The 72,089-nt window shown below is 38.0% G+C and overlaps 1 protein-coding gene across 2 annotated transcripts; it reads left to right on the top strand.

The window, feature by feature from the left end:
* Positions 1-26,757: 26,757 nt before the first annotated feature.
* syndig1l (synapse differentiation inducing 1-like) lies at positions 26,758-55,410 on the top strand. Of its 2 annotated transcripts, XM_056256248.1 has the most exons (5): positions 26,758-27,124; positions 27,290-27,454; positions 32,715-33,310; positions 45,142-45,279; positions 54,548-55,410. In XM_056256248.1, the coding sequence occupies exons 3-5, from the start codon at positions 32,834-32,836 to the stop codon at positions 54,704-54,706; spliced, it is 774 nt and encodes a 257-aa protein (XP_056112223.1). In that variant the 5' UTR covers positions 26,758-27,124; positions 27,290-27,454; positions 32,715-32,833; the 3' UTR covers positions 54,707-55,410. The 2 variants fall into 2 exon arrangements, with proteins under 2 accessions (XP_056112223.1, XP_056112222.1); XM_056256247.1 differs by having other exon boundaries at positions 26,758-27,454.
* Positions 55,411-72,089: the final 16,679 nt, after the last annotated feature.

The raw sequence follows: 72,089 nt of genomic DNA on the forward strand, positions 1-72,089 counted from the left end.
CCCTTATTTAAAATTCAGCAGCATCCGAACATCAGAGTTCAACTTAACTTTAACTGTGAGAATATGATTACGGTCAGTCCAATAACAATTGTTCAAAAAGATGGCGTTAAAAAGAAGAGTTAAGGGGGTGCAGCCAACAAATATGCAACAACTGCGTGATGCTATCATGTCAATATGGACCAAAATCTCTGAGGAATATTTCCAACACCTTGTTGAATCTATGCCATGAAGAATTAAGGCAGCTCTGAAGGCAAAAGCGAGTCCAACCCCGGTACTAGCAAGGTGTACCTAATAAAGTGGCCGGGAGTATGCATAATCAATTAAATATTTAAAATAGTATTAATCGTAATAATAATCCAATAACACACATTAGAGTTGTGTGGTCTGCACAAACCATTAATATATTCATTGCAAGTGAACAAGCATTTAAAGCAGTCTGGGTCATAATCGTTTCATGGTTTTCAAGGATGAGTAAGGCTAGTTTGGCTTATTGAACTTATTGATGGATTTACACTCAAATACAGAGTCTGATTGAATGCACTGCTTTTGATGTTAACAACAAAAGATGGGAATACTTTTCTGCTTCCATAAACTTGATTTACCAGACAGAAATAAATAAAGCTGAACAAGACTGCAGGTCTGAGCACGTCAAACCACATAACACCAACAATACAGTATGTCTAGTGCTGTCAAAGCTAAAATATTGATTTAGACCTTCATTTGTGACACTGAACTTATCTCCATTCACAAGTTTTTTTTTTCCATGCAATGTTACAAGGCAGTAAGACATTACACGATTACTTTATTAGTAATCTTACTGTGATTCAGTGGCTTGAAGCTCTGATCATCACACAACGAAGACTGACGACAGAGAGATGTTAATTGACTTCTGCAATTTCAATATCTTTGTAAAGCTCACTTTTTAAAAGGTCGATAAAACCAAAGAGAGGTCATTTGTGTTTTGGCTTGATAAAGCTCAGTTGATGTGAATTGGCATTCGAGTCTAAATTCCTGCTTAGAGTTAATGCTGCAGTCAAAGCATTAACTTTGAAAAAGACAGGCATTTAAAAGGCCCATAATTATAATAAAACACTTTGTTCTACACATTCACTCTCTGCATTACACTTTTTTTTTAAAATAAAAAACTTGGACTTTAAGTACACAGACATGGTAAGCTGGATGATTCAGTTATGTCTAACTTCTTGTTTTGTAACTTGACGAATATGGTGGTCTTTGTACAGTAGTCCTTTCATGTTTCTCTTTTCCATTTTTTCCTTTTGCTTTTCTGGATGTTTTTTGGTCAACCTCAAATCCAATTGTTCTATTGTCACTGTAGATATAGAAACAATTTAGGTACACTGATAACAATCCTCCCTATCGGCAATACACCCGTTGTAATAATCATGTTCCTTTCATTTTAGATTGAGCTTATGAATTATTAAAGCAACCATTTCTACAGCTTATATTTGTACAATACAGCTTGTAATTTAACAATACAGCTTATTATTATTTTTAATCTAGTTTCCATGTCTGCTCAGATCTAAACTATTCTGATTCTAACTTCAATTTTATTTTTATTTTACTGAAATGGAAAAGTCTTAACCACCCACCCTTGTCAGAAAGATTGTCATTTCTGCAATTGGAAAATTTAATTGCTCACTGATTATCTTAACAGCTACTTTTTCATCAGGAGCTCTCTATTTCCTTTGGTAATTCACTGACAAGATAATTCACAACAAAAAACTATTTGATTATTAATTAAAGTGCCCCTATTTTTGTTTTTCGAATATTCCCTTTCACGCAGTGTGTAATGTAGCTGTTTGTAAATGTAAACGTTCTGCAAAGTTGTAAAGTCAAAAGTGCATGATAAATAAAGTTATTGTCTCCCAAAAGAAAGAATCACTTTGAATCACCTTTACGAGTCGTTTGTCGTCACTGTGTGATGGTTCTGTATCACTAGAAAATACATTTGCATATGCCTATGTTGTAGCCTATGTTGTCCGCCTGCGAACAACTTGGCCCACCCTCAAACATCGTTTTACTGACGACTGCTTCTTAAAATCTCGAAGTTCATCACGTGATTCGCAAAACGCTTGGTTTTGAAAGATGGGTCAGTACCCAGTTTATTTGGACCAGCTTCCTCCTTAGAATCACAACCTGTACGTGTGCATATTTATTGATGTACAGTATATATTTTCTACTGTACGTGTTCAAAATACGTAGTTGTGTGTTGTATATTGTGTAGGTCTCCGGCTAACTGTCTTACTGAAATACTTCTGCTATTCAGCTGTGGGACACTAACTAAAACTATGTCTTTTAATGCAGATCGTCTGTCGTTCTTACTACTTTGAGTAAAGATAAAGGATGGAGCAAGATTTATTTTACAAACGTTTGTTACATCAGTCATTTACGTTAGTGCTCGGGTAACTTATGCGCTGTTATTGATACAGTTCCCGCATATGCACGGCAATGAATTAGAAATATACACATCGGTTTGTTGATGGACATACTCTTTAATTCTGATGATGAGGAATTACTGTTGCAACATCTCATAATGAACCTCAAACTGAGTAGTGAAAATGAGTAGTGTATTACCGAGAAACGTCTTGCCCAAGTTTTCCTTGCGATGGAGAATAAAGCGGTATTCTGTAAGCGGTAGACCAATCACAACAGACTGGGCCATCTGGCCAATCAGAGCAGAGTAGCTTGCGGAAAGGAGGGATCTGGAGAGACTGATTGATCCGTCGACTCTTTAGAGAATCACTGAAAAATGTGGTGATGTGCAATGTATATTATGAAAAAATTAAAGTGTTTTTTTTTTACCTTTGATGCATGTAAACCTGTTGTAGGAGACCTCCAAAACAAGTTTAGGAGCCTTTAAAGCTGCAGTCCTGCAAGTTGCAAAGCTGAAAGTTTTTTTATGTTCAAAATTTACAAAAATTATATAATGAGTGAGTACATCATGAATCCATTTTCCAAAGAGTGTTTTTTTTTTCTTTTTCTTATCCTGAATCACTATGGTACACTTATAATAAGTGTTTATATTCTGATTATTTTAGACTGGTTTGGGTCAAACCACTGCGGAGTAGCCCAGTACCTGCGTGACTCGTAGTCATAGACAAAAACAGAGAGAAGTAGCTCCGGCGACAATGTTCTTCTGCAAGACGCATGCAGTTTATTAACCGCTAGAGCGCCAAAAGTTATGGACTGCAGCTTTAAAATACCATAATTGGGGCACTTTAAAAATGTTCTTGATAATTTTGGCAATATTCATCAAGCCAAAATGACATTCACGCTGGGCAATTGGATATGCTTTTATGTGCCTAGACTATTAAGGGGTCATGACATGGATTTTTTATTTTATTTTAATATGTTCCTTGAGGTTTGCAAACTCTCCATTATACTCTGCCTCATTTACAAAACAATCTGTGGTCAAATTCTGTGAACAAACATATAGTCATCCGACACGATACATGACGGCATTAAAAATAAACCATCCACTTATTCCTGACAATGGAATCCTTCTGAAGTCTGTACAGAGACGCAAATGAGCTGTTTAAACTGGACGCGTCAAAGCGAACCTTTCATTTGTCCTCTTGTCGGCAGACTCAGGCGAGTGGAGTAAAGTGAACGGGCATGTATCTAGTGTAATGTAATGATCTTTCGGTGCTATATCCTCTAATATTTTTTATCTAGAGCAAAACGAGCTTCATTCAAGCCCTTTTCGTTTCTTGTGTGTTGCTTCTCTCTCCCGCTAAAGACGCTAAATCGCCCCATTAAGAGCTGCAAATGACAATTATTTTTAGCAAAATAGCAAAAACACATTGAGCTGTAAAATACAGTAGATTGATGCTTTCAATGAAACACTGCAGAAAATAAGAATGCTGGAAATAATATTGTTATTTTTATTGGTCATACATGCATGACTCTGACTGTTCAAACCTTTGTGACAAGACAAAACATAATTAACAATGTTATAAATGAGAAAATATTATTTGTAGTGCAAGGAAAGACAACTTAAACTTTTAGCTACTACTGTAGGTATACATTCCACAATATTTAAGATACAAATTTGAAATTTGTGCACAAAAAGGGGGAACTGCACACATAAGTCTGTTGTGTTAGAGCTGTACCCCAAAAATGATCTGAGCCTTTAAGTTTCACTTTTATTTCTAGTTAACAGTATGTATATGTATTTCAGTGTACTAGGACCGTTGCTACCCTTGGGAGATATCATTAGGAAGCATGGTGTTAGTTTTCACTGTTACGCTCATGATACTCATTTCTATTTTTCTTTGTGCCCTGAAGAAACATACCAATTCACAAAATTAACAGAATGGATAGTTGATATAAAAAATTGGATGACTACTAGTAATTTACTAAAACTTAATTCTGAAAAAAAAAACAGATTCTAATTATTGGACCAAAAGCCTCTGTACGTAATCTAGTAACCTACTAGGTACGTAACCTAGAATACTGTCAAACACTTGATGGCTGCTCTGTCAAGTCTTCATAGTCAGTTATGAACCCGGGTGTGCTCTTTGATACCAATCTTTCATTTGAAAGCCACATTTCTAGCATCTGTAAAACCACATTTTTTCATCTTAAAAATATATCTAAATTACGACATATGCTCTCAATGACAAATGCAGAAAAGTTAGTTTATGCGTTCATGACCTCAAGGCTAGATTACTGTAATGCTAGGGGTCGGCAACAGGCGTAATATCAGCAATAATATCTGCGCTGTTTGAATGCTGAATGACTGACTGCAGCAGCGGATGGAAGCACTTAAGTGAACTTGAATTTAAAAACTTAAATATTCAGCTGTAGGCCTACCTTACATTAAACTATGGAATGGCTTCAGAAAACTTGGAATATAGTGCAAGAAAACATTATGGTGCTTTATAATGTTTCTGTGCCTTTTGTGTGGTATAACAATAACATATGCACAATATCGGATTTGGATCGGTCTCTCTGGCCGATACCCGCTCCGGCAAAAATTGGCAGTATAGCAACACCGATACTGAGTATCAGATCGGCGCACCCCTATAAACTATCTATATTGTATAAAGCGCTATATAAATAAAGGTGACTTGACTTGTCAATGCAGTATCATAGTTTCAAAGCCAGTATTTAAGTGCATTTGAGGTCCTTGGACTTTTGTTAAAGCAGCAACACAATGGAAGCACAGGGCTCTCTTTCCTATGTGGCGCACTCAAATGCATCCAGCAGAAACTTGCCTTTGAGCCGGTACTGTCCATCACCTCATCCACAGAGAACAACCTGTAATCTGCCTCACCAACACATCTGTTTTGAAGAAAAATTCCTGCTATGCCTGAAAGCCCTCACCACTGTGGGTTCACCTGTAGGGTGATCCGTGTCAAATTCCACCTCATACCACCTCTTCTGCTGGGAGCCTCCATGGAGCAGGGGGCAGGGTAAGCAGCAGAGATGCTACATGTATTTTTAGCCACTCCATGAATATGGAAGATTTTAGGGAGCAAATGAGGAACAGGAGTTGGTGATAACACCTAGTAATCTGATGTGAACTGTCATATTTCACACAAGATCTCAGAGGCCTACTGTCTCTTCATTTTATACAAAATCAAAGTTGTAAAACAATTAATTTAATCTGCTTATGTTGTATGTACAGTATAGCACATCCTCCCAAGTGCATGTGAATGAGAAGTGAATAATTTATTGTTTTTCCAAGTCTTTTCATACAAATAGGTATCAGGATCAAAATCTAAACCGCAATATGAGGGCAGACTAGGTTGCTGTTTATCAAAAGGGAAACAAATCATTTATTATCACAGATAAAAATTACTTTCTATTCTTTTAAATATCTGAATATTTCCATGGGCTTAAAAACACCCCAAAAAGAAAAAAATGTCATCATATACTGACCCTAATGTCGTTCCAAACCTGGGTGACTATTTTGTTTTGCAGAACTTTTATTTTGAAGAATATTTAAGCTGTTTTTGTCGATACAATGAAAGTCAATAGGGTCCAAAACAACACTGGACCTCACTGACTTTCATTGTATGGACAATTTGTTTTTCTTTCATGTTCCACAGAATAAAGAAAATCATACAGGTTTGCAGCGACATCAGCAAATGATGACATCATTTTCATTTTACCCTTTTAAATTAATTTTAAACAACTTGAAAATAATGAACATGTTATGAACAAATGGCAAAAGTGCCCGTTTTTCTGCACCACATGTCTACACTGTAAAAATTTTTTTCGTAAAATAACGGTAAAAAGTCTGGCAGCAAAGTTGCCAACCACTTACCGTCAAATTACAGTAAAAAAACTTAAATTATTTTACAGAAAAATGTTGTTTTTTGAAAACAGATATTTACCGTAAACATTTTCTGTATTTTTACAGTCAAACTGCTGTAGAAAGAAAAAAAAATCTCATAAAAAAATGTCTGTTGAATGTTAAACGAATGTATAAATCTGTATAAAAACTTACAAATATTGCAGAAATACCTTAAAATTACATAATTAAAACAAAGACTTCTGTTTTAATACAGTATTATTTGGTATATTTTTAGGATAATCCAATCCATCTACAAGAACTCCTTGTCAAAGTAAAGACTTTTCTATGTAAAATACACAGAAAATGTTGTATAATTACCTTCAGATACCCTAATTTAAAGCCTAATACCAGTATATTGATCGATTTAAACTTTTATTTTATGTCATTATTCAATCTATTTACAGTAAATTCCTGTTAAATATTGGTTTTATCCTGTACAAAAAAAAACAAGATCTTGTGATATTAAGTTTCAGAAACATATTTTTAACAGTTATTGCTTTATTAAAACATTATTTGACAGTAATTACAGACACATCTCCAATAAATTTACAAGCTTTTACCATTAATGTATGCAGGTTTACTTTATATAAAGATTATTTGACCGTAATAACAAGCAACTCTCCAATATTTCTACATGTTTACCATTTAAATAAGTGGGTTTACTTTATATAAACATTATTTGACAATAATTACAGGCAACTCTCCAATATTTCTACATATTTGTACCTTTAATGTATGTAAATTATATAAACATTGCTTTATACTAATTAAAATCAACTTTCCAATATATCAACATGACATTTACTCAATGTATGGGTTCACTTTCTATACACATTAATAGACAGTAATTACAAGCATTTCTCCAATATATGTAAAAATACACATGTTTATTTTATGTAAACAATATTTGATAGCAATTACAAGCAACTGTCCAATATATGTACATACTTTTTCCATTACGGCATGGGGTTTACTTTAAAATGCACATAAAATACGGTCAAGTCCTTCAGTCAAAAAGTTATTTGTTTGTTACTGGAAAGAACTTAGCTTCTGAACTAAGAACAAAGTTAATATATAATCAGTTTTAATATACAGATGTGAATGTGCATGCTAAAAAACTTCATTTGGCAGATTGATATTCACCCACGTCCTTTCAAAATTCCAACGATGGCTATGATCCTCTGTAGTGGCTCTCACCAGGCATTGTCCTGAAAAATAGATAAGATGTATCATGCTTGTAAAAATCTCCAGAGCAGAGCCATTAGGTTGCCCCTTAACAATAATTGCAGTTTGGAGCTTGAATGAAAATTGAACTGTATGCGTTGCGACGTTCGTCTGTTATAGGAATTCGTCTGTTATTTGAATAACGAGCAGACACTGATTAGCTACTTGCTCTACGTTTATTTAAAATTAACAGCAAGACGACTAGAAGTGAATGTGCTTTCCATTAAATGAATCACACAGTAAACAAATCCTTAAGAAAAAAAGAAAAAAACCGTGTGATTTATTTAAAACAAAGCACGTTCATTGCACAGTAAACAAAACCTTAACAAAAAAAAACTTTGCAATGAAGTCGTTCATCCTCGGATGCGGCGCCGTGCGCACTGTTACAAAAAACCCTGTGCACACAGCCAAGCGAAATGGGGTCTTGCGCACCCAACGCGTCATTTTTGCAAGGTGCGCGCGGGCCATAGACAGTAAAAGAAACGGACACGTCGAGTATAAACAAGGCTTTACTCCGTGTAAAGGTGAATTCCGTCTGATCGGTAAAGGTGCACAGACCTCTCCTGAATCATCTCCAGCAGTAGCAGCCTCCGAAGCACCACTAACTCTCCACCTGTTTCCCTCGTAAGCTGATAATAGTATTTAAACATTCTCTATGATAAAAAATGTTTGTAAAAAATATTTTAATAATGGTTTTGGCGGTTAACTTCAACTATAACCGTCGGTCTCACGGTTATATAATAACCTTCACACCCCTACTGTTACGTGTTTGCAAGAGGCAACAGTAACTTGTAAGATGTAACGTTAAAGGGATAGTTCACCCAAAAATGAAAATTCTACGAGAATACTTTTTATGCGCAAAAATAACGACTTTATTTCAACTATTTATTTCCTTCTCTGTGGGCCTCGAGTCAGATCACTAGTGTAATAGCGTAAGCTTCTGTTGTTGTACGTCACACGCATCACGCACATGACCAGCGTCGGCCAATAGTGAGCCTACGTGTGACGTAGCTCTACGGAATCACACTACGTTAACTGACTAGAGGCCCAAAGAGAAGGAAATAAATAGTTGAAATAAAGTCGTTATTTTTGTTTTTTTTTGCGCACAAAAAGTATTCTCGTCGCTTGATAAACTTAAGATTGAGCCACTGTAGTCACTTGGACTAGGCATGTGCCGGTATCAAATTTTCATGCTGCGATTAATTGATTGAGCTTTTATCACGGTATACGGTATTATCACGATATTTTAATTGCACAAGAGAAACAGACGGATTGGGGGTATCTAAAAAAAACTTGCATCACAATGTGTAATTGTGATTGTCAAAACATTAATTTTATTTTTTAGTGACAACATGTTACAATGTTTACATGGTACAGTTACTGAGGCTACTGTTTGTATTATTGCTTAACACAATTTTCACGATTTCAATTAAATTCTTGGATTTAATTTCAATCTTGATTCAATATTGACTCATTTGGATAAATATTAGGTAGGCTACAGTAGATAGCCTGCATTTAAATTTTTCTCAAGAAAAAATATCTCACATAATGCTGTAAACATACAGAGAGAAATTAAATATAATGCATACAATATAAATATAATAATAATATAAATATAAAAATGTAATATGCCGTAACTTTCATTATACTAACAATTATATAATGACAAGTAAACATATATTAAAATATGTAATATAGTGCACATATTTAGCAAAATACTCCTCTCTATAGCTATTTTCTTATAGTCAACTAACATTAAATGGCTTTCCTGAGGTAAATGTAACGTTCTGTGACATAATTGTTCTCCTGCAGTTTTATTGACCTCTTTCCGTGGTTGAAAAACACTGATTGATCGAAAGTACGTACCTTTCGGTGGGTTGTACTGTATCTTTAATAAAAAGTAACAGATGATCGGTTTACTTGAACTGAGGCGCGCGATCTGTCACGTCACATTTACAAGCAGCAAAACAGTATTTATTGTCTGAATTTCGTTATAAAATGGACAGAACCTGAGAGCTGATGTTTTTTTCATATCAAAAGTAACCTGCTCTGTCTAGTCTGTCGGTGTCAGTGTCCTCTTTGCTCCGCGATTTTTCTCTGCGTGAGAAAATGGATGTGTGGCGCGAGACCGTGTGAAAGTGTCAATTGCGTGAGTCTCAAGCTGAATGCGTGAGAGTTGGCAGCCATGCGGGGGATAAATAGTCGGCAGCGTTCCTCCTTCCGCCGTGCTTCTTCTCCACGTGAGGATTGTTTACATTAGACTAGAGTGCGCACTGCATGCACACAGTGCTTATACATGTGATGTGGGGATTGTTTACATCAAAGTGCGCACATGTTTTGCGCAGCATACGCATTGTTTTTTAAGCGGTTGATGGAAAATAAGCTGATGCGCGTTCTAAAAATCTAAATTCGGATCTATTATTTTTTTCAACGGTATTTCGAAGTCCCCGCGATAACATTATCGTGCATATTCATTACCGCGATTTATCGCATTACCGAATACCGGCACATGTCTAACTTGGACTATTTTAACGATGTCTTTAATAACTTTTCGAGGCCGGCAAGTTCAATCCCTGAAGAAGCCTATGGACTAGTATGGACTAGTATAGTCAAAAATATCTTGATTCGTGTTCCGAAGATGAACGAAGGTCTTACGGGGTTGGAACAACATGAGGGTGAGTAATTACTGACAGAGTTTTCATTTTTGGGTGAACTAACCCTTTAAGTTAACAGCTAACGTTATTAAATTCATGTTAGTCAACCAAAGGTATTTAACGTTAATGTTATGATGGCTGATGCATGTTTCACATTCAGGGCTAACGTTAATAACGGTTTAACTTTATTAGGACCAGCATAATGTCACATTTGCTAAAGCTAGACAGACTTTTATAAGGTTAATACATAATGTAACACACGGCGAGTTTTAACGTTAGCCCTGCTGACTCGACATAATGTTAACTTGCATATTAAAATTGTAAAATGTATAAAAGCTGCCGCACTTAACAAGCACATTTGACATTGTGAGGAAACATATATATATATATATATATATATATATATATATATATATATGAAATTTATTTAAATTGTAAAAATGTTATCTTTGAGTAGTCATCTTTGAGACTGTTAGTTATTACATGATTAAAAATGTAAACATACACATAAAGCATGGCAATCCCATCAGAAATGTGTAACGTTAACGTTATCATAGAAAGGGAAGCACACACAAAAAAAATGCCAGTTGGTACACCAAAATCAAATAACCCTAACCACATCAAATAATTTTACCTGCATCTGAGGGTCTTTACCTTAATGTTTCCAGTGATTAAAGAAAGGACTGATGAAGGTGACACGAATCTCCCCTTTCAGTGCGCCACTTCAGCAGAAGAAAGACAGAAAATTACTCAGACTTTCCATCAGTAACAGTATGAAAATCACACTTAATACTATCAGAGTGTAGGTTTTCGAACAGTACGTGGGTAAAATTGACTTACTGTAACGTTAGTTGGTGAATGGGTCTTTCTGTTGGGTGTTCTACCCCGATAAACATCTTATTACAATAACAATGCTTGATCTAAAAAATAAAAAATAAAGTAAACAAATATATTTTCAATATGTTATCAGTGTTTAAAGAGGTTATGTAAACATACTTCTAACGAATAAATTACGGTTTTATCACTTTACTCATTCCCACGCTTTTTTTACCTCTCATGTTAATTTACCAACAACAAAACACAGCAATGTTAGATGGTACTAACACATTGAAATACGTGCTAATATCGCTAGCAGCTACGTTAATAGTGAAGCAGTAAACGTTAGACTGTTAAGGACTGAAAAATGTTTTCTTACCTGATATCGCCAACAGACCACGTACTCCTCTGTCTGTTCATATTCCAGCTTTTGTTCTTCATTGACATAGCAACTAAAATTCGCTCAAAATTTTAGAATTCAACAGGCAGATATAAAATAATCCAGGTCTGACCGAGTAATCAACGCAAACAGCAGCTGCTCACACCAACCAGGAGTAACGGACGTATTTTCAAACTTAAAATAGGCGCGCAGAGCCGTGCACATTCTCATTGGACAGTTTCCTGGAAGACAGACAGATTAACCAATCATGCTCAAAGTAAAACGGAGAAACTACCAAATTAACAATAGCAATAGTTTGCGCGAGTTAACATAGCTGTGTATTACGTTTTATTTGCAGTCTGTATTATTATTTAATTAATTGGTCAAATGACATGACAGTGTATGAATATGTAATAATGCAATGTAAACTGTTAGGCAAGCAGACAAAATTGGCAAGCATACACAATTGTAAATTCACACAAAATCACATAAAGCAAAAGGTTTCTGCTGCACTGCTCTGTTGAGGGAGAAACTAGTATTGTTAATAATGATAATACTTATATTTTAACATATACATTGAAGAACTGTTATGAAAATCAGAAAAATCATTAAATGCTAGTGAATTATCATAATAATATGTTAAAAGGCAGATATTTATGTATGTTGTTGAAAACATTACGTTGTTTCAACGTACAGATCTTTAAAAAAAATAAACGTTGATTTAGAAGTGTTTTTGTTAACCTTTTTCAACCATTTAGCATTAAACGTTGTTTCAACGACTGGCATTATTTCAATCATATTTCAACGTTGAAGGTCGGTCATGTGCCGGCTGGGTATATTAATCTACCTTTAGTGAAAGCTGAATGCCGATATCGTGGAAATGCTCCATACTTTATCCAGGCTCTCTACTGCTTCGCGCTAAGTTATGACGTATCCCCCTCCCAAAGTCAAACAATATCATTGGTCGAGATTGCCTCTGGCGTATGATTCGTCCAATGATTGTACAACATTCAATTATTTGAATCTGCGCGCACTTTCTTGATATCTAAAGCACAGAGACTAGAAAAACAATTAGGATGTTTGTTTACGTTGTGTAATGTTTCAACCATTTTAATGTCTTCAATTCCTTCACCCCCAGCTAGTTTACCAAAGCTCAAGTTTATGCTAGAAGAGCCTTGGTTGAACTCGAGCCCCAGAATAAATTCCTTGTCTTTCACACATTGCTCACCTATTGTAAATTAAAAATATATAGCACCCCATTGTAAAGCTTTATTCATAGTGTGGCGGTTTGTTCCAGAGAAAATTGTGGAGTGGCCTAATGATTTCACTGCAGTGAGGGCCTTGAATTTTGTTGAATATAGATTGACTTTGTGTCTTAATGCTTCAACGTTTTTAAAGTGGATTTACAGCCTTTACTTTTAAATTGAATCACATATTTTCTTCTCAAATAAGCATATGAGATACGTGTCAATATAGTATATGGTCAGAAAATCACTGTCAGGGCAGCATTTCAAACAGACAAAAAGGACAATGTCACCCTTAAAAGCCAAGCCAAAAGAGGACATATCAGCACACAAGATTCAAGAGTCCTTTCACACCAACAGGCAGACAGGCATTAGGAGGTTAGTGTCCAGCATTCTTGAGCCTGGTTGTCTTGCGGAAAAACTGTCCCAAAGCATGATGATCCGAGACTTGAGGCTGCAGCACCAGACAGCAGCAGCTATAGTGCACGGGGTGGGGTCTGAAAATGTTGCCACTCAATTTTTTCTCTGCCACTTATGAAATTGTTACAGAACACTTCAGAATTGTAAACACTGAGTCAGTGGTACCTGACAGTAGAAACACTGGATATAGGATGCATAAACAATCACTGACTATTCTTGATTTAATTTTATATTAAACTTAAGCTCAATTATTTCATGTACAATAACTGTATATTTAGTTACACTGTGCAACAATATCTCCTGCTGTATTCATCCATCTTTCAAGGCAAGATTTTTAGATCTGTTTCTGTAGTATAACACACAGTAATTATTATGTTCAATTTTTATTTACAGCATATCTGCATGAAAGGTATAGCCTACATAGCTGTTTTTTTTTTTATTATAGATTTTTTATCTATCACTCTTGTATCTGCACTTGTTGAATCTTAAGCTGATGTGGCCAGCAAAGTTTATCTTTGCTTCTGAAAAATATCTGCATTGGTGGCAGGGGACTTGGAAGTTTTACATTTAGGCTACCCTGTATTTGAAAGGTGTGAGGTGCTAACCTAACCCTAACCCTATACATTAAGGGTAAAGTAATGTAGATTGGATAGTTGCTTTTATTTACTATAAAACAATGTTTATATAAAGTGAACTCCTTGAATTAAAAGTATGTAGATATATTGGATAGTTGCGTTTAATTACTATAAAAGTAAGTTTATTCAAAGTAAACCTTTACATTTATGTGAAAAGTACGTGTTTTACATCTAAAAATCTGTACTTTGACAGGGAGTTCTTGTGGATGTAATTGATAATGTTATGAATTTACCAAAGAATACTGTATAAAAACAGAAGACTTCATTTAATTGTATAATTGTAAGGTATTTCTGCAATAATTTCCAGTTTATTTGCAGATTTATTCATTTGTTTAATGTTCTACAGACATTTTATTAATGAGATTTTCTTTTAATTCTACAGCAGTGGAACTGTAAAAATACAGAAAATGTTTACAGTAAATATCTGTATTTTAAAAAACAGAATTATTCCGTAGAATAACTTAAGGTTTTTTACTGTAATTTGACGGTAAGTGTTTGGCAACTTTGCTGCCAGACTTTTTACCGTTTTTTTACGATTGTTTTTTTTACATGTATTTACCTTAAATTTAAGGTTTCACAGTAAAAAAAACACATAGTTGTCTTAATTTTAAATAAGTGATTTGTTTGTCTTTTTACATAGAATTTAATGTAATTTAACATTCAAGCCAATTAAACAAAAGAATAATCCTGTAAAAAAACTATAATTTCTCCTTATATGAATTTACAGATTATTACTTTTAGTTTATGGTTAATGTTTTTAATAAAAGTTTTGTTCTGTATTTTAATGATATTTACACGTAATGTTAAAAAAACAGAAAATATCTGTAAAATAATACAGTATATTTCTGTGAAAAAACTTTTTTTTTTTACAGTGTACCAGTGAACCAGAAACAGTTTGGTCACAGCTGGGAATTGGAGATATGCAGGAAAACACTTTCTGGTGTGACAGCTTCAAACCATTCTTACTTAAACCATGAGGTCTTTTTATCCTTTAGCACATGCACATGTTTGCCACCTTCAAATAGGGATTCTAGGACAGAAGTCCAAGGTATTTGTTGACTTTCAGTTCCTTGGTATGTTTCTTTTGATGAAATTCTTTGTGGTTTATCTTTAAAATGTTTTATTTAGGGAGTAAAATAGAAAAAAAAAATTGTTTGAGGGAATATGAAGGAACAGTTTCTACATATATAAGGAGCTAGAGTAAATCTCTCTACGTGGATATATTAATACACTTTTTATTTTAGTAGAAGTTTTTCAATTACAATATGCCTTGGAGATTTACCACAAATGATTTCCCAGTTTAAACCCAACGAAAATGATCTATTTTCTTTTCACACCATAGAGTTACTGAGCTAATGAGGCACAATTTATGGCCAGCTGACTGCACTGCCCTTCACATGTGCTTCAATTAGTGCGCTTGTTGCATTTCTTGATACGGCTGATTTTCTGTTGGCCAAAACCAATGCACAATGCACCACATTTTATGTTATGTGGAGGTCACTACAAATGTTTCCCTTTCTGCTATTCCATCTTGAGTTCTTCCAAGCCCAAGGCTAACCATTCTAACCATTATCATGTTAATACAGTAGGTTATACAATGTGAATGTCAACAGCAGTCTTGTTCAGGACTCTTAAAGAGTTCGTACAATGCTGAATCTTTAGCCGTGTATCAATTCAGAGCCTGCATCCTTCAAAGGCCAAAAAGGTCGGACCGAGCATTGTTAAATGGGACGGCCTAGCCTACAGAGGATTGTTCTTGTCACCTTACAACTGTGACAGCTGCCGTTGATGAGTGGCAGTAACGTTTGTACTGGACTTTTTTGAAAGTTATATATTAAACTGTCTGAAAACAAAACAGGGTTCACAAACTGCCTAAATATGTTCATCACAGTCCATTTCTTACGGTGGCCGAGAGAGCTCAACGCGCTGCAACTGAAGAAAACGCATGCAAATAGAAACAAACGAATGCAAATAGAAAAAAAAACACATGCAAATAGAAAAAAACACACATGCAAATAGAAAAAACACCCGCAAATTAAGAAAACATCTTCATCAGTTTGACAACACACATGTGCTCCAAATACTCACAACACCACCAAATACAGAAACACGCTGCAAAAGCTCAAAACACAAATACAGAAACGCGCTGCAAATAACACAGACCGCAACGGAAATGTTTCCAGGGGAACCAAATAAGTGACGAACCCGGCTGGGACGTGCTGGTGCTTACAACTTAAAGAGCATATTGCAGGTAAAAAAAAAAAATCTAAATTAATATATAACCTTGTATGAAAATACCATATGAAAAGGTAATGCAGGATTTAAAATGTTTTAAAACGACATAAGGGCACTAATTTAGTAGATAAAGAGAGCGTTTCTTGGACTGCTCGTAAAAACGGCTTTTTTTTCAACATCGCGTCATTTTACGTCACGCTAGGGAGCATCAGCCTCGCCTCAGTGCAGAGCAGGCTGGCATTCAGTGAGAGCGGCCGTGAGTCAGTGTGTTTTCGGTAGTTTTTGTATTTCAATCTATCATCGTCATGGTAAATTATTGTGTTTGTGGAGGTTGCAAAAACTCCGGCCTGTCAGGACATCGAGTCCACAGGTTTCCATAACAAGAAAAAGGACGGTGTTGTATATCTTTCGTGCCTGGTGCGGTTTGTGCAGGTGAAGAGACGGGATTTCTCTTCCGCATCGGCTTCGAGAAACGCGGTCGTGTGTAGCTTTCACTTCAGATCGTATGTAGCGTTCACTTCAGATCGGAGGATTATCATCCCGGCTTTAACATGGGATGCCGAACACGAGTTTAACACGAGTTTAACATGGGATGCCGAAGCAAGAATATTGATCGTTGTATACACTGTACCAATGGCATCAAATAGTGTGATATAGGTAACGTTAGTCATGCCCTAAATAGAGGCAACTTGTAATTGAAAAACAAAATTACTAGGTTGATTAAATATTCAAATCTTTAATTTTCTGTTTATGTTATAACCCAGATGAAATTTTTTTTTTTAAATGTACTTGAGTATGTTTTTAGTCACTTACAATAGAAATATACTCAAGTACAGTTTTTATACATTTAATAGTATACATCTACCCTAAACATACTAATGTCTGCTGGCCTGATATACGATGGTAATAATCTGTACAATATTGTGAGCACAGTGTATATCCTTAGCGAACGTGTATCTATAAGCACGTCTCTCACCAAGCACCTGTCCTGTTCTCCACTGGTTCTCCTCACACCACAACTCAATGTGAACATCCCAGGTGAAAATAATGAGGAAAATAATGAGGAATTACGTTGTCTTTCGTTGCTCCCTTCATCAAGTGCGTTTTACACGGCTACATAATGGCACAATAGCGCCCTATTCCCTCCAAAGTCCCACTTTAAGGGCTCTGCCGTCTGCCCTTCGAAGGGAGTAGGGCATAGGGAACCTCACGAGCAATAAGCACGTCCCAGCCGGGTTCGTCACTTATTTGGTTCCCCTGGAAACATTTCCGTTGTGGTCTGTTATTTGCAGCGCGTTTCTGTATTTGGTTGTGTTGTGAACTTTTGCAGCGCGTTTCTGTATTTAGAGCACACGTGTGTTGTGAAACTGCTGAAGATGTTTTTTTAATTTGCAGGTGTTTTTTTCTATTTGCACTAAGGGTGCTCCGATTGATCGGTCGCCGATCATATTCGGCCGATAATTGCTTTGGGATGTGTGATCGGCGGTCTCTATAAAGGCCGATCCAGAAAACCCGATCAGATGACGCAAAACTCGCGAGACAATTTTTTTACGCCCTGGTAAAAATGGCTTCACCAGTCTGGCAATTCTACAACAGGGCTCTCAAGTGTCAAGCATTGAGCGTGACAGTCACTCATTTCGGTCTTTTGTCACGCTCTCCCGCCACACATTGTATTTCTCACGCTGAAAAACTATTTGTAATATATTTAATATGTATCCAAAAATGTATCCAACCCCCCCCCCCCCCCCCCCCCCCCCCCCCCCCCCGTGCGTCCGTCAGTCAAATCACTACATATTTTTTTCTCTCATCAAAACTGAATATGTTCATCAGCGGTTACAGTTAGAGCCCGACCGATATATCGGCGCACCGATATTATCGGCCGATATTAGGCATTTTCCTAACTATCGGCACCGGCCTTTATAATGGCCGATAAATTAATATTTTTAAAAATGCGGGTGCGGTGATTCATGTAAGGGTGGCACTGCCAATAAAGCACATAAAAGCTGTCACAAAGAACTGGCAAAAGTAATGATTGTGAATACATCAAATATAGCAACGGGACATTTTAATTTTTTATTAATAAACAAGTGTTTTCAGTCAGTGTCGCTGCAAAGTTGACGACGCTGACTCGCGATCTTCAGTGAACAGGCCAGAGAGAAATGCACATTTCATACGGATTACAGCAGAGAGCAGTCTGTCTTTCGTTTTGAATTGTTCTGTTTAAAAGTAGACATTTCAATATAGATTTATTTCTGCTGAGTTTTGGTTAATTTATAAGACGAGTTGCAGTTCACGCGCCGGCCTGCACCTCTGTGTCGAGATTATCTATTGTCTGCTATATTTACTTCTTATTTATTAAATCCAGGCAATTGGTTGATGAAACATTGATTAAAATTAAGATACAATTAATAATACAAAACGAAATTCACTTTAATGAAAGGCTTTGTGCTTTCTGTTTTGAGGGCTCTGTGAAAGTTTTAAAGTCGTTTAGTGCCGCTTTCAGAGCTTGTCACATCCGTTGTTTTTTCCTCAAATGCGAACACGAAAAAATAAAATAAAATGAATATTTTATGTTCTGTTGAGAGCCAACCCTTCTTCATCCGGTGGGTAGTAGCCTATTACTTTTGATTTGCGCAGTGTAATTCACAGAATTGATTTCTCTGCTACCAGCCTCTGTCACGTATTGCGTGAGCTTGTGATGACTAGGGAAAGCGCACAGCTGAGAAGTCCTGATTATATTGTCTGCTATATTTACTTCTTATGTATTAAATCCAGGCAGTTGGTTGATGAAACATTGATTAAAATGCGTTGCGCGAGCGTCATATCTCCGACAGTAAACTGATGCCCCATTCTGCTTTGTAACGGGCGCTTTTTCGCGTCTCAGGTAAACAGCTGTTGCGACGCGAGCAATAACGGCCGCGTCCGGTGTAGACAGTGTTGAAGCTCATTCTGCCAAATGGTGTGTTCACACCGAACGCGAATAGAGCGTAAAATACGCGTCTATCGCGTCTAGTTAGACGCTTGAACATTGGCTCGAGTTCAAATTTTTCAACTTGCGCGGAAGACATTCGCGGCAAACGCGTCGCCCAATTCGCGTCATTCGCAACGCCCGGCGCGAATGATGCGTCTATTCGCGTCTTTGCATTGACTTTGTATGTAATCTACTCGCGAAAATAATTAAGCTTGCGTTCGGTGTGAACACACCATAACGCTACGTTACACAAGCAATACTTTATATAATTATAACACTATGTTTCACGTTTAGTACATTTTGCTTACTACTTATTTAAAAATAGTATAAAAGTACTGTGCATATGTAATTAAAAACGTTTTCATTATGATATTATTAATTTTACTTTAGTAAAAAGATCTGAGTTCTTCCTCCTCTGGTAGAGATTAGAGGAATTAAGACTAAAAATAGAAGATAATATTTTACATTAAATTAATACATGATTAACTAACTGTATTTTTTCTATGTACATTTCTGAAATGCACTTTCTGTAAAGCTGCTTTGAAACAATATGTATTGTGAAAAGCGCTATACAAATACATTTGAATTGAATTGAATAATAAGGTTTTGTCAGTGACACTTTTGATATATTTATTGATATGTTATGTTTTATATAACGTGACTAAATTAAAAGACAAAGTCGTTAGTGAAGATTATGCAACAGTATTTAGAATATAATATAACATGCAATGCAAACTAGTTTGGTTACAGCTCAAATGTATCATTCTCAATCTATTATTCACCCTGTCTCCATTACATATCTTTGTCACACAAGTGTTTGATCACCACATTTGAGTGATCATTGCAAAACGTTTATATATTTATTCTGTTTATACTGTGTATTCTATATACAGTACCCATCAAAAGTTTGTACACACCAATAGGAAAGTGTGTCCAAACTTTTGACTGTACTGTACTATAATACACATACATAATATTGCTACTGTATTATAATATACACATAAATAATATCGGCCGATATATCGGTATCTGGCTTTTTTTTATCGGTATCGGCATCAGCCCCTAAAAATCCATATCAGTCATGCTCTAGTTACAGTTATATCAAGCAAGGATACGTTTGTGTTTTATTTTGTGATTACACCGGAATGAATAGAGTCCGCAATGGCGATAGATTGAAGCGCGCGTCCGAGTGAAGACTGCGCAAGGCACAGAGCACTGTATCCATGCAACTGATGGCCGCGGCAACGAGCGCAGCTTGAGTTCAAAAACACATTTTAGCGCTAGATTTCTTATTTAATAGCGAACTAAATGAATGATCTGCTAGTTAACTAAATATGTTTTATTTATTTATATTAGGTATATGGTGGGAGAGACTTCACTGGATCTAAAAAAAATCAATCTAACCATAGATGTGACCAGTAGTGGTGGCTTTCTTAATCTGTTTAAAATAATTTTGCAAGGGTTCTTCACACACACACACACACACACACACACACACACACACACACACACACACACACACACACACACACACACACACACACACACACACACACACACACACACACAAAAGGTTTCTCTACCTCTCTCTTCCTCTCTAAATGCCCACAAAATCTGACTAAGCATCCCAGAAAAAAGCAAAGTTATAGATACAGATATGGAAGTTGTTAGTTTTTTTTTTTTTTTGTTGCTGTGCACTTTACTACCTGTGGTCATTTAAGTGTATTAGAAAAACTGATGGCTGACTGACTCAAAACATTATTTTGGCTATAGCCTTTTTTGTTGCTGTTTTTAGTTTAAAGTAGTCTAAAGCTAAATTTAAAGACTCAGATGTTCTGTCTTTTATTAATTTTATTTTATATTCTACAGAAAAGTTGTATGTCAAGCCCTAAGCTGCTCCCAATAACCAAGCTGCTATGTTAATACATGTTGCTTGCAAATAAATACACAGGTGTCAATTAATTATGCATTGTCTTCTCTTAATACTTAATGTACATTGTTGTTAGATATAGTTTAATAAGTAATGCTACATGATAAAAAGAAGTCTTCAAATAGACCCTGTAATCGGTGATCAGTAGGCTATCGGTATCGGGTGATACAGCTTCCAGTAATCGGCGATCGGTGATAGGCCCCAAAAATCCTGATCGGAGCACCCCTAATTTGCACGCGTTTTTTTTCTATTTGCACGCGTTTTTTTCTATTTGCATGTGTTTGCTTCAGTTGCAGTGCGTTGAGCTGTCTTGGCCACCGTAATTTCTGAATGTGAAGAGTATAAACTATATTTAAACGCATTTTAGGAGGATATAAGTCAACATTTGAACCGCTTCAATGTTTTTTTTGTGGGTTTTTTATTTATTTTTTTACATTTGTGTCATTTAGATATTTGAGTAGCTGAAACCAAATACTTACGTTTAAAAGACTAATTCAGCAATTTCTCTCCAAAATAATCCTGTCGTCACTGGCGCGCAATGAATTCTGGGGTAGGCAAGGCCGCGAAGGATCCTGTTGTATCCTTAATTTCACAGGAAACGAAGGATGCATTTGAAGGAGCCTCAGAATTGGGACAGGCTTCGTCGTGCCAGGGTGAAGCAATCAGCCTTCAAATGCGGCCTTCGAATGATGCAGACTATGAATTGAGACGCAGCTGTGTCCACAAGTTCCTGTTGAGGCACAACTGACCATAGCTGTACATTTTTCTCAAAGATTCTCTATCTGTCTGATAGCCGTCTCCAGATGGACCCCAAAGAAGTGTACCCCAAGGATATTCATTTGCAGCTCTAATGTTCTGTGGCAAAAGGACTGAAGTAATTTCATCTGAAATAAATTGAATCTCAAAGCTCATCGGAACCTTAAGTTAAGCCCGCAGGTACAACAGCCTTCCTCTTTCCAACCAAAATGGACAAAAGAGAAGGTCTGAAATCACATATAAATGATAATGTAAACAGTGGCAGAAGGGAAAAGTGAAATGAGGCTTTGCCTCACTCTGTGCAAGTCGAATGTGCTGTGGGAGACGTTGTGATGGATTTCGATTTAGAGCGTGTAGAGCAGCTGTTTGCTCTGAGCTTGTTTTTGAAGAGAAAAGCAAAGTGTGGACACATGCCACCACAAAAGGCAGCAGCAGTCTATTAAATGGCATTGCTTTCACCCAGGGCTTACTGCTTCTAACCACTGAATCAGAAAAGTCAGGTTTTATAACGTACATTGACATATTCTCCTTTGCACTTTTAATTACAGTCCTCTCTGCGATCTATTTTCCCCATGTTCTTGTTTTCTCCAGAAATGATTTACTGAGCAATGACATCAACTAGCTGTTCAGCCGGTATCTCCGTGTCACCCCTTTTTTGCCCTCCCCCTTTTACAGATCCGACGGACCACATGAAAGGGGATTTTGAGGCACATCAATTCTGCACTCAGACACGGACACATCGGAGCATTTCCCTCCTGCTGTATCCCCATCAGACTCTTACTTTTTATAGACATATGCCACCTCCTATTTTCTATTGCATTATGTACATTATATAAACAGCTGAGAATAGACCAAAAACTCTTTTAGAATTCTAGGAATAAAATGCAGTTTCAAAATCTTTTTGAATTGATCCTTTTTAGTGCGATTACAAGAGCACTGATCTTTATGTCTTCACACTCTAAAAAATGCTGGGTTATTTAATCTACCCAACCGCTGGGTTATGAAATGTTTTACCCATTATGGGTTATTTATATGGATTTTGACTCAACACATGAGTTGCACAAAATAACCCAAATTCCATCTACCCAACATACATCGGTTGACCCAGCACGTGGGTTGTTTGTGCTTCGAACGTCATCACATCGTCACCAGACTCAGAGTCCATCGAATCCACACACCGAGCACTCGTCACAGAGAACCTGACTGTTCATCCAGCGAGGCAAATAAATTAAGGTTTGTGTACACTACATGTCTAATTCACATTGTCTGTATTGCGTTACTTATTAAGGTAATATTTTTATATTGTCGAGGCTAGTTGGTTGGTTTGTCTAACAACGTAGCTAACGTTAGCCATTTAGCCGTTATCATGGAAGCACTGGCTATAAGTAATTGAGCGCGCTCTTTTTTCCCTGAAGCATTTAAAGTGAAATGCGAAGGCAAAACAGAGTGTTAGACTGATTAAAGTATGTAAAAACAGTGAGATAACCTGATATGTCTGACTAAATGCATTTATGTGCATTTATTTAAGTAACTTAATGTGATGACCCACAATAGATAAGAACAAATGTTTAAATATAAAATGGCGGCCTGGCAAACGACAAGGGCCAGTTGAGAAATATGTAATAAAAAGTTTGGGACTGCTGTAGGTGTACAGCAACCACTGCTGTAGACTGTTATACTGACAGTCGTGCCCTGAAGGTTATGCCGTGAGCAGCCACAAACATTCTTGTGAAGCATAGACAATTTACATGTATGCAATTTGTCATATGAATTGTATAGGGAGAGAGGGAGGATTGTCTTCTCTATATTTTGTGATGCTAAATAAAATGGCTGTTTAAAATAAGCTCTTTTTGTGTTTGTTTCAGATCAATTGACAGCTTTATCATTAACACTTCGACAGAGTGGCAGCTGACAGACCTTGTTGAAAGATTTAAAGGTAAGAAATATTTGTTTTCCCATCCACAGCATATCAAGTCTGCATTGCTACTCAAGCCCTTTTCAGACATTAATTCTTATGAAATATAATTTCCTATTTTTTTTCACTAGCTTCCATGAAATGTCAAAGTGACCAATAGATGAATAGGGCACATGTCTTTTGTAGGCTTTCAGTGCTTCATTCTATTTTGTAATAACAAATGATGGAATATGCATGTTTATTACTATATCTTTTTAATTTACATTTAATTACCCATACATTTTTGTTTTGTACTCTGTTGTAAAAACAAATATGTCTTTGTGTTTTCTATTTTTGTCTTTCAGATGAGGGGATTGATGAGGAGAGTTTTATTATTTTAGATGATGAGGAACCATCAACCAGTTGATCCCAAGAGCTGGCCCTAGGCTGAAGTTCATCAAAACATTTAGAGGACTTGTAAGATCAATGTAGACGTCACATCAGAGGCTCAATTCTTCAGTTTTCCACACACTGTTATTATTTTAGTATTTAATAGTTTCATTGGGAAGATGGCTTATACTGTGCAAAAGGCAAATTTCAGGGGGTATCAAGAGTCTTTTTATGCATTTACGTGCAGTACACCATGTAAACTCAGCGTCAACACATTTCCAGTGTAGTGGAATCACAGGTATGCCATTCCACATCGTATTGACACCTATGTCTTCCTACAGATGGGGTTGGGGAACTCGCCCAGAGGCAGCTGCCAGCCTTGCTTTCACCTACAACTTACAAAGTTGGCCGTGGTGCGAAAGTGGTTCGCCACACCATTCAGGAATGCAGCTTGGCCTTCATCGAACATAAGCCCGTAAGTCCTCAAGCACATCTAAATGGGAAACTTTATTCATTTTATCAACATATCTGAGCTCAAGAATGTGTGCACGCACACGTGCATATCCAGGGTTGTTTTACTATACTATAGGCATCAAATATAGCCTGACAGTATTCGTAAAATAGCCGTTCTACAAGCTTACAACATGTTGGTCACTATCAAAGCATCCTGGGCTTCTAGAACACCTCAGCAGTGCCACATGCTGATTACCTCTGTACCACACCGCACTGATGCAGTCATTTGTTCTAAAACAGGCACCAACAAAGTATTGAGTGCAGAAATTAACATATTTATCAGAAGGTTGACACTTTTGTATTTTAACCCATTTGGACCTGACTCTATGAGGTTGACTCTAAAGAAGTCTTCTAAATCTACAAAACATTTGCGGGCCACCTATCTGACCACCTAACCCGGCTACCTATCGGCCAGATAGGATAGTCAGATAGGTGGGCCGCACGCATTTTCTTAGCATGTTTATTGTAATGATAGATCCATCAATCGATTTATGCCTTTTTAGGTCAATTGAGGTCTGAATCCTTTTTTAAATTGTTTTCTGTAATGTGAACTATGCCATAACCATCAAGACTTAATCCAAAAAGGTTTGGAATATTTCGGTATGTGCAATGAAATGACTATTACAGTTCAACTTTTTGAATTAGAGATGCACTGAATCTTTTCCAAATTGTAAAGCTAACTAGACTTTATCATAAAACAATAATTTCTCTAGTGAGGACCAGGAAAATGGTCCTCACAATGTCTATATTTTAATTCTACTATAGTAGTCGGTAGACATTTGGTCCTCACTCGCACTCTCTCACTTGCTCTCTTGTATTTTCTCTTTTTTAGCCTGGAATAAACATGGTGGAGTACCTCCATGAGGCCAAGGCATGCAAACCATACCCCCACAAATGCCAGGAGGAGAGTCTAAAATGGTAAAGTTTATTCAAAGTAGAATACTTGCTTGCAAGTAGAGCTAATGGCTCTTAATAGCAGACTGTTGGCCTGTTGAATGTTCAGCCATTTAATTCGGAATTGTTGTTTTGCTCTGAATGTTTTCCTACCTGAGTGATATGAACTGCACTAGTTCTGCTATATTGTTGATATGAATTAATGTAATAAAGAAAAAATTTCAAAGATTCCATTGTTGTTTTGTTTTTGTATTGTTTAAGTGTTTATTGCATAATATATGCATAAATCTAGCATGTATTCTGTTATAGGTTTGTAGTTTAACAGTTTTATAGCTATGGGTAGTCTATTGCAATTTATTTTCTTAAATTGTACTGTAATGTGTTAGAATTCATCTGGCACATGGGTTAATTTCACCCAGCATTTGGGTACACTATATAACAAATATGTAGTTGAATCAACCCAGAATTGTAATTAATTTGACCCAGCATGTGTGTACACTATATAACAAATATGTAGTTGAATCAACCCAGAATTGTAATTAATTTGACCCAGCATTTGGGTACACTATATAACAAATATGTAGTTAAATCAACCCAGAATTGTAATTAATTTGACCCAGCATTTGGGTACACAATATAACAAATATGTAGTTTAATCAACCCAGAATTGTATTTAATTTGACCCAGCATTTGGGTAAAATATTTAACTCATAATGTTGGGTTAAAAATCACCAACCCATCTTGCTGGGTCAAAATAACTACTGTTGGACTGGTGAAATATTGATCCAGCGGTTGGGTTATAAAACAACCCAAGTTGTGTTATTTTTAACCCATCATTTTTAAGAGTGCAGCCTTATCTTACACGATTGGGTCATTCCAAGAAATGGGTGCCGTATCCGTTTTTAAAAGGTGATTTTTAAAGCAAATTTCTTTATAAAAATAAACATTCAATCAGATGAAGAATGTTAATAAATTGCATTTTGCCATATTAAGCCATTAAAAAATAGTCAGAAATTTGCTATACGCAATCATAGATTAATCGTTTAGGATTGCAAACCTAACAAAATATAGGCTGAAAAATGTAATAAAGTCAAAAAAGAGATAACGTCTTGAAAGAATGGTGTCATCATCAATAAAATGTAAAGTAAAACATGTTTATCTATGTATCTAATCTCTCTATAATATACTTGAAAAAATTAGGCTTCTCATCGTTGAAGTCATTGTTTACACATGTTCATGAGGGATAAGGCTCCTTTTTTATAGAATGACCCAATCATGTCCGTATTTGTTCCTCTACACTTATTTTCCATGGACACTTAAACTAATAAATGGGCAACATAAATAGATAGATACATACTTTGCTGTACATTTTATCGTCAATATCCCCAGCAGAGCTTCCCTCACAAGATGTGAAATCAATACGCTTTAGAGCTCTAAGATCCTCGTCCCACGCAAACCTGCCGTATTATGTTTTTATTTCGGCTAGAGGAGAGTCGACGGAAACGCATCGACGCACACAAGACTCATGGTACATATTTCGTATCCTTTTTTTGGAGAGACGCACAACGGAAAGTCCGTTCACTCTGTCACTGACAGCATTCTTACCTTGTTCTCTCAGAACGAAACATATTGTCTTTTATTGAACGGGAATTTACAGCTTCGCACAGAGCAATGATCTAAGGTGACTTTATGAATTCATACAGTAAAACCAAAGGGACAGCGAAATATTTTGTAGCAGATATTGTGTTTTAAAAGCTGCGCGCGGAGATTCGGACAAGAAAGTTCGCGCGGTCCTGAACAGCTCATGATTCAACTGAAAGATGCGCGCGGACTCGTACTATGAGGTGCGGTGTACAGTACGACTGTTTTAAAGCTGTACTGTGTTACAGTCAGTAATTTTACCGGCTTTTATCAGATATATTTGGCATTAGTCAAGTTGGATATCTGTTGCTCGAGAAATGACTCACGTTTAGCAGGTTCATTGTTTCGTTGCTCGTGTTCATCCTTAGAAATCAGAGGTATTGTTGTTCGCCGAGTTTACCGGCGCCTCACGGGCTTCTGCAATGGAGACTCGGATTCAAACCGTTTGACATTTCTGTGGAAAGCCAGTCGAATGCCAAATTGTCACTGAATCAAATCGAATGAGCCGGACACCTGGATTACTGAGTCGCAAGGTAAGACATGGACATTTCCGAATACGAGGCTGAAATTTGTCATTAATAAACTGTCTCCTGGAATAAACAGATATTCTGATTTGATCACTGTACACTAAATGCCTATGTTAATGGCTAATATGAGTTATACTGTAGCCTACAAATGTCTAACGTATAAGCCAGCCTTTGGCCAGAGTGTATTACAGTCTGAACACATTTAAACACAAAAGAACATTTTATGCTTTTGTCTGTGCCCTTAAGTGAAAAGTACACTGTAGTGTTGTTTACAGATATGACATAAGCATTTACTTATTTTATGTTGCAATAATGAGGCTTATTATCATTATTGACACATTGATATGACAAAATTGTTTTATGCACGTTACTTAGTGTACCTAATCTGTGCATTATAAACTACACTGTCCTTTGATTATGCAATCAAAGCATATATATATATATATATATATATATATATGCAGCTCTCATTCTCTGTTTGTTGATCTGAATTCACACCGATTTACCCTTCATCCAGAGGGTGCATGAGTCACGACCAGCTTGTATGACTATGAGTGAACAACATCAACAGATAATTAAATATGCAAATCAAATGAATACTAGAGTACACATAGCCTCTTTGTATTACAAGTCCACATTATTCGTTCTTCCGTCCCTCTCTTGTACCAGCATTGTGCACAGGGAGATTAAAGTGCATACATGAGTAGCAAAAGTTTCCATTATCCATTTTACCCAACACATTAACACTGCTAAAGTGTTTTCAGCCTCTATCCTATTAGAATTCAGAAGGGCCGAGACTCATAAGGCTTAATTGACTAAGACAACGGCTGGGGGATTTGATTGCACCTTAGCACAAGGAGAAAGGTGCTATATCAATGAGGAATGGAAGCATGTTGCACCTCTCTCTGTTTTGGTTGCCCTGCTGTTATTGAAATGGAGGAGAACTGTTATTCACAAATTGTTAAGGACTGAAAATGTACTCATTTAAAGCTGCTTTGAAACAATTTTGCTGCAATGGACAGATCGATTCAAGTATAACACAAAAAGTCTATGAAATGGTTCTTCATTTGTTCTAAATCACTGTCAGCCTGAGTCACTGCACCCATATGCATTAGTTATATCTGTCTTGCATGAAAGGAAATTATTTGCATATTCATACTAATAATAACTGAGGAAAACGGTGTTGTGACCCTCCTCATCAGCGACTTTTATAATCCTGATATCCTGATTGAACCCATGTTAAATAAGGGAGACCTAAGAAATCTGCTTTAATGTCTATTTATTTACCAATTATGCTTGCCTAGATAGATAAAAGGTCTGTGTTTCTGTATGTTGGTCTGATGCATATTTTATTTAACCACAGTCATTTCAGTTTTACTTGTTTTTAGAAGGTAAACAGCCTATTTTAAAATCATACAGTTTATCTCTGCCTACAGTATACGGATGCTATTCAAACTCTCATTTAGACCTGACCTTGACAAATGATATTTGAACACTTAACAACTGTTTCTACAGATGTAAATGAACAACTGTACACATAACACCATAGTCATAATAAATAGCTAAATAGTGTTTGCCGTGATCACCGTTTTAAAAAGATGTTTCCAGTTTGAATTTCTTCTGGAAGGGGCTTTAATAGTAATCTTTCCAACTTCCTGTGATAAGGTTCCACACAAAACACATTCAAGGATCTAAAAAAGAAGATAGAAGAGAAATGCACTGGTGTAAAAGCTTTAGTAGTTTATTGTGAATGACTGAAGGACTCCCTGACCCACCAGACAGTTATTTGTCATTTAGAAGACACTTTTTAAACTGAATTGCTACTGCCTAAATTATTAACTGAATCATGAGCAATTCTACACTTAAATTATTTTAACATAGCAAATTCTGACAAATTGATAGCTCTCTCAAATGAATCTAGACATAACTATGACATCGTCTACAATAATAATGTCATGTGAAATTATGTAAAGATAAACTAAATTAAAATGCTAAATGTCATCTACATGTACCATTAAAAACAAATTAAATGTACCATTAAAAACAGAATCTTATTTTATTTCATCTTTGCTCTGCAAAGTGTAACATTTTATTGCTGTGTCAGTTGCATTACAAGCAGTTCTTTTAATTCAGTGTAAAATTCAGCAAAAAACAATTGAACACTCTTAACTAGAGATTTGCGTAACGACTAATTTCATAAACGTTTGAATGGAAATTTTGCAACCGACTAGTCTGCTTGCTTTGCTTTGCATTATGATCATTGATCATTGTATATTAAACTTAAGCATTCACTTAAGCAACATTATCCATTATAGATATATTTATTCCACATAAGTCAGAATGTTAAGGTATTGTTGTTTGTTACCATGGCAACCACCTGCGTGTCCGTGTATGAAAATTTTCTGTACACATGACGGGTGGCAAAATCACAAGAAAAGCTTCAAGTGTTGACAACTACATTATTTAAGTGTATTCTCTTCGTTAGGATGTTGATATAGCAACTGTTCAAGTGTCAAGTAAGTTTCATTCATAAAGTTTCTCCTTTACTCCCGATATAAAATTTCATATCATATTGCCCCTCCCAACTGGTAGTATAACAAGCCTATAAGCAAGCTTTACTGTTATATACTAGTTTGACATGACAGAAGAAAATGAAGTTTTGTGTAGGCTTTCAAAATACTCCCTCACCTTACTCATCTTCCGAGGGGACATTTCTCTGAACACCACCGCGAGTGACACAGAGAAAACCAACGCATGCACAGGAATGGAATGAGAATTAAAATTCCACAATGATTTTCCACCAATGAAATAGTCCTATACAACCAATTCTAAAACTATATCTGTAAACACAGTTTCTGACCTGTGAGCTACAAACAACAGCATATGCTTGCATGTTTCACAGGCCAAGGCCTGTCTCTTTTTGACAAGAAAGGCTTTAAGGCCATGTGAAATTTCACATTTCCAAGATCCCAATGGCAGTTAGAACCTGAGGGACTTTTTCTTTTCTGTTTTCAATTGCCAGGGTGGTGCAGCCTACAAGCATAGAGTAGCAGAAATGGAAATTAGGTCTGCTGTGACATCCTACTGGCACTAGGAGTTCAGGCAATTTTAGCATGGCCTCATTTTAATTACGAAAAACAACACAAATTAATGCTTTCAGAAGAATAAATGACAAAAAAACAACGAATTGTATTTTAATTAGAAAACAGACACCATAAATAATAAAAACATAATTTAATTCATTTTTAAATATATTTTATTTAAAGATTATTTAATATATTATTTCAAAATGAAATAATATGAACAAATACTGTATATACTTAAATAAATAAAAGCCGTAGCTGTTTTTTGTTGTTGTTCTTTTTGACATTATACAACTTAATTGTTATAGTTAGGACCAGCCTTACATAAGCCACTAATGTACACACTCTTCCGCTACCACTAGTCTATTTCATCACAAATAGACCCTTGTTTTAAATAGGCGGGTTGAGAAATGATGATAGGAGAGGAAGCTAATGTGAGGAATGGATCTGCAGCAGACACATTGTTGAAGATGCAGGTCGAAACTGTCCAGGAATCAATGTACTGAGAGAGAAAGAGAGAGATTGACATTCAAAAGGGAAGGCTCCTAGAATAACTAATCATCAATCTATTCCCTAATTCATAATTTGATCTCGACAGCATCTTTTCATTAGTTAGCTCTGATGGTGTAGTATTATTGCACTGGGAGAATGTGCTCAGTATGCTGACTGTGTTGAAATGCGTATTGAGAATTGAGGGAGCTCAAACAATCTGTCAAGCATGAAGTCAGCATTCCTTGACGCATGATCCTACATTTGACGATCCCCGGAGGCATCGGCACAATCAAATCAAAAGCTCTTGAAATAATCTGCTTTCTACCTGATTGTGTTGCTATTTTAATCACAGATTAATGAGGAGAAGGTAGGAGAGGGCACACCCACCACTGTGACTACATGTCGTTTTCTCCAATCAAAAGAGAGTTTTGACAGGATTGAGATCTGAGTACAATTGATGTGCTCAGTTAAAGAGCATCAATAACCTGCTAGACTATTTAACTTCACATCAGTCGCACATTAAAGAAATATTAGTCTCAGCCTCAGACAGCACACCTACAGACCACCCACTGATCATCTGATGCACACTCCACACAAAACTGGAAAGCAGTTTCTAGATCTGGCAAGGGCTAATCTGATTGGCTGACTTTACACCGTTTGCCGAAGTAAGGACACGCAAGTATGTTTTAATAAGTTCACTATTATTCCAAGTCATGATGCAATGAGCACTTTTGAGGAAAAAGTAATCAATGATTGATTAGTGACATCAAAACCTGAAAGATACAGTTTAAACAAGATTTCGGTCAAACACTTGGCTTTGCAGTAAAGATATTTATGATTAATTGATGACTGATTAATTGTCACTAATAATTTATTGATTAAATCAATCTAGTTAAGCACAATGTGTTTAGTAATCAGGAGCAGATGGTGAAAACACTGCCTTATCATAAATAAAGTCATCGGAAGCTAGAATCCAGCACAGCTTGCACGTTGCATGTCATGACACAAACATCCACTAAAGAAACTAATAAAAAAAAAGAATGTTTGTTTTGTGGTAATACTATTAACAATTGATTGATAGATAATTGACTCTATCCACACTGACTGCCTATTCAAAGGTCTGCCTGTAAGACTAACTACATATTTTCCCCTTCAATTCAATTCTGGATGGCCAGTTGGGCATTTAGGATGGGTCATTGGGCATGTTTTGCCTTTGTAACAAAGATGTCTTCTTTACCTTCATGGGCATATGAACTACCAGGCATGCCCATTCGGCAGGGTTATCAGTGAGTGTCATGGGGCAGCAAAATAAAGTTAATTAAAATCTGTCTGATAACCACATTTTATCAGTTAGGTGGAGAGGAATGCAACATGATGACTTTTTTGTAATCGGAGAGAAAAAAGCTCTCAGACTGACAATGTACAGTCACTCACTACTCAGTTGCAAAACTCTTCAATCTGTAATTTTTAAGACATAGCCCCCAATAAGAGTCTTCACAGATCAACTGTAGCTTAAGCCACTCTTGGTGCCACAGACATCATTGTGTTATCTGCATGGATGCCTTTCCATTGCCCAGCACCTGTCCATTGTGGCAGTTCGGTCTTATTAAACTTTTCCTCTGCATTTGCTCAATAGTCCATGTCTTTTCCCCTCTCTCCCTCACTTCTCTCTCCTCTCACTCCTCCTACAGCTCACGGCCTATTGAACACATTAGCACCTGTCACATCAGTCCAGGCAAGGTCATCGCTCCTTCCCTTCATTCTCCATCCGGCTGTTAAACACTGAGTCCCGGCGCTCTGCTCTTCAACAATGGAGAGCCTAAGTGAGCTTCAGAACCCTCTTCTAGATAAAAACAGCAAGCATATGGTTATGGCCGACTATGGTTATGGTGGCGACTTCCACAGCAACCAGTATCAGGAGAACATTATAAACTACTTTGTGACTGGTGGAGGAGGTGGAGGAGGAGGTGGCGGCGGAGGTGGGGTTGCGGTCACAGGAGGAAACGGCAAGGCTAAAGCCCAGCTATTGGACGCCACCTCGCTTCACCTGGCGGTGGAGGCCTTTTACAAGCCTAACTTCATCCTTTACAAGGACGATGTGAGCAGCAAGGGCAAGGATTACAAAAACGAGTGCTGCGAGACCACCTTCATGGAGAAGAAAGACAAGGACGTAGCGGTGGAGACCCCCAGTACGGAGGACCCGCAGGCTAAACTGCTGGACGAAAACGAGGTGAAAATCCAGACTGTGTCTTATGAGGTGGAGGAAGAGGAATATGTTGAATATGAGGTAAGTTTGCATTTTAAAAGTTTCTTTGAAGACGCTGAGCCGAACTCATGTGGTTTTGTATGGCTGGATTAATTCATCAGGTCCTTGACAGGTGGCCTTAAAGCATCGCAGCTCAAGGGAACACCAGTTTCTAGTTATAGCCTACACTACAATATAAGACCCTTTTTGGAAAGGCTTCACATTTCAAAAAGCTGTCCTCCAAAGGTTTAATTTTCTATTTGGAGGTTGAAATTGCTGTAAAACATCACTTTATGCTCTAGCAACATCTGCTGGCTCTACTGGATCATGTGTGACAACTACCACTTCAATTTCTCAGCAGATAGGCAAGGGCTAATGAGAGGGGCTGGGCAATGATCAGTGCTGCTGATAGGATGTAATGGTGCTGGATGGGGGTTCGTCACCCTCGACGCTCAGTCAGAGGAATATGTATTCTGGTCATGTCCAGGATTCTGAGCCTTTCAGCGTCTCACAATGGATGTAGCTCCATGCTGGGCAGCACCGGTACTCGCTGCGAATGTCTGTCTGATGATATTAAAGACATTCTCCGCGTGTGGGGCTCTGGACCTCTGCGGCCCATATGGTGTGGTCTGTCTTCACGACATGTTCTGTGGCTTACAGAACATTAGAAAACCTACAAATTAATTAAATCTCAAAAATGTAAGGCAAGCAACAGCTTATATCTGCATATAATGTGAACAGAACCAAACTGAATGACTAAATAAATAAAAAAAATACAATATTAAAAACAAAAATCCATTGTTTTTAAATGCTACAAGTATAGACATCGCAACAATTTACACAATAAAAAATGGATCTCTATTACAGTTTATAAAACAAAATAGAAGAAATTAGCATGCACAGTTAAATATAAAGTATCGACTGATGCCAGTAAATTTTCCGCAAAATTATACAGATTTTCCCTCAAAAAGCACAGATGTGAATGTAAATAAACAATCTGGGCCTGAGTTATGTCAAGTAAAAGTCATTACAGTGAGCATGTGTGAAATCAGAACGATTCATGTGAATGGCTAATGATTCATCCGGTTCACACAGTCTTTATATCTGATAATAGGATATTCATGAGCATCCTTTGAGAGATATTTCTACAGTGCATTAGTAACATCCCTGTGACATTGAGGCTTGTGTTTCTCATTTGTATTCTATAGCTTTAAGATCCCTCTGTTCTTCCTCTGTGGCAATGATAAAGTGAACGCGGGAGCTTGCCTCTAGAGACACCTCTGTTGTTCCCATTCTTGTTCTTTATTCTGAGTGTTGTGAAATATATTTTGTGTGTAACAGAAAAGTGTGAACTGTGCCTTCCCACTCTTGGAGAGTGCACACAAATCTGTCGGAGCTTCTCGTTTGAAGGGGGATTGACGGCAGATCTTGGTTAGCCAACATCCTCTAGTAGAAAAGAGCCACTAATGGTCCTAGTGTTTTTGTTTGGAAGTCACAGGATGTCATGAAAGCAGTATTTGATGGCTTTAAAGCCAATTTAGTTCCTTCTCAGATTGAATCGTCTGTTAGAAAGAATGCGCAAAGGATAAATTATCCAGAAAGGATTATTTGTTGCATCGCCTTGAATGGCGAAGTGCCTAAATGTCTTAATTGAGATTTTAAGAGATTCTCATCAGTGGATAATAACTTAAGAATCCTCAATGAGCCTCCTTTAAATGAAAAGATGATGACAATGATTATGTTGATGGAGATTGCCATGCTCATTATCCCTGTTGGTTTTTGATAAGCTGAACTTAAATGGTATAGGAATCTTTATCTATGTAATCTTTTAGAAATCTCAAAATGAATATCCATTTTTTAGATATTATAAACATACATTTCATACATTTTAGCACAATGTGTTTTGAATATGTAGGCTAATATTGGCCATAACATGAAAATAATTGTCAGCTTATCAGTGTTGGGCAGAATTTTTATATTGGTTTTAATATTGGCTTTAATTGCATACTAAGCCACATGCTGAGACCAATGGAATGCTGTGATGAAAAATGTCACTCACATGTAATAGAAATACAGATACTACTTAAATTTAATGGATTATAACTGATAAATTACACAAAAATCTCAAATTAAACATGTACAGTATGAAAATAATAGTATGATAAATAATAATGAATAATATTATAATAATGGATATTTATTTTAGATTTGCTAAAGAATACATGTAACAGTGTTTTTAACTTTAAGTGAGCATTAGATGACAGCGATCTAAATATAAAAATAGGGAAAATGAGCATGAACAATGAAATGTCCAATATAATCTGCCATACCAATAATTGAAAAAAAAACTCGAAAGCCGATAACCAATATTATAGCAATATATTGTGCATCCCTAGTGAGTAAATACCCTCTTTTATAATTATTTGTACCATTTAAAGGTCTGTGTATCTGTGGGTTTATTTCCATCATTGGGTCTTTTTATTCCAATTTAGTATATGTTTTCAATATGATCAATTGCAGATGGCTTAAAGCCGGTGTGCTCTTGATGACTGGAAATCTGCACCGTTGAACTTTATAGTAAATGTAATGTCGTTTGTTTTATTTCGCCACCCATTTGATAACATCTGCCATCACACACCATCTGTGTTACTGTGCTGTCAAATAAATAAGTTTCTTCCAGCTGTTAGAGCATTATATATGGGCAAAGTTTTCAGAGAATGTCCAAATGTCCAATTGATCAAACTTATAGAACATCCAATAAATAGTTTATCTCTCAAATTCGAGAACATTTCTGTTCCGAGAGCTGTTTACCACCAATTGCCACAGGGAAACATTTCTGTCAGTTGTGGAGATGTTTAAATTGAATTTACTAGGCATAGAAAACTTTTTACTTGGATGATTGACAGCAAAAAAAAAAAAAAAAAAAGCAGAAAAGGCACTGGGTTTTTTCTGTGTACAGTTGTATACTGTCAAACTGTCTTAATTTCTCTCTCTCTCCCTTGCTAACAAACTCTCAGCTGAAATGTGGCTTCACAAATATGTCCTTTATGACAGAAAGAAAGATGAATAAGTTATTCAACCCCTAATCATATTCCGCTGAAGCTGTGATGCACCTGCACTTTCTTTCCAGAATGCCGGATGCCAGTCTTAAAGGGATAGTTCACTTTGAAATTAATTTTTGATATGTTTTAGCTTACCTCAAGGGCATCCAAGATGTAGGTGTCTTTGTGTCCACAGTATTTTCAATTTTGATATTTTTAGGTCAAACCGTTCTTGTCTGTCAGTCATCATCTGGGTGGTGATGGCGCAGTGGCGCAGTCTGAGAGACCCGGGTTCGAATCCACTGCAAGACACCAATGTGTCCCTGAGCAAGACACTTAACCCCTAGTTGCTCCAGAGGCGTGCGACCTCTGACATATATAGCAATTGTAAGTCGCTTTGGATAAAAGCGTCAGCTAAATGAATAAATGTAAATGTAAATGTATATACAGGTAATGAAGGTCTATGGGGTCCACCTCAAAGAGCATGCACAGAGAAGTCCAAATTAAACATGATTTAATGACTCGTAAATGTAAGTACACATTCTAGTTCCTAAGACACGAAACGAGCGGTTTGTGTGAGAAAACGAACACTATTTATATAGTTTTTACCTCTTGTAAACACAGCCACGTCCAAGTGATCTGAGGGCGCGGGCGCTTCGGTCTTTTCCGGAAAGCACCAGAAGTGATCTCTCGCGCGTGTACGTGCGTATACATTTGTGAATTCGAGACTTAGCTGGGTATCAGCTAAAATAATCTAAAATAATAATTATAAATTCAAATACTGCTATCAGTTATTTTTATTCTACAAAAAATTCAAACAATTTGATCATAATATTATTAATAATATTAAATAATTTACCAAAAGCATAAAAAATGTAAGATCACAGCTGGATTATAAAGGCTCCATCTGACACAACATTTTTTGATTTACTGAAACCAACATGTTTCGCTATGTGGAAAAAAAAAACTGATCTTATCATTAAAATCTGGTTGTACTGGTTCTACTTATGTTTCTACTCAGAGCCAAGCGCAACCATTACATTGAACGGTGCTTCTCTTATGCTGCTCTCTAGCCTAAATAAAAAGCTCCGGCACCAGGCAATTAATTAGTCTTTAAATTATTAAGACCCACAGAACTCTGTCAACACTAACCCATTCTTAATCTCATTACTGCTACATTGTGGGCGAGAGGGTACTCCGAGTTCCCAGGTGATCAAAGGCTATTTACACAGATTGAAGATAAATGAGCTTGCTGTGTACTCCACAGAAAATTAATTTATCATAACTGCTGATGGATAGGTAAGCAAGAGTAAACATCGCAAAATGTATTACTGTACTAATGTATCTCTGTCAGGAGGTTGCAGATATCAATTACAAGAGTTTATCCCAAGCTTCAATATCAAATCGAGCCAAAGTACCCATAAATTACTAATATAGCCTTGAGCTTTTAACAAAAGATATTCATTTAGCCTCTATCCTCAAGCATCAGGTAAAACAGCCGATTCTGGAAACAGAAAAGTAATGCATTTGAAAATATAGTTTGGAAAAAATTTGGTACAGAATTATTATTCTTTTCACTATTATCATGCACACATGTCATCCTGATTATTTGCTCAGTGGTTGAGAATCCCATTGTGGTCCTTGAACACGGGTCATGCCATACGCAAGTGTGGTCCTGGGGTCTATAAATCAGCCGGGCTTATTAACAGCTCAGTAAGTCAGTATGTTTTATTTGTCTGGCGTGCGCTAGACGTTAATCAAACCCCCTGATGAATTATATCCTCATGACCCGTGCCTGAAATGCTGCCAGCACCTGGCAGGACACAACTTAACTCCTCTCTGCCATGAGACTACCGCTTATAATCTCTGAACAGTCCCATTAAAAATGTATGCAGCTGTTTTCAGCAACGCCATGACACCTGCCGGGACAATGACCTCCCAATGACATCTCTGATGCAGTTACTTGCCCCTTTGTACGAATATAATTGCCTCGGAGAGCTTTTCACCTGACAGCTCTTTTATTCCATGACCCCCTCCACCACCCTCTAGTTCCATCAGTTTACTGGTTGCTGTTTAGATCGCCTCATTCGCTTTCCATCCTCAACATCAAATTCCATTACAGACTGCTCGAAGTCAGAACGATGTGGAGGGAGACTGCGGCAAAGGAAGAATTCAGAAATCCTATGTTTGTCCAAGTTGAAATGCATCTCGGAATAAAACCCCACAAGTTGCGTTTAGCTTCATGAAGGGACAAAAACAAAGCCTGCACTAATTTCAGTTTAGTCTTGCGGCAAAAAATCTGGTCTTTTGTTGTTCCTCATTCTGTCCGCTTGGACAGGAAGACTGCCTGAACTCAGAAAACAAAACTGAATATATAGCTTTGTTCATGGTAGTTAATTAAATGCCTCTAACTAAATTCTGATGCCACTAGCATTTACAACAAATACAACAGTTATTTTTTCATCAGATACACCCGTTATATAAACCTGCTACCTCCTTGTTTCCAAGCGGACTTGGAAACAAATAATTAGGCAACGGTCCGACATAATAGCCACAAACAACAATTATCTAAATTCAAGGAGTTTAGAAAAGTGGAGATAAGTAACTAAATTGCCAAAATTGAAATTTTATAATAAAAAAATACACTTTAAAAAAAGGAAGAAGAAAAAAGTATTACTTTTGAGCTAGGATCCACTAAACAAGTATAGGATGGATTACAGCAGTGGCATGTAACACAGTCACTCCTACTAGCCACTTTGGCTGAATTTTGTTGAATTTTATATATAATAAAATATTTTTTTTCCAATTGTAGTCTTTTAAAAAGGCATCTGAAAAGTGCAATGTAGTGTTGTCAAAAATATAGATTTTTCGATATATACCGATTACTCATTTTCCATTAAATAGATACACGATACCAGCTGCGTTTTTTCGCTCTCTCATCTCTCAAACAGCGAGTTGACACACAAACCCGCCTCCTCTCAATCACTCGTTTCATTTGCTCCGGATGAATATTGTTGGTGTTACAGGGCTTGAATTTCAGCATGGGATTGCATGTATTGCACATAATTTTACTCATTCCCGCAGACTTTGTGCTCACATCCAAAGTGTGCGCACATAAAGCCGCCTCTCAGTACCGAATTGTGATCGTAGAAATGACAAACAAGTGCTACTCTATACTGCTCAAAACTCGCGTTTGAATAGTCAGTAGCAAATTCTTAAAATATGCATCACAGTTTCCACAAAAATATTCTCTTCTTTTAACATTGATAATAAGGATAAATGTTTCATAAGCGCTAAATCAGCATATTAGAATAATTTCTGAAGGATCATGTGAAACCTAAGACTTTTAACATTTTTACTTTTAACATTAACAACAACAATAGAAAAGTAATTATAATTGTCAATATATTTCAAAATATTTTTTTGTATTTTTATCAAATAAATGCAGCCTTGGTGAACATAAGAGGCTTCTTTCAAAAATATTTGAAAAAAAATCGTACTGAACCCAGACTTTTGAACGATAGTGTATAATTATAGAAAAATATGTACAAATACAATAGGTTTCCTGCCCCGTTAGTGTTCGGACTCCTAAAAACACTTAAACAATTAGATTGAAATTGATGACTTCAGTGCTTGAAAAAACAGCGCTTGCCATTTTTGTGTGCAATTTGCATCAGATGTTCAGTGAACAGACTTTGGGAGGTCTGTGGGCATTGCCATCTGAGGCTAATTTCAGTTTGACATGAAGCTATTTTACTCCTGTTGCATTGCGATGAGATCGTGTCGCATGGAGTAACCGGAATTTTGATCAATTTGATTAAGCAGCTAATCACAAATGTATATGGATTCAATTTCCTCTCCGCCAAAGGAGGGCACTCATCCAGAGCCCTCACACATGACACATACATAATAAGTTTGAAAGTGTTGACATCGATCACCTTGAAATCGAGATGAAGTTCTATTAGCTGAGCGATGGATCGCATAAGAACAGAAAAGACCGAAAGGGGAGAAGGAAGAAAGACAGGGCTCATCGTGCTCATGCTGGGGGAGGCATTTTGGTAACATAAATTACACGCTTTCCTTCCTGTGCCCCCTGCCACCCTGAAAGGATAAAACCATCCATTAATCTGTCATTACCTATCAGCAAGCTGGCAGGCAGGCAGTGACAGCATCTGCCGTCACCCCCCACCCCACCCCCGCACACCCTCTTTCAGGAGAGGCACCTGAGAAGCAGAAGCAGGGGTGGAGGTGGGCTTATCGGGGGCCAAGCTGTGGGTCTCTGGCTCTGGGGCTTAACCATTTGACACTGCTGGCAGATTATTCACATACAGCTCAGATCAGTAATAACATAATGCACAAATGTCATGCCTTTCAGCTGAATGTGGAGATGATGAGATTGTTTTTGGCTTATCAGTTTTTATTCCATTTTTTTTGGACAGTTCAATGCATTAGGCATTTGAATCCATGCAGGATATTGGCGAAAGATGTTTGTACATTTTCTGTTACATAATGCTTCTACATCATTTTTAAACATGTTGGGGGGGGGGGGGGGGGGGGGAATCAGGTGCTGTCGTTTCGAATTTGTTAAGCACATGCAGATGTTTTACAAGCTGAAAAAGTATGAAAATTCATGCGATTGCCATTGGATTCGCCAGGTTGTGCAGTCATGTACCACTACATCTGTACAATATGCAGGAATACAGATTTCTAATTTGTGCAGGAGTCATCAGATCCATCTGCCCTAAATTAGTTTTAGCTATACTACGTTTTTATTGGTGACAAATTAGAAAGTCACTTACACTATTCACTAACTACCCCGATTCAGTTTAATTCGCAAACACGCCTAAATCTGATACAACAGTGCTGCAACTGATTCAAATTTAGTCACTATTAGGGATGCAAAGATCAACGATAATTATTTTGATTTATTATGACCGATACTCTCAAATTGGTCAATATCCAAATTCTTCTGTACTATTTTTTGTATCAATTTTTAAAAAAGAAAACACAATAATAAAATCAATAGTTTTAACTGCTGTAAGTTCATTATGATGACAAAGGGGGCATGCACAATTGAATATTCAATATCATATATAATATTTTTTATAAATTACTTTTTTGGTTACACTTTATTTCGATGATCCACTTTAGACACTTTACTAACTGTAAGTAACTTTGCAACTACATGTCAACTAACACTCATTAGAGTAATCTGTAGACTGTTAGTTTAGGGTTCGGGTTAGTATAAATAAGTTTATGTAGTTGCAGTTACTTTATTCAGTACTAGGGGTGGGAATCTCTACACACCTCACAATTTTATTCGGGGCACATCCCTCCTCAGGTTTTTGAGCCAAATGGATTTTGATTACAGATTCCAAAAGACCAAAAATAATACTTTTTTTTTTTTTTTACATTTGATAGGATCACACCGATGTGATTAGAACAATATCAACTGCTAAATTAAAATAATGTGTTCACGCTTTGGCTGGCGCTGAGTAAGAGATGGAAGGGCTCACTTGTCATGTATCAGAACTAGGGCTGTGAAAAGATGAATCGCATCCAAAATAAAAGTTTGTGTTTACATATTATATGTGTGTGTATAATTATTTTGTATACACACACATCAACATGCATGTATACATTTAAGAAATATTTGAATTCTAGAATTATTTTATATAAAAAAAGAACACATTTTTCTTGTGTGTATATTTACAAAATAATTATACACAATACACACAAATTATGTAAACAAACATTTATTTTGAATGCAGAACTATTCAGTGTTTTCAACCATATAAGGTTTACATTATGTTTATGACATGTAACACTCATGTTATGCTGTGGGTCAATTTGAGCCATTTAGATTTTTTTTACATTTTGTGACTTTTTCTCATTTAGGGTCATGAACATGCATACAAAGACAAAGTTTCAACTTGCTGATGTGTTTTGGCATGTACACGCATCATTTCTATTACGTTTGTGATGTTTGTGGGCTGATGTCTTGTGAATTTTGCATACAGAATTTTTATACATTCTTGATGTTCATGGGTCAATTTGACCCATATAGGCAGCTATTTAAAGGCAATTGTACAGACCCAAAATAGAAACATTTCTTTGTTGTATGTCAGGGCTCTTCAACTCTAGTCCTGAAGCACCAGTGACCTGAGTTTAGCAACTTTTTATTTTAAAAGTTTGTGAAAACAAAACTGATTAACCTGTTTACTGTTAGTCTCACTTTTTGAGCATAGACCTGAAAAAGACATTTCTTAATTTAATTTGCTATAAATCTTGAATACTTCGGAGCACAGAGTTAAGTTTGGTGTCTTTTTAAAGGGGCACTTTGCAGATTATTATAGAAGTAAAAAAAGTTATGAAGTGAAATTTAAGTTTATGAAAATGTAAAATATATAAAAATATAATTGTTATACTTTATATAATATAAAATATACATTTTACAAAACAGTTTCAACTCTAAAAATACAAGAAAATCAAAACCAAACATCCGAACAAGTTATGTTGCAAATTTTAGGTTGATATCTAAAAAAATGAACTTTCAGTAAGATTTTTGTGTATGCAGTACCAAGCTTTTCCACTAGATGATATCCAGGCTCCACTGGTGACAATATAAGGACGCACCCATTTCCAATGTTCTATAGGCTATATGGTGAGCAATCTAAACCATATATTTCCATAATTTACATAATATTTATGAAGTAGATACTATTCAGAAGTGGTTTGGGCAGTAATGTTAATATCGCAGGACGTGCGTTTAATAGTTCGGCACTGCATAACAAATGGAGAATATTTAGCTATCTATCTATTGCTTTGTCATTTCTTTTAAAAAACAGTCACCAATATGAAAACTAGAGTCTGAAAGCTTTCAAATGATATATAGTTCAAACGTCCAGCTTTCAAAAGTCCCACATGTGTGGGGGAGGGGCCGTCTTAAAAATAGTCTTAAAATATATATATTTTTGTATTAATCCTAAATTCAGAATTTTATTCTTTGCAATGTGTGAAAAGTATTGATATTGAAAATTGATTGTTTGCACCTGATTCTGTTTTTTTTTTTTTCATAGTGTGATTTTTGGGGAATTGTATGGTATTGAATCCAAATGGGCTACATTTGACCCACTCCAACAAGATTGTATTCAGAATTCGAACATAACATGAGGGTTAAATTCACATACAGATAGTACTAGAAAAAAAAAAAAAATTTAGGCCTATAGATTGTAAAATACACACTGATGTCTATGGGAGCAGTAATAATAATCCCTAAACTTGTTTATAATATCAGATACACATTGTGTAGGTAACTATAAATTTTACTCTATTCTTTTCCAAGTTCACCGGCCACTTACTTTTATGTCTTTCGGAGAAATGGATGAATTTACAAATCAGACAACTCTGATTCTCTGAATTGCAGTGGCACCCATCGCCCGTTATAGATAAACATGATCATTATAAAGATATTTACCGACAAAATATATTTACTTGCACGTATTTTGTGAATCAGATCACTATCATTTATTTAATGCTGCAGAGAGGCTGTACAGTTTTTAAAAAAAATGCCATATGGCGCATCCTCCAAAACATATAGCACTTATTTCTGTCATCACTGATTTTGTGTGCGCATTTGCACAGTTAGGCAATAATGCCACTAGCCTTGCAAAGTGAATCGGGTACGAAAACTATGCATACAAATGATGCCATCAACTGGCGCAGTTAATTTGTAAGTGTTTCAGTTTAAAGCACTAAACTCCTAGTCCACAGCACACAGCAGAATGGCTAACAAACACCCAATGAAATTATTTATATCCTCTTATGTAACGTCAAGGTGTTCAGATATAAGCAATGAGAAAGAGTGTAGGTGTGACGATTCGTTATATGGACTGAAATTTGCCAGGTTTCTCTAGCATTAACGACAAGGTAAACTGTATTTTGGTTTTTGCCAAGAGATGTAATTCACCATATAGCAGAAACATGACAATATCCATGTGCACAAGCCACTTCACCCCCTCCTTACAGAGAAATCCAATCTAACATCTCATGTTATTTTATAGAGAGGTAGGCCTATTATTTGCACAGATAAAATCCCGGTGACAGAACTATCCTTCACCACTGATGATTGCAGCTTATTGCCGGGAATCAGTACAGAAATATTTTCCTAACAGCTTTCCTCTTGGCACACTCTACAGGCGGAGTTATTTTTAGTAACTCAAGTGAATCACTGGAATCAAAGGAGAGAACTGACAAACAATGCAAAATTCACAAATTGTTGTAGAAATGCTGCACAGATTCAATAAAAGTTGTCATTATACGCCCTATGAACAGTATGTGATACTTAATGTTCATTATCACAGAAAATAATTTTGACTTGGCCATCCCCAAAAAAATTAAAGTAAACTGGACCAGTGTACTGTGGGGTTTCAGATGTGTTCATAATGGATAAGTATATATTATATATAATGGATTTTTTATTATATATTTTGTTTTTCATAATTTTAATTTACAATACAATTCAAAGGTTTGGGGCCTGTAAGATTTTTTTTTCTTCCAGAAATTTATATTTTAATTCAGCAAGGACGCATTAAAGTGATTAAAATGGACAGTAAAGACTTTTACATTCTTACAAAAAAATATATTTCAAATAAATGCTGTTCTTTTGAACCTTCTTTTCATCAAAGAATCATGTGTCATTGAAGACTGCAGTAATTTACATTTTAAAATTATATTCAAATATTTATTTAAAATTATATTAAAAATTTCTCAATATTGCATCACCTGTTAACAAACTGCAGTGATTTTAATGAATCTTCTCTCTCCCTATAGACAGATTGCTCCAGTGACAGTGAGAGCGAGGACAACTTTATCGTCATCCCTCCTCGTGATCACCTAGGCCTCGCTATCTTCTCCATGCTCTGTTGCTTCTGGCCTCTGGGCATTGCTGCTTTCTACTTTTCTCAGGGGGTAAGTGCAGAGCCCACCAACCAAATCCAGAGCCTAACCATTAAGCCTGCTAAAAAATCTGCTACGACACCAGAGAAAGAAGAGATGAATTCTTCAACACTTTTTCATCTGTGCCCTCCAAACAAGCCTGTAGTCTCCTGAGAGAAAAGTGTTTGTGATCTCTATCAGCTCCCTCTAATAATACAAAACAGCTTCATTATAAAACCCATCATACGAGCAAACAGCTCTGCTTGCGTGACTGCAAAAATGACCAGGCACTCCTCTAATATAAATAGTGTATACATGAATGCACTGATCAGATGGGTGTGACCATGATGATGTGCCATGATTTCAGCTCCAATTTCTCACCCAGCACAGAACACATCAATTTGTCTACCTCAGAATGAGCCTTTTTATTCTTATCTATAGTTTAGTTTGTGGCAGACACGGGCAGAGTGAATTATTTTGTCAGGAGTTAAGTGAATTCTCCCAGAGTAATTATGATGATGGTGGTGTTGTTCAGAAAAGGTTCTCCAGAATGCAACTTCAGTGTGTGTGTGTGTGTGTGTGGATGGAAATGAGATCTAGTGAAAATGCGAATGTTTTTGCCCTGTCTCCTGGCTGCGAATATTCCTCGGAGAACATCCTGAATGGATTTTCTCACCTTCCCCGCGGCATAGGGTTGAATGTTCATGAGAAGTGTCGCCAACCATTTGCCTCAGACTCCTTCCTCTTAGCTTCCACCTCTGTCTTACTCTTACTTATAACTAATTAAGGACTTTGGATTCATTGTATAGGACTTTGAGTATGTTTAAAATCAATATCAATATTTGTTCTACACAGGCCATGACACATACAGAGCCCATGGTATACAGTATGTTGTCCAAGTGCATTTTTGAGTGAGGAAACAAACATAACTGTATTAATCAATTGATTGAAACAGTTTGATTGCAACAAGTGAATTTAGGCATCACAAAATTATAATTTACAGTATGGAAAATGGATGTTAATTTTAGATGTGCTTACATTTAAGTGTTATTAAATTATTAGTTTAATTAACTACATAAGAGGTGTAAAGTGCACCTGAAAATCATATTTAAGTACAGATACCTTACAGTGAAAATGACTAATGAGTAAATGTCTTAGAGGATCTGATTTTAACAGTACTTAAGTATTTTACTCGGTCTAAATTTAGGCTCAAATATGCACTAGTCCTCAGCACCTAGGAGACATGCCAGTGAAAAACAAGAAACAGTTGATTTGTGCAATCACGTTTATTTTCTTCATAATTTTCTTAAGTCGAAATAAAACACCTCAATACTGCAATCGACAGAACAACCTCTTAAACGTCTACAGACACTCAAGTCTCAGTTAAGCTCAAGTGCTCAAAAAGTATATAAGTAAAACGAATATATTTAAAAAATGTCTGATGTTAACTATAATTAAAGCCTAAAAAGCCTACTTGTAAAATGTAAAATGAAGCAAACAAACGAACAGTGTCTTACTGACACAATCTGACTGGAACTTCGTTAGAAATGAAGTTCATCCACCCTTTCTTAATGTTAGGATCACAAGTATGGCAATGCAAAGACTGTGGCCATGTTCACACAGTAGAAGAATAAGGTTATCAGTCCTGTATTTGAGTCCTTAATACAGTTACGTTCACACACAGTTGAGTTATTTGCAGGAGTGACAATCGCATTCTATAATCAAACTCACACCCATACATTTTCAGGACTCGCAATCGCTTTCTTGGAAAACCCGCCCTGTGTAAACGGAACCAGACTGGACAACTAATTGTCGGTCACGTCATACAGTGCGAGAGCCGTTCTGTGCAGCACAAACGTGTGTGTTTTGCGGGTTTTCACGTGTGGTTTGGGTAGCTTACAGCGACGGAGATATGAGCTGTGTGTCATCTGAAGGTTTTAGATCAGTCATTGTTCTCCACAGGAGCTGCTCCCGTCAGTTTTGTGTTCTACGTGTGACTCAAATGCTCAACTCTCCACCCAGATATAAAAGTTTTGTCAATTTAAAAAGATTTGCCGAAGATTTGATGATTTTGAGTCCCGGCTCGATTGGACTATTGCTGTGTCAAAAGTGATAAGACTTCTCAGTTTTATGGACGTCTCCATCTTTGATATTACTTTGGTCACTGTCGCTTTGGTTACTGGTAAGAGAATATGATCATTTTAATATACGGGCTTGACTCCCGTTGCACGTTTATACAGAAAGTATTCGAGATGCTGGCTGCTGTAAGTTGCTGTTTGAATGGGACATTTCAAGACTCACACCTGTAAGTAAATGCGGTTGTTAATCCCAAAAATCGACAGTATGAACATAGCCTGTGTTTTCCAAAATGTCTTGAAATCCTTGACAATCCGAAACAAGTTGTTTTTTTAGCTTGGTTCAATAAAAGGTGTTTTTGGACTAACAAGGATGTTTTGATTTCTGGAACTTACAGGATATTTGTCAAAAGATCAAGGAAAATATAATTTCTAAATTCATGACCCCTTTAATCTATCTCCCAGCCTTACAGGAAATGTTTGTATAAGAAGATGTCTTTAAATTTAACATGGCAACTCAGCTGGTGCACCAGCGCTGGTGTGTCCAAGCAACCCATTATTGACTGTCACAAAACGTAGGAGTGAAAATCAATAGCGTTTTCCCTGGACAACCGGGTCGGATGCAGTGACAAAGAGAGCAAGACACCTCCCACAGTGACAGCCATGTGTGACTGGCAACTCTTTCCACTTTCTCATGAGGATACTAAAATAGACACCAGATTCTGAGAGGTCATGAGACAATCACAAAAAGCGATTGTTCAAAGTATGTTTGCTTGCTTACACATAGCGGACACCACACTGTGGGGAATGTTGTGCATAATTGTGTCGGTTTAGTTATATATGCACATTCTACAAAAATTCCCCCCGTTAAATTCATCCAGCCCTTGAGCCATGTTCTTGGTAAATGAGCATCATAGTAGGACTTAATTATTCATTTGAACTAGGAAATGGATTGATTAAAACTATTACACATGGGGGCTCCATAGGGCTTGCTATTAAAGAAATTAAACCAGTGTGATGTTCCCTTTTTCAGTCTAATAGCTCTCAGCACAGCGTACTTCCAGCATGGGGTTGTATGGAAAGTGAAACATTAGATAGGGCCATTCATTGTCATTTCAAGTCACATGTCATTTCTTTAAAACGCTCAGGGGGTAATGGGATAAGATTGGATGTTTTACTCCATCAAGCAACCGTGTTGTTATTTGTTTGAGAGAATGTTGAGAGAACAACAGCTGAAAATGTATTTTCTTCTGATCTCGGCTTCGCATTTGGCTCATCCCTCCTGACACTGGCAATTATAACAATAAAGAAACTATGCAAGAAGTTAGTTGCTGACAAACAGAACGCCTGTGCAATGCCGGCTTTCCCTCGTATCTCTGTTGCATCACTGATCGTGACTGAAACCTCAAATGTATTTTTTTGGAAGGTTTACAAGGTAAAACCAACAGGGACAAAACGTCCCGGGTTACGTATGTAACCCTAGTTCCCCGAAGGGACGGACGCTGCGTGTAATCGCAGTGGGAACGCCCTCAGCGTGACGCGTCTGAAGCATGAATGAAATCAGTCAATGGAGAGAATGAGCGTACGGCGAGTGACGTCATCGACCAGGAAGCTATAAATATCCCCTGAGTACACAAGACGGCAGCTTAAAAGTTACTGAAGCAGCGACCCAAGGGGATGCCGAGAGTATGGCAGGACACGCAGCGTCCGTCCCTTCGGGGAACTAGGGTTACATACGTAACCCGGGACGTTCCCCTTCAGGGACTACCGCTGCGTGTAATCGCAGTGGGAACGCAATACCCACATCCCCATACGACCAAATCCCCGTCGTGTGTCATTAGGAGACACAAACCGACGAGAGAACCTGAGCCCCGGGAGTGGAGCTAAGATCGAGGGAATAAAATCTAACGAAAGTGTGCGGTGAGGACCAGCCTGCCGCATCACAAACGTCCTGAAGAGAAGCTCCTGAAAGAAGAGCTGTAGAAGCAGCCATACTCCGGGTGGAATGAGCCCTTACAGCCAAAGGTGACGGCTGATGGGCCGAACCATAAGCAAGTGAGATGGCCTCGACCACCCACTTGCTCATCCTTTGCCTAGATACAGGACACCCTTTCTTAGGTGACCCAAACAGACGAACAGTTGTTCCGATCTCCTCCACAGGGCAGCTCTGTGGACGTAAGCATCTAAAACCCAAACTGGGCACAGCAAATTAAGTTTCTCCTGGTCTGACGTCAGAAAAGGCGGAGGACAGAAAACCTGCAGAACTGTAGGTCTAACAGAAACAGTTGGAACCTTAGGAACATAACCTGGTCTCGGAAAGAGAAAGGCCTTAACCAACCAGGAGCAAATTCCAGGCACGAGGGAGCCACCGAAAGTGCTTGAATATCTCCAATTCTTTTCAGAGATGAGATAGCGAGAAGAAGGTCTTTAGAGTAAGAAACTTTTCCGAAACTTCCTCGATGGGCTCGAAAGGAGCAAGGGAGAGACCTTCTAAGATGATGGCCAGATCCCAAGCTGGTACCCTCGTGCGAACTGCAGGCCGCAGCCTCAAGGTGCCACGAAGGAAGCGAGACATAAGTGGGTGTTTCCCGAGGGAACCTCCACTTGAAGGGGTGTGGTAAGCAGCTAAGGCCGCCACATACACCTTCAGTGTGGAGTGGGATAACCCTGTGGAGAGACGGTCCTGCAGGAAATCCAGCACTGTACCAACCGGGCAGTTAACTGGGTCCTGCTGGCGCTCTCTACACCAAGAGGTGAAAAGTTTCCACCTCGCGGCATATAACTTCCTCATGGAGGGAGCTCTGGATCGGAGGATGGTCTCAACGACCTCAGCCGAGAGACCAGAATCTATGAGCTGGGCCCCCTCAGAGGCCAAGCCCACAGCCTCCATAGCTCTAGACGGGGGTGAAGGATCGACCCACTCGCCTGAGAGAGCAGATCTCTCCTGATCGGTATCTCTAGGGGAGAGCCGTCGAGGAGAGACACTAGGTCCGCAAACCATACCCGCGCCGACCAGAACGGGGCTATTAGCAGGAGACTGAGCCCGTCCCGGCGAACCCTCTCCAGAACTCCTGGGAGCAGAGCGATCGGGGGAAAAGCGTACAAGCGTGACCTCGGCCACGGATGTACCATCGCATCCAACCCCAGCGGGGCTGGATGGCTGAGAGAGAACCACAGCGGGCAGTGTGATGTTTCTCGAGAAGCAAATAGGTCTACCTCGGCAAGACCGAAAAGTTTCCATAGGAGTTCCACCACCTCGGGGTGAAGACTCCATTCCCCGGGCCTCGGCCCCTTTCTTGACAGGATGTCTGCCCCCTGATTTAAATACCCCGGGAGATAAATAGCTCTCAGAGAAAGAATTTTCCCCTGGGACCATAGAAGGATCTGACGTGCCAGTTTGTAAAGCGGGCGAGAACGCAAACCCCCCTGATGGTTTATATAAGAAACCACCGATGTGTTGTCTGTCCGGACAAGAACATGGTGGCCACTTAGGTCTGGGAGGAAGTGTTTCAGAGCCTGAAACACCGCCAACATCTCTAGGCAGTTTAAGTGCCACTGACGATGATGGTCCTCCCACAGACCGTGAGCCGGGCGACCATCCATGATCGCCCCCCAACCCGTGATAGAGGCATCTGTCATTAGCATAACGCGATGACAAGGAGCTCCTAACACAGGGCCTTGGGACAGAAACCAAGGATCTTTCCACATGATCAGGGCGTGATGACACCGTCGCGAACTCACGATCATGCGAAGCGGATTTCCCCTCGGGGAGAATCCCTTGGTCCTGAGCCACCACTGTAACAGTCTCATGTGCAAGAGGCCAAGAGGTATCACGTTGGAGGCAGCTGCCATGAGACCTAACAGTCTCTGGAACTGTTTTACAGTGGATGACTGGCCTAGCTTGACCTGATCTACTGCAGCGAGAATCAAAGCAATACGAGCAGGAGACAATCGTGCCTGCATCGTCGTTGAATCCCACACTACACCTAGAAAAGTGGTTCTCTGTAATGGAGAAAGAACACTCTTTTTGGCGTTGAGCCTCAGCCCCAGTCACTTGATATGAGCAAGAACGACATCTCGGTGCCGAACCGCCTGTTGTTCCGATTGAGCTAGAATCAAGCAATCGTCTAATTAGTACAGAAAGCGGATGCCCTGTAACCACAGCGGGGCTATAGCAGCATCCATACACTTCGTGAATGTTCGGGGTGACAGTGCTAGGCCGAACGGAAGAACCCGATATTGGTACGCTTCGCCCCCGAAAGCGAACCTCAGGAACTTCCTGTGTTGAGGGAGGATAGATACATGGAAGTAAACGTCCTTTAGATCTATCATGACAAACCAGTCCTCGGATCTGATTTGAACATCCCCAGTGACAGACACAGCGCCCTGTAACGTACTGGCAGGGAACAGCTGGTCTGGGCACTCCACAACCCTCCTCGGAGGGGGCGAGCGTCCCTCGGGAAATCGCTCGCCGAGTCTCTCTGCGCCCTGTGAAGGCAGGGTTAGTAGAGCAGACCCCTGAGGGCATCGGAAAAGACAGGGCACCGTGTTCTTGTGCAGTGAACTCAGGTCTTTCACGATAGGGACCACCCTCAGAGTCCTGACGTTCAGCACGTCAGGACTTTTTCGACGCGGCCTTTCTGGCGACAATGACTGTCCTCAGATCAGTCCTGCCCCGAGAAGGCCGCGCCGGAGAGCGCCCCGCCTCGTCCCTCCAGTTTCTCTGCAGGGGGGTACGAGACGTGACACTCCGCTTCTGCTGCGCTCTTTTGGAAGACGAACTCGACGAAAAACTTTGCTCTGGTTGAACATTCTGCGTGACAGACACAGTGCCCTGTAACGGCGCACCAGCAGGGAACGGCTGGTCTGAACACACCAGAACCCTCCTTAGAGGCGGCGAGCGTCCCTCGGGAAAGCACTCGCAAGACCCTTCTACGCCCTGTTTCGGCAGGGTTAGTAGGACGGGCCCCTGAGGGCGCCGGGAGAGACAGGGCACCCTTAAGGGAGGTGAACGCAAGTCTCTCTCGGCGGGGACCCCCCTCAGATTTTCCTTTGAGCAGGTCGGCCTGAAAAGCCTGCATAAAAGTCATCGTATGCAAACATGCAGCCGCCTGCCCAGCCACAGAGTAAGCCTTCCCCACCAGCACAGAGGTATATATATTTATTTATTTATATATATATATTTTTTTTTTTTTGGTGGAAGAGCCGGTGCTTTAAGTGAAGACGATGAAGCAGGAGCGAGATAGCTCGCGAGCGTCTCCTCCGCCTACAGTATCGTCACATAACCAGCAGATTTAGCACCAACAATGTTACCATAAGCATTGGACTGATTTGTGTAAATTCTGCTTGAAACCGGTCTAACCCAGGTTTTTGAAACCTCAGCATGAAGATCTGGGAAGAACGGTAAGCACCGGCGAGAAGGTTGAGGTCGTGCAGACAGAAATCTATCATCTAGATTGCTTTTAATTCTAGAAACCTGTCTATCAGCTGGCCACTCGATACTGTTTTTTTTTTTTTTTTAAGCTTTTCAACAGCCCGAGATAATACATCCATCAAACCTTCTTCATTTGCAGTATAATGTGATAAACTAGTTTTCTCTGATGCAAAACTTTCGACATCCAGCTCCTCAGAACTGGAAAATCTCAATTCAACATCATCATGTGCCTCCACCCGGGCAGAAGTAACCGCCGCAGCGCGTGCTTCCAGAGCCGGGTGAGAGGCACTAGATCTCGTCGGAGATAGCTGAGATAGGGCGGAGCCCGTCTCAACGTCGCCAGCGAGATCCATCTGCGAGCCCCAAGACAAGCGCCGCCGCTCTGCCTCAACAGAAGCGGGACCCGAGCCTCGGGGAGCTCGCAACAAATCACTCTCCTCGAAGAGCGATCGCCGCGAGCGCAGAGTTCTCAGGGGAAAACGCTCGCAATGCTGACAATCGACTCCCTCGAGAGCCGACTGGGCATTGCTGCACTCCCAAACAAGCCACACATACTTCTTATACTGCTCGCTCATATTGTTTTTTTTTTTTATATCAAATATATATAGTGAAAACTCCTGACAAAACAGACAAACACAATCGACAGATTCAGACACACACAGAGCTGCTGAAGTAACTAAAAGCTGCCGTCTTGTGTACTCAGGGGATATTTATAGCTTCCTGGTCGATGACGTCACTCGCCGTACGCTCATTCTCTCCATTGACTGATTTCATTCATGCTTCAGACGCGTCACGCTGAGGGCGTTCCCACTGCGATTACACGCAGCGGTAGTCCCTGAAGGGGAACAAGTGACAATTATATACAGTATATAGATAACACTATATAACTGACTGCTCACAATGTGATTTTTTTTTAATTAGTATTATTCAAATGCTAATTTTTAAAAGATTTGATACAAGATTTTGCAACAAAACAAAAATAGAGAAAAATGTATGAATGGCGATTTTTTGCCTTCAGTGGTTTTCTTAGATTCATTAAAAGGGTGATTATTTTTTCAGTGGCAGTTTGCATATCAGCATGTCATTAATCATTAAATTTAGACTATAACCTTCTTTACGCTAAAATTGCAATACAGAATCTGAATCAGTGTATGTACCGAGAAGTGGTGTATTTACACAGACAGCACAGTGCATCACATATTTAAACGTTGACTTTTGACTTTCATGGACAAATATTAAAACAAAACCAACTGAAAGATTAAAAGGTGCTAATTCTTTCTTTCGTCAACAAAGACTAAACGTAAGACGGAACAACATAACCTTAAATGTCTTTGTTCGTCCTTTGTTTCCTGTCAGATAAACTTGACTTTTTATGTCCTTCGTTTTTTTTAAATGTGAATTGAGGACATTTTAATTCTTTTTTAAGGTTCTACGGATATCCTGCCTCCTGAATGTGTCCAGAATTTTATTTTCTGTTCTAGATGGATTCAGCACATCAAATGTGGCAGTCCACATTTCTACCTAAAAGGTTGCTTGAATTTTTTATATATTTTAAAAAGGTACCATTCTTTGTGACACTGCCCTGCAAAGTGGGTCGAATGGATTTTTAATATGACATGTGACTAAGCGTAAGATGTCTTGCCGATGTGCGTTAGAACACATCTAATTTTCCATTGAGCCCTCAGCATCAATGAAGCACTATATAGTTCAAAGCAATTTATCCTTGAATGGAAAACAGGTCAATGTGTCCTTTGATCTTGTTCTTTCTCACCATTCCTTTTCTTTGTTCCAGACTAGCAAAGCCGTGACTAAGGGAGACTTCCCATTGGCAAGCATTGCATCTAGACGAGCCTTGTTCTTGGCCGCTCTCTCCATCACCATTGGGACGGGGGTCTACGTGGGAGTGGTGGTGGCCCTCGTCGCGTATCTGTCCAAACCAGGCCACATTTAGCACGGTCAGGAGAGGACTACAGAACTCCACGATACTACACAGCCACCTCTGAACGTCTTTTTTCTAAATGTCTCATTCTCATCCCTCCCCGTGGACCGCCTGTCCGCCCAAATCAGAGAAAGGGATGAAACAGAAGAGGATGAACCAGAAGAACTGGGGACTTTATCACCTCAGTCATAATATATAAAAGTAAGTTTCACCTCGTGTCACACCACACTGGATAAAACTTAACTAAGTCTGAGAGCAGTTCAGGTGAAGAATATAAACTACAGACAAATAAGCAATCCAATTAACCGAAACCAAAGGGAAGCTATTACAAAGGACACCCGTAAGGATCAAAAGGACCAAGAGCCCTTGGATTTGTTTTTCCCTTTATAACTGTGCTTCGTTCGGAACCTGAAAGAGAAGTCAAGCTGCTGTCCGTTTCTCTCTCGTTACTTGCGTAGTCTGGTAAACCCTGTCTGTGCGTGTGGCCCAATTAAACCAGCACTGCTGAATACACCAGCTGCAGTCTGAGCTCTGTTAAAAAGGATAGAATGTTGTCCACCCTATTTAGGCAAAATAACACAGCTTTGTATGTTATAAGCAAATGTGGAGTTCATGAACCTAAATGCTTATGATCACGATACAGAACTACAGGACAAGAAATAGCTATCAAAGACATTTCACCTCTAAGAATTGAAATTCATCTGTGAAATTCAGCTTATACACAACCTCTATGTAGTTCCCACATCTTTAGGGCTCAATGCTTTGTGTTGTAAATGTCTTTTGTTTTGTCCAAAGTCTAAATCTTCATTTTGGCTCAACGAAGGCTGCAAGGTTTATGTGGACGAAGAAAGAAAGCAAGTAAACACGAATGGAAAACAAGGAAATCAAGCGTTGATTTTATATCGGTAATCATTGCTTGACTTTAACAGATTCTCTTTTACACCAAGATGTCTGAACTGAATATTAATGAAACAACTGTGGTCCAGGTGGTCTGTCCTCTTATTCCCCAAATGCATCACTTAATGTCTCATATGATTGGAAAAATTCAGAGGTGGCAAAACTCAAGGCAGAAGGTAAAAAAATTACAATTTACTTTCCTCAAATCCTAAGACGGATGTTTGAACAAAAAGGCAGGCTTTGTTTTCAAGTGAAAGGGCCTCAGATTGAATCGATTAATAATGTATTGGATGTCTGTAAGCTCACGAGCATGAGAACGAACACGGGATGTTGAGTTAAAGGTCGACTGGTCTATTTCAACAACAATGGAGCCTGAATCTGGTGTAGTCATCCACACAAGAACTTCAAAACATGAAAACAATGGGTTCCCTGATGGCTAGGTAGTGATTTGAGGCTTGATTTGAATTCCTATGATTATGACATAGAACTTAGTTGGAAGCTGGTAGAAATTAAATTGGCCACATTTTGAAGTATGTTAGCCAATTGTGCGTAACCTCCTAATTGCTTCCCATGGTGACTTGGAATACCCAATAGTATTCAATGCTTTTACATTTGCATTATGCCTTTCAGGGGCTGGACTGACAAAATATTCATAAGTATAAAGTTCTTTGTGCTATTTTCCTTTGTTAAACGGATAGTTCACCCAAAAATAAGGGGGGAGTCAGTAAATCAGAGTCAGTAATTTAACATTTCTGTTCATGTGTACCTTCTATACTTTTTACCAGTTTAAATATAACTACATACCAACTCGTAACTCCAGTGGATCCTCAAACTGTCGACAAAACCTCATACAGTATACTGTATATCTCCACCCGCCTCAATCGTGAATGGAGTGCTGCATGCATTTTGGAGACCATCTCTGCATATTTCTGCTGAACACAAAAGAAGATATTTTGAAGAATGTTGGTAACCAAACAGTTGATGGACACTATTGTCCATTAGACAAGGCAACCTCATGAACATGATACAATCAGACAGCATTAAGTGTCATTTTACTAATATGCTCTTGAGAAAATTCTTAAAGCACATTCTAATAAACTTCTTAACCTTTTTTTTTTCTTAAGTAGATTTACATGACTCCTGCCCCAAAACATAATAGCTGACATGACGGTACCTACAGGTTGCAGATGCTTTTTGAATTCTGGAGAAACTAATTCACAGGGACTTAAAGGTGTGTGGAGAACTGTTCATTGTGAAAAGAGCGCAATGGTAAAGGTCATGCTTTATGTCTTTATGTTAAAGAGTGAGTACATATTATGGAAGTACTGAGCTACAGTAAGGAACAATTTTGACTTGGAGTTCTGTTGCGAAGAAGCCTGGAGTTACGCATTATTGTTATTGTTATTATACTGATGAATTATATGAATGTGTAAAAAGCGTTACCAGATACAAATAATTGAAAATACATTATCTCCAATAAAAGTCAAGAGATTAGGGTTTTTTTTTCCAGGAGGACAAGTTTCTATTGATGTGATGCTTTTGTCAAGGTTAGCAGATTTACTCATTGCCAGCACTGTAATTGGAAAGACAACGTTTGTGAGAATGAATTCACTGAATCACCAAGCTTTTATTAGACAAGAATGAGCTCAAATGAAAAACGAGCATATGGATGAAGATTTTACAGTTAATTCACTGTTCATATCTGTGCCGTAAGAACTAATTACCCTTAATGTTTAGTATATGGCACCAAAATTAGATTTCACTCCGCAATTAAGCGCCTGATAATAAAAATGAATTCGCATACCAGTCATACCAGAACTTTTGTAGGTTTATTATGCAAACACCACCCTACATTCACATACTTGAAGTAGTATGTAGCAGAATGCACAACAGTGAAGAATGATGCTTGGATGGCTAAACACAAACGTCCGCTGCTTTCTCAGAGCCTATGATGCACAGCACACACTCAAGACCCTGCTGGTTTTGTTGCGGTCTTCGGCAAATGCATTTTCACTGCAACCACCAGAGCGTTGAAAGCCAACATGGGACACTTGCAGTCTCTCAGCGCAGGTCATGCATTAGTCATACCTGACATTTACGGTTCACAATTAGCTTCCCATAATGGCTTTTTCTGAGGAAGTGTCTAGTCTCCAGAGCATAGCAGGAAATAGCTAAACAGAATTGTTTTTACAAATAACACTCTATGCTACTTTGCAGCCACTGAAGCTTGACCAAGCAAATCTTTGCTATTTTGAAGTGAAAAAAAAAGCAAAAACTAAAATTGGTTGTAATGAAAATGGATTTTACTTTCAGTCAAGGTCTCAAGCCGTTCACATTTTTCCTCATGTGTTTGCGTCATTAATTTCTAAATGAACAGTGTCAGTGTCTGCCCTCCCTTGATTATGTATCAGCCTGTACCCCCCCCCCCCATTCTGCATTTCCATTTCCATAGTGACTAGTCGTTTTCTGACATTCATTTTATGCCAGTGCTCGCAGTGTTTTGCTGTTAGTGATTTGTTAATATTGTGATACTTGAGTTTTTCTCATTTCATGATTAGAATGTGCTTGTAAGACAGTGACGATGTAAATACTGCAAATGAAAGACAAGAACAAGCGGTATAAAATAAATAATTTGAGACAAAAATGATCTTGTATTTATTATTGCAAATGCTGGATGTGTTTTTGCCTCTTGTGAAATTTTGATACACTGTGGTCCTTATGTGTGAATCTTTCTCGTCAGGAACAAAAAACTAGTCAGACTAAACAGATGGATGAGTCATATTTGAGCATAGCAGAGGAGGGTGTATGGGGGTGTATGGAGTATGGAGCTCTCCCCCTTCCTTATTTCCATATATCAACACCCACAAAATCCTTTAGGAATTAAAAAGAGGAATGTTGACATATTTGATGTATCTGCAATTTGGTTTGATATGTATTTCTGTATTTGCTTAAATGCATTGGTAATGATTGTATAGAGACCAGGAAGCCAGTCTGACAAATACAAAAAATGTGTTTTCTGAATCACTTGTGGTTTTGTAGCCAATACAGCAACATTCATTTACAAAGTTGGATGAATTGATTATTAAATGAATCGTCCGCGTCAAGAGCTGTATCATCTACAGACCACATGCAGAGACACATTTCATTGTTTGATTACAAATGCAATCAGCCAAACAGGAGCTGTTATGACAAATGGGACTACTTTATAGCATTCATGATCAAATGTGCTGGAGACACTTTTTTTTTTTGAAGAAAGTCTTTTTGAGATTTATTATGATGGAAGTGAAAGTGATGGTTCACCAAATCAGTGTCATTGATCTACATCATTAGTTCTCATACCTGGTACCACAGCTCTCACAACACTACACCAGATGTCTTTTGTATCCCATTTACACCGGGTATTAATATCTATCTGCAATAGAGCCTGGTACAACTGAGCATACGTGTTATTCACCTATCATTTCCCTCTGATTTTAGAGATAACTTATGGGTAGGGTTTGGTTTAGATGTAGGGATAGGGTTAGGACTACATTTTCAGACAGGAATGTTGATCAAAGACAAAATATGTTGATCCAGGAACATGTCTTGCTTGGCAAAATTACGGCGACCCAATGACTCAGATCATGTAAAAGCACACACACCTGAAGTTCAGTTAATACAAGTACTTAACTAACATATGCATTCTTCTAAAGAATGTTTGTGTTGACATTAAAATAAGTATTAAAATAAGCAGCCACAAAAACCGTTCACAACTAGTCACAGGAGATTGGCTCTTGAGATCCATGTAAACACCAGGTGTAGGCTAATTGCGTCCTAACACACTTTAATTTATACTTCAACAAAATAGTAGAATAAATTTATGAACTGGGCGTGTTAAAGCTGAAGTGTGTCATTTCTAATGTCACCAAACAGAATTGCTAAAATAATGATAGTTTTCAGGTTTCCCCAACAATTCCCCATCTGCCAATGGTCAGACAAACAGATATTCCAAGCCCAGTAGTTAAATTCACATTTTAACTTTAAATAAGAGAGAAATTCATAATCCACAGTGTCATGAGGCCTCCAGACTGAGACACGGCGGTCTATGAATGATGAACGGTGCATACGATGCCTTCGGATTTCAGGAAACTATTTAGTTTTCTGCCTTTGTACCGCCAGACTCTTACTTTTCTGCAGAGATTAGCATGCCGTCTAACATCTGTCTAATTATGTTCATATCTAAGTATCAATTTGCCTTTTCCCATTTTGCCAATTCGAGCTCGCTACAACAGGAGGCTGCATGACAGGAATAGCTAATTGTGCCAGGAGAATATTGGGCAGAGGTAAAAGGCAGATGGGTTTCAAAGCAGATCCGCCTCTCGAACGGCATTTTCAGAGACACCTTCAGGGCTCCTCCCAGCAATCTCACAGAAAGGCTGAGGTTGATGAGAAAATCTGAAACATGAGGAGTGTGGGTGCAGAAGAGTGTCTCTTCCACTCCCACTCAGGTCAATATGCACCACAGTAATTCATATCTGCTCAATATGAAACTATGCAAATCATTGTGCATATTTCCCTAAAGCACCAGTTTCACTGATTATGTGCATATATTGGGATTGTTTCATTTCTTTGCACCAACATTTGTTTTTCAACTTCTATTGTGGGATGATAACTGCAAGTTTGGTTTTGCGCTTAAAGCGGGAAGTGTTTCTGTTATGAGGCGCTGTATACATGCTATTGAGTCCTCATGAAATTATAATCAGAGATGGAGTATGGAAATCAGCGAGTGCTGTTTTCATGGATGAAGCATGAACTGGTCAGGTAAAACGATGCTAAACCTAGTGGAATATGAAGAGACCAAGAGTCACATAGGTGAGTGAATCCTCAGGGAGTGAGATGCTTGTTGCTGACAGCTCTGCCTGGATAGCTGTACTTTCATAGATTGCCCCTGTAACCCTAATCCATTAGAGTTCCCATAGTGCTCTAATGATGAGAGTGTCCCCTCAGACACTCATTCTCTGGAGCAGCATGAACTCCCTTGAGGCGACAGATCCACTCAGTTGACATGCACTGCTCTTCAAAAGTTTGGAAACACCCCCTAGATTTCAGACAATCTCAAATTTATTTCCTTATAAATGCATTCAAATTACTTGCAATAATGATTGAAGAAGAGCGATAATGTTTTTTCATTGCATATATACAGTTTCTTAGATTAGTACACAAAAGAACACTTAGTATACAGTTAGAGTCGGTTTATAATTACCTTTAGTACTTCCTATGAAAAAATGGTGCATAGACTAATCTAAGCTGGTTTGTTAGTTTTAGCTGGTTTAAGTTGATTGGAGATTGTCTTCCAGCCTGCCTAAACTGGTGTTTAGCTGGGCTGTTAGATGGTCTCCCAGCCAGAAAACCAGCTTTATTTTCAGCAGGGTTTCCATGTTCTGAAATCTCTGAAATTGATGAGTGGCATTGTGTTGCCACTCATCAATGTAAAAGCATTACAAAATGGTAAGAATTTATGCTGATATTATCCAAAACCAGACTTTGCTAACAGTGTTTCCAAACTTTCAGAGGCACTGTCTCATGGAAAAATGGTGAAAGCTGAAAAAGTACTTCATTTACTGGTAGAACTACAAATTATCTTTTTGAAAAGATTGTAACATCCACAAAAATATGTTTGAGTTGCCCTTTACATTATATAGATTGTAATTGCAATGCACAGTAACAGTCATTTTGAACATGATTTCATAATTGCTTCTTGATTACATCGTTTGATTAACGACAACCTTCATCGTAGTAAATTAAACCTCCTACACTGTTGCATTTCATTAAAAAGGGATTTTTTTTTAAAAAGCAACATATTTTTGATCTCTTCCTGAGGTGAGTGGCTCTGAAAATCCGTCCTTGTCTCATTGTTTACACCGAAAGAGGCAAAAAAAAAAATAACAACGAAGGATCACTAGAAGCTTTTGTTCTCACATCTTTTTTTCCTTCAGCCTTTTCTTCACTCTGGTATGCACATTTCCTGAGAGAGACAGCCATGAAAGAGTCAGATTTATATCTCCTAAAGCCTCTCATGTGGCCCTGCTATGTCTATGAGGATTTTGTATCGACTTTAAATCGTATGAAAAGGGAAGAGCAAAACTGGAAGAAAGAGAAAGTTACACCATGTACCTTGGTACACAAGAACATTTACAACCTGACTGGAATGCAAAATGGCACCTTCTGGAAAATGACACACTGCCTTTTTCAGCACATTCAACTGACCAAATGGACAATCTTTCCATGTCAACAAAACAGAAATCATCTGACACTAAATGGCTAAAACATCAATGATGATACCATTATAGAATTATGTATGTTGAACAAAATGTAGCCTAATAGCAACCAATCAATAAGTATCAACGTATGTACACCCTTCTTCAGGGTTCGAAATGAGGGGGGTCTGGGGGGGTCCCGGACACTCCATAAGACATTAGGGACCCCCAATAAGAATTTATTTTTGGATTTTGGGGGGTCCCCGACAAATATATTTTAACATTAAAAATGATTGTGAAAATTATTGGTCTTTAGTGACGTTTTATATTTATAACAGTAATTAATTTATTTCCTAGCGCGAAGCAACAATCAGGGCAGCTATTAGCCGAGTGAGTTGTTGTTGTGGTGCTCCCGCTAATGTACGGACTGTAACAAAGTTCCGCTGTTGAGGCTCGAGCAGTTATTTATAACATATTAATTTATAGTTAAGAAACAATATATAGGCTACACACAACCAGAGTGCTGTTTTCCTGAATGCCATCAAGATTGAAACCGAGATATTGATTTCATAACAGTTCAATAAACAAATAGTTAAAAGTTAAAATTAAGTTACTTACATATTTAGACGCAATGACTGTTTTTGTTCTGTTTCAGCAGCGAAAATAGTTCCAAACAACAGAACCACAGCGCATCTCAGAGCAACAGTCACCCATGATTCATTACTGAATAATTCAGCGTTTTGAACTAATCGCTCGAGTCAAAGATTCAATTACCCATTATTAAACCGCCTCATTCTGAATAAATCAGCCATTTGAACGAATCGTTTAAATGAATGACTCGCTCATTAAGACGGCCGCCTGCCGCCTGCCGCCTCCTACTGACGGTTTAGTTTCAAAGTATCATTCTTTTCAACATTCCTTATTTGTGTATTCAAAAAATATGTAAAACAATCTCATAATCTCATTTAATACAGTTATAATTTTTCAATGTAAATTATTTAATTTGATTGGTAACAGCCACTAGGCTAGGCTGTCTTATTATTTTAATTGAATGTAGCCTATGCCCCCGGACCCGTAGTGTTACGATTTTGCCACCTCTGCCTCATTTTGAGGCAGGAAAAACCCTGACATTGGTCCATATAATTTTGCCTACAGTAGGCTACATAGTGTAGCAAGGTAATCTTCAGAATTTTTTATCATTTTATAATTACATACATTCTAGGGGACCCCCCAAGAGTCATAAGTCATTTCGAACCCTGCCCTTCTTAACATATACCCCTGAGTGCACAATCTCAAGACTCAAAACACTAAACAATCATGAGTCATCTGACTCATATGGACCAGCAAAAGTTAAACAGACAGCCACTCAGATCATAGATCACTCGAGTCTCAATAACAAAATCTTTCCTGTTTTTATGATTGGATTTGTCTTTCAAATATGAATAACACTTCTGAAAATGAATAATCGTCAAATCAACTAAATTCGACGGTATATGTAGAAAAAATAAAAGATGAGTAAGATGAAATCTAAAGAGCACAGACAATATCTTACCTAAGAAAAGTCAGGCCTCGCTTTGGAACGATATGAAAACTCTGCATTGATGAAGCATCTGCCACACTGTCAATATCCATGTCTACTGACAGAAATCAAAGCAAATGTTTGAGTATTTCCACAAGCTTCGGCACAGTGTAAGCACCAAAGATAAATAAGATTTCTCATTCACAGGAGCTTAATTTGAATGCCGATTCTTGGGTAACTGCCTAAAACAGAGCTTATATGTAGTAATTTCAAAACATTTCTGGAACATACAACCTCTGTTGCCATGGTGCAAAATCAATTATAATAATATAATTAAATATATACATTTTATATAAATAATATAATTTAGAGTGAAAGAGAGCAAGAGAACTTGGGTCTCCATTTTTTTTTTTTTGTGTTTTTGTTTTTAAGTTGAACAGCACAACTAGCTGGTGGTGGGTTTTAATTTCATAGTCTGGTTGTTGTTTCTATAAAGGCTGTTTTTGAAATAAAACAAAGCAAATACAATGTATTTGCCACAACAAATCATTAATACTTCCATGATTTAAGTTTTGCAAATGGCAAGAAATCAAAAAATAGGATTAAAATTATCCCTCCACACAAATTCTTTCTGTTCTGATGAACATGAAATAAACACTAGTAGCTCACAAAGCTCGCTTTCCTCTCAGTCCTCAACTTAATAGCTTTCTCCAGGCCAAAAATCTTGTCGACAGGTAACATCACAGACTCTGGTCATTAAAAGCAGCACTCTCACCTGCGTCCTTTTCAGGGTCACAATTGCGAGCCAGCTTCCCAGACAGTCTAATGAGGCTATGCTTCTCTTGCTCCCTTTCTCATGTAATGACATATCTATCTTTGGCCCTTTCAATCCATCCGTTTCATTATTTCTGTTATAACAACACCAATGTTCCCTCCAATTCCAACTGTGAGGACAATATCTTTTTGCCTTAAAAACAAAAGAACTCTGCTATAACTTACTCATATGCATGCCTTTTCCAAACCTGTGTGACTTCTGAAAAAAAAAAAAATTTGTCCATACAATGGAGTCAGTGGGGTCCAATGTTTTCTTTTTTGACCCCCTTGACTTTAACTGTATTGACAAGAACAGTTTAAACATCAAAATATCTTATTTTGTGTTCCACACAAGAAAGAAGTCATACAAGTTTGGAACAACATGAGGGTGAGTACACGATGTCAGAATTGTTATTTTTGGGTAAACTGGTATTCCTATTCGTATTTGACTTTGTAAAGCTTTTACATAATGGGTTTGTTCATATTCTGTAAATCAATATAAATGTGACTCAGAGCATTAATGTAGGAGATGACTGGCACATGTAAGAAGTAATATGTTCTAACAGGATTAGCCATTAAATCTGGAGCATTTCTCGATTAACGCAGGTCGCTAGAGCACCTCTCCAAAATTCAGCAATGTAATTAACTTTCGAGACGTGTCTAAACCAAAGCAACGGTATTAATTCCAACTCAGAGAAAGAGATACGTAGAGCAGTTGAGCTGTGACATTTTGCCACCAAAACCAACTGGAATAACAAAGTCTGAGAGGAACAGCTCCTGGTTTGACAATTGACCGCCATGACAGCAAAGTCCAATGACGTGGTGAAGCTTTCCTCAAGCTTTCTTGACACCCCTGTAGAGGAGGTAGGTTTAAGGCATGTCCACTAGCAACAAATCAATCTCACCTGAAACTTCTCTTTCAAAGAGCCCAATATAGGAAACTGGGTAAAGAATGATGAAAGAACAGAGACTGGAATCAAAGACAGACAATTTGGTGACAACAGATGGACAAGTCCATGATTGTGGAGTGTCGATTCCACTCAAAGACTGAGGATAATCTAAAAGATAGAGGCTGTTTTTGGTGTGATGAATGACGATTGAGGTCTTACATCTCTATTTGTCACTATTTTTCTGATCTTTCTCAATTCTAGTAGCTCTGAATGGGACTATGCAGAGATGAAATGGCTCAGGTGGGGATTCAAAAAGGACCTGTGAGGTATTCACAGCCTGATCAATTCTTAATTAGACAGCACCAGCCAGCTGTCAGGGTATTTATAGAAAAACACTTTCCATCAGGTCAAAACGTGGTGGTGACAACAAGAGATGCAGCAGATGCAAAACCGAGTTATATGCAAGCTTGATAGTGAGATGAGTGTTGTGGAGGTTTCTTGTGTTTGAGGACCAAAGGGGTCCGTCATACCTGGAAAAATCTATCTGCTGGTATTCCGATTTTGTAAATGGCATGTGACTTACGGTGCAGTCACATTAGCGAAATTTAATGGGCAAAGCATTTCCAATGTCTATTGTCAGTAGTGTAGAGATGTGAATCACAGCTTAATGGTCCATTCAACAACAACAACAAAAATAAAAATCGGGCAACTTAGAAGTTTAAGCAGAAAAATCCCCCATTTTTTAATGGGATGCAGAATTGTTTCGCTAGACTGAGCCACAGGAAAATTACATTATGGCAAAGGTGATTGGCTGATGTCAGAACAGTCCCAAACTCTGCACTAGCAACTATCCTGAGCCACATCCTGTTTTTGTATTCAATTTATGATAGCAGTGACCTTGGTTCTTTGAAGAGGAAGAAATCCAGTGAATAAAATAGTATGAGAGATTATCGTGCTGGTTTTGTTTTTGAACAGTGCAGTGTGACAAGGGTATGATGTAAAACAACTTTACAAAGTAACTAAATCAACCTTCTCAGGCAGCAAAATGCATTAAGCCTTCTTCAACTTTGAGTCTTTGTGTGATGAGGGAGAGAGCTGTAATTGACTTTTATTTGTTCCTTCTCTTATCATTGTCTTGCTTTCATGGATAACTTCAAACTAATTAATCAGGCCATGAGAATGATGGAAACGGTCACTGTACCCTCTTCCCTTGTCTTTTTCTCTGAACATCTCTTGCAGTGCTGACAAAGGCCTTTTGAAAGACACGGTGTTATGAGCAGATAAACTGTAGGGGGGAAAATGTGAATATTCAATATATCTTTAGTAAAGATATTTAGTATGTTCATTTCCACAACCGCAGTTACATTAATGTTGTCTTGCTCTGATTTTGTTTAAATTATATCATCTCATCCATGCCTCGAGCTAATTTTAAAGCACATTTTCAAAGTGTTTGAATTCCTTATCACAGAATTAAAATAAATGAATAAATGAGCCTCACTTTGCACATCAATCAGCATTTAGATGTTTAATTCTGTGAATGTAATTTTCTCATATTGTGCAGTGCAAATGCAGGGAAACAAAACATTATGAATTGGCTTCTCTAACTCAAGAATAAAAAAAAGCCTCATTTGATTGAAGAACATAAGAGCGATTAAAAAACATGCAACCCAATTAAACCGCCTTAGAGATGAGATTTGCTCTCTTCAATCAGCCACTCTGTTAAGAAAACATCAATGTAATACGCATGTTTGACACAAATGGGCCAAGGGATTCACGTTAAGATGATCAGTATAGTACGATTTACAAATGATTCTTATAAACCAATTATATTTAAAGAATATAAAACATACAGCAAAAACAGTATAGCTTTATTCCTGAAACAAATTACTCTTATGTGCTGATTCAGAGAGAGAATTTCTTTTAGGTGTCCAAAATATACATTATGACTGAAATATAGCTAAATCAGGAAATCTGTATCGATATCCAGAAGGCATCCTCATGCTTTTGGCCATAGCAGTGCATGTCATATTGGCATAATGTCCTAATGTGTGAAATTCATTACACAACTAGCATGACAAATTTTCCAATTCTGTAGGATTTTATTTAGCATGATATGAGATATCTCAGTATACTATAAATGGCTTGTGCTGTAACCAACATAACATATGAAATACACTTACGTCATAAACAATCACACATTCAAAAATAAACAAATCACAGAGAAATCTTCAGAAAAAGAAGAATTTAAGGGTGCTTTTATACTAGCACTGTTGCTGCACCCAGGTTTGACTGACGGCAGAGTTCAGTTCATTTGGATGATGTGAACGCTGTTTTCCGAACTCGGGTGCGCACCTGCGAACCGTACCCGATTCCGCAAAGAGTGGTCTGGGGTAGGCTACAGTTCATGTGAACTCCGGTATGGTGCTGATATGAACTGCTGATATGAACGCAATTGTACTAATTCGCAGAAGTGAACCGTTATTGATGATGACGTATGATAAGATAAAACTGGGTGTTTGTTCACACTCCTGACAAGTGTGACTGATGCAATGCAAGCAGTGAGAAAGCTCACCTTCAGCAGAAATGGACTCCCGCGTTCTTTAGAACATTTTCAGTAGCCTATATTTGCGGTAGATATACACAAGTGCCGTTATGTGCTGACGCTTTTAAAACGGAACTTTGATGATGCAAATGTACCGCAGTTCGGACTCAAATAATATAATGTGAACACAGTCCAGGGGGGGCAGGGGGGAGCACTCAAACTCGGGTTTGGACCAGGCAATGGAATCAAGTGTGAAAGAACCCTAAATGTCACCACAATTAAAAACTGTGAGGAACTCAAAGTATTTAGCCCTGAAAAATATTATAAAAGACATTTAGATTTCTCTGATCTGAGTGCGTGGTGGTCTCTTAAATGAGGCCTGCTTGCTGTCAAACTCTTAAGTGGATCTACGTGGGCTAACTTCAATGATTTAAAAATCCCAGACAAAAGTTGTCATTATCACAGCATAAATCTCTCATTTGATGCAGTCGCAGCAGGCTTTGAGACATAATGACTGCTGCTGGATTTACAGGCACTGCATGCTGCCCCTGTAAAGTGGCTTAACTGCTGGCTGCTTTTATAGCCCCAGTGGTTTATTTTAGCAGGATATTAAGGTAGCAAGAAAGGCACACAGGTCAATAACTCTTAAGTTTATAGCAGTGGACCATGACCACATAACCTAACAAAAGCTAGGACAGGTCTTCCACAAATCCACTGAGGAAAGAAAAGGCCATTTCAGTGTGCCTTCTACAGTATGTTATTGAGTTCTCCAATTCATTTTACAAATCAGGGATACTGACTAAAATAGAATAGCAAATATTCAAATAAATAAAAAAAACTAGGGCAAAATCACAAGAATGGATGTAACAATCTCAGACAACTAAGGCAAGTCAGGTGTTCTTCTGCAAAACAATCTCTACAAATTCTCTGAGAGAGCATCTGTGAGAACGAACCCATTTGTTATGCTGTCTGAAATAACCAGGAGGTAAGTGATAACCTGTAACAGACTGCATGTGAAAGCAGCTTCCTCTGGTTTCCCCGAGCTTAAATTTAGTAAACATCAGAGTGACTAAACAAGCAGCTTTTTACAGAGCTTTGCTTTCTCAATGGGGCTAAGAGTAGCAATGCTTGCAAGACCTCAGCAAAATGTCTGGATTTCTTGCTAGAAATAGCAGTATTCGATTCCAGAGGTGCAGCTCATGTACCCACTGACAAATGGCACACAAAAAAAAAAAAAACACATTACAGAAGAAAAGCGAATATGGAGGACTCCAAATACCATTTGCATGTTGTTGTTTTTTACATTAAATTAATATACTTAAAAATATGACATGCAATAAGACTAACAGATGAACATTGCTTGACATGTACTTTAACACACTACTGCAGAGTTTGCAGTGAAAATTATTTTTGATCACATTAAGCCAGCTTTATTTTTACAAGCATGGCAAGGGTGCAAGTTTGTGTTAAGACATGCCATGCACAATCTTGCTTCATATTTGCTTCAATCAAGTTAATATTCAACAATCAAAATAGGCTTAATCAATTCGTATTTAGATCTTTTTTTAATATCAATCAGTATTTGGAGATGCACCAATATAAAAATTCTGGTCAATACCGATAAGCAAATGATTATTTTCATGTTATGGCTGAAATTTATTTTATTTTATTATTTCTGTAAATGAAAAATAAAACATTTAAAACTAAAACTGCTAGAAGTGAATTCAGGCATCATCATTCTAATGTACGTTATGAAAAATGGATATTCATTTTGAAATTAGCTAAAGATTAGAATTAACAGTGATATTGCATTATTAAAAACTATAAACAGTTTAATTCGACAGAAGCATCACAAATGCATTCAATAATCATACATTTTAAAGGTTAATATTGAGTGTGTTAGATAACCGAAAGGGAATCTAAATGTAAAAATAAAGAAAATGACCGTGCACAATTAAATATCAAATATAGACAAATTAAAAAAATGAACAATTAATCAATCATTGATAAATAATACATGTCTGTAGTGCCCATACGGCTCCAAAACATTCATTACAGAAGTTAATCAAGAATGCCGCATATAAAACAGGGGCTTGTTCTGTGTAAATAAGCATTACAATTATTCTCTGTGTGATCAGACAGGAGAACTAATCAAGAAGGCCTGTCTTGTTTAATCTTTTAACCACATTTCAACTGCTTAATTCAGTGGTCTGCCTGTGTTTCCCCAAATAATAAAGCAAAAAGGAATAAGGAACAACAAACATGAGAGTGATTTCACACTTCTTATCGATATGGGCCCAGAATTTGGTAATGTATCCTACATTTTAACCTTTAGTCTACAGCAGGGATGGGGAACGTCAGTTGTGAAGGACCGCTGTCCTGCAGAGTTTAGCTCCAACACTGAAAAAAAACCTCTGCCTGTAGCCTTAGGGAGCTTTTACACGGAGCTTGTTTGCTGCGGTCCGAGCCCCGAGTGAGTTTGTTCCCGGCGCCCCCCGCAGCGTTGGTCTGGTTTCACACTCAACTTGATTCTATTGAACCCTGATGCGTTTACGTGCATATTACGTCATCGCAAACGTGCACGGCGCATGATAGAAAACAGAACGTGGGTCAATATTGTGTTTTTTATTAATTCGCTGCTATTATGCGCAGTTGAGTGAACAATACAGGTTTACTGTGTGTGTGTCACATAAGGTGGCCTTCTGCTGCTTGCAAACGGACTCTTTTGAGGAGACAGTGGATTTCCAAATTTGTTGCCCTGATTCCACACGCAATGCACGAATACACTGCAGGCTCGTATCCAAGGTAAATCATCAACACTATCATCCCTTACAAGTGTTTTATTTAACTGAATACATCACAATAAGCTAAAACGCATGCGCAGGTCACTTTACTTCCTGAACAAGTGCGCAACCGGGTCCGTGTTGCTTTCACATTCACGCGAACCGCGGCACGGTTCGGGAGCAACCGAACTCAGACCACCTCCTCCAGGTAGTCTCGGGTTCGGTACCCCAGTGCGCACCCGGGTCCGCATGACAGCGTTCACATTAGCGATATTTCATGCGAACCGTGCCCTGTTCCGAACTAAACTGCCAGTGTGAAAGCCCCCTCAGTGATCCTGAAGACATTGATTAGCTTGTTCAGGTGTGTTTGATTAGGGTTGGAACTAAACTCTGCAGGACAGTAGCCCTCCATGACTGACGTTCCCCATCCCTGGTCTACAGGATACAGTATCTAGTGTTAAACCAGAAACATATAACAAAACTCCATTTAGAGCACAAGCTTCCACTATAAAATCTACAGGAAAATTATCCCAGGGGTCTCATTAGTTTGAGTTTGGTATCGAGAGCTGAATATATCTGGGAAGGTCTGTGCTTTAGCCCACTTATCATTGAGTCTCACAGAAATTGAGGTTGGAGCCTGTGAGACGCAAGAAAATGTGTTTTATTATAGTGCTTATGAATGCTTGCCCATGCAAAAGCTTTAACCGTTTACAACGGCAAATCCGCATATCCTGAAATATGACTAAGCATGTGTGCATTTAAATGCTTTCTAAAAAACATTTCCCTCTCAATTTACTCCCTTTTGTTCATCAGTGATTCCTGTGGCCAAACCTCAGGGGACAATTAGAGCTAGGCTAACATTAAAATGTAATTATCATGGCAATAAATTCTGATTAACTGCAGGGCTGTCATATTCTCAATGGACCTGCTACCATCTCAGAATGGTGCTGGAGGTACACTCGTCCCTCAGGGGCTGCAGTCAGCAGTGCAGAGCTGAGGGCACAAAAGCTTTGAACAGCATACATCCAAAATCAGCCAAGCACTTCCTGTGTGAAAAGGACTGCAAAGTTTTTCAGTTTATTTTCAATCCAGCTATTGATTCATAAAATCACAGGATCTATGTGATCTTTGTCACTTTTGATCAAATGCCCTTGCGGAATTTAAAATCTTCACAAAAATAAAATCGTACTTACTTTTTTCTGAATTCAATAAAATTTAAACTGGAATCGAATCAAATTGAGAGCTTGTGGAAAATGAATCAAATCAGGAAATCTGTATCAATACCCAGTCCTACTTTTCTTGCATACAAACAATCAAATATACACCGCTCTGGAACCATCCAGGAAAAGGTGTCAATGTCAATGCAGCCTGTATCGTAATTACATACTGGATTAAATCCAATGTAGTGGACGTGTGATTTCTTCCCAAACCAGTTAAGTTTAAGGGTTAGTATTTGGTGTAGCCTTGTGTAGGCCATCAGCACTGTGATTGACATCACATCAGTAATGAAATCTTTTTTTTTTTTTTTTAAGCTGCGGGGCAGAGATTGCACTGAACTGCTTTGGGGAAAAAATTACACTATGTATTAGATTTAACCCACTACCTAACTAGCTAAAATAGTGCTTTCTAGCTCAACTGCAGTTTCCGACAAATAAAAGCTCATGGGTATATCTCTTGCAAGTGAAGTCAGGACAAAGGTATTGTAATTCCCCTAC

This window comes from Rhinichthys klamathensis, unplaced genomic scaffold, assembly GCF_029890125.1.
Source record: "Rhinichthys klamathensis goyatoka isolate OS25496 unplaced genomic scaffold, OSU_Roscu_1.1 h1tg000125l_1, whole genome shotgun sequence".
Classification (NCBI taxonomy): Eukaryota; Metazoa; Chordata; class Actinopteri; order Cypriniformes; family Leuciscidae; genus Rhinichthys; species Rhinichthys klamathensis.

Coding starts and splice junctions, on each gene's coding strand:
- syndig1l (XM_056256247.1), top strand. CDS start 32,834: ATGGAGAGCCTAAGTGAGCTTCAGAACCCTCTTCTAGATAAAAACAGC. Junction 33,311..45,141: donor AGGAATATGTTGAATATGAG/GTAAGTTTGCAT, acceptor CTCTCCCTATAG/ACAGATTGCTCCAGTGACAG. Junction 45,280..54,547: donor CTTTCTACTTTTCTCAGGGG/GTAAGTGCAGAG, acceptor TCTTTGTTCCAG/ACTAGCAAAGCCGTGACTAA.